Source organism: Epinephelus fuscoguttatus, linkage group LG5 (assembly GCF_011397635.1).
Source record: "Epinephelus fuscoguttatus linkage group LG5, E.fuscoguttatus.final_Chr_v1".
NCBI lineage: Eukaryota > Metazoa > Chordata > Actinopteri > Perciformes > Serranidae > Epinephelus > Epinephelus fuscoguttatus.
Window position 1 is genome coordinate 23132345 of NC_064756.1, and position 60948 is coordinate 23193292.

Below are 60948 nucleotides of genomic sequence, written 5' to 3' on the forward strand. Positions count from 1 at the left end.
CACACACCTGATGTTTTTCTGTGTGTGTGTGTGTGTGTGTGTGTGTGTGTGTGTGTGTGTGTAACAGTGATACACTCTGACATCAGCAGTGTTGGTGTCAGAGTCCAAAAAGTCAGCCAATGCCAAGAATGCCATCCCCACAATTAGCCAATCATTCCCGCAATCCCCAGGAGAGGGTTACTATGGAGACACAATGAACAGGCAGGACTTCCGGGGGAGGGGGTCTATCTTTGTCTGCCTGCTCTCGGAGGTCCAGAGCGAAATCTGAGATTTTCCTTATTTAAAGTATCGACTCAGGAGCTGAGGGAGAGGATCTCGCTCATCATCAAGACAGAGACAGAGAGGTGGGAGGGAGGGAGGGAGGGAGGAAGGACAGACACAGATGTGAATCTTGTACCTGCTATGTGAGTGCATACTGTCGTGTCCTCTGATAGGTTAAGTGCTGAAAACCAGTGATCGCTGACCAGCTGTTCCTGAGAGTTTTGACCAATAGCAGCTGGCGACGAGGACGCCGGGCCTCTGGGTCGCACAGATGTGAGGAGCTTGACTGAAATGCTCTCCCTGGTGACGGGAGACTCTGGCTCGGGGGTCGGTGAGGCTGCTGCTGCCAGGAAACAAAAGATGATGTCACTATCATGATGACATCATTGCACATGCTCAGCTTGAGCTAAAACTACCTGACAAAACTCCATTTTTAAAACCACAGTGTGCCACAGTATTTGGACTGAAACATTTGTGCTGTGGTTACAGATTTAGCTCAAGACTTTTTCCATATTTACAACTTTTACACAAACTTTTCAGGAAATAGCAATCTGGGAAATAAAATCAAACTTATTACTGGCAATCTATCATGTCTGTAGCAGGTGTCTGACAGTTTCTGGCTGATTTGATATTGTAAATCTTTTGTTTTGTTTTAAATTTTCACCATTTTAAAGAACTACATATTGCTGTGGAGCAATTTAGACATGAAACTGTCCATAAAATGTCCAGAGTCTGGTGATACTTCGGTCAGCATTTCTGGCAACACATTAAAAGTGCCTTTTAGGAGTGAAATAATTTGTCTAAATAAATTCTGTCACTCTAAAAAGGCTGGTGATAAATACATTGGGCTTGTTTTATTCTCATTATACAGCTAAAATACCCTAAAATGAAAGCTGTCTGCACCTAATATTGATCAGCGAATCATTTAATGTCAAAATGAATGAAGAAAAACTGGACTGAAAAAAATGTGGCCTTCTTATAAATGTAAACCTTTCCAAAAATCACACGTCATATGTCTGGTGTGACACAGGCTGGTACAGAAAGTGGAAAATATAACCACTCTGATGTGACCTGAATATCTATCACATTCTCAAAAAACCATTATAAAATGCCACCTGATCCTCTTCCTAACAGAGGTCACAGAAGTACCTGTCAAAGCAACAGATGAGCTGTTGGGTATGTGATGTGGATTGGAGACAGAGAGAGGGGGGTCTCTCTCAATCTGGCTCTGTAACTTTGATTTGAGCTGGGAGATGATGCTGGGCCATCACAAGCATTCAAAGACACTGCATCTTTCAGTCTTCCATTACACAAAATTAAGCAACCTCTTCACACATTCCTACTGTTTCTCACCCTGATGTATCGGTGAGGGGCTTTGATGCTGGGAAGACTGGGAGGGATGCTGGGCAATCTGGGTCAGACTGCTCGGAGACTGCTCTCTTTGGATTCCTGCATCTCTCTCCTGAGTTTCTGGGTCCAGATTTTGGGGAGAGGGCTGAATTGTAATAGTCTCAGTTTGTCTGTGCTGCTCCCTCCTCTCTGCTGCCTCAGCCCTCTCTTGCTCTCTCCTTTCTTCCTCTTCTTCCTCTTGATTGACAAAGGCCTGAGGGTCCCAGTCTACATCGGGGGAGTCCAGCAGCGTTTCCAGGGTGTCCGTGCGGATCAAAGGGGTGCGACTTCCCCGAGATCCGCCCCTGCGTCTGTCACGGATGTGTCTCGAGGCTCCCACCGCTTCGGCCTCGGCAATGGCGATGTAAGAGAAAGTCAGCTCGTAGGAGTGCTGGCGCGGCGTGCCCCAAATGGACGGGGATGAAGCCAGTCCCTCGTCATCATCTGGATCTCCATCTCCCCCCACGTCGTCGTCAGACCACTCCCTGGCTGTCTGCAGCTCGCACATCTCGGACTCCTCGTTTCCGCCTGAATGGAGACAAAAATAAAAAAATGTGGTCACTGTAACACACAGAGAGACTAAATATAGACAAACAATACACACTCTGAGCAGAGCAATTTATAACACTTAGCCGTTTATTAAATTATAGAGACTGCTGCTAAGAGTGTGTATATTAGTGTCAATCACAGAGAGTGATTTTCCCTTTAATAAATAGCTCTGCCAGATGAAAGCAGCCAGGTGTGTCATTTGATGCCTGGGAGAAAAAGGTGTGACATCTAAAGTGAATGAAACCCTCTTTGATAAGTGCATAAAAATCACTCCTTTCTAAAATGTGGCTGTGATCAAACTCTGTGTCTACCCCTGCTGGTGTTTTAGAGGTGAGAGAGATATTCAGATGTTTTCCTCTAATGTTAAGTTCAAAAGAAAAGGATTCAGGAAGGAGGAATCTCTCATTCTTATAAATATTGTGAGACAGAATGTGTGTCAGACGTCTGCTTCATACCATCGGTGCATGGAGGAGTTGAGTCCGGAGTGGATGCCACAGAGCCATATTCCTCTGGAAGAGAACAGACACAATTTTACATAAATCTAAACATGTCGTAGCAAAAGACTGTCAGAAATATAAATGTGTTGTTGCTGTTTTTACATGCTGTTAACCAGAGGTGGGACCATGTCATTGTTTTGCAAGTCTTCGCACTCAAGTCCTAAGCTAAGACAGGTGAGTTCTGAAACAAGTCCCAGGTCCTAAACTTTGAGTTTTGGGTACTAAACAAGTCATAATGTGCTCCTCACCAAATGTAATGCTCTTTTAACAACAGAATAACAGTATACTGAATATACAAAAGCTAAGTTGTTTGAAGTTTGTTGGAAGTTGTTGTGTCTGTAATTTCCAACCGGATATTTTGCATACTCTAATTTGTGTTTTTGTTGACCACTGTAGTTTTTGCATGTGAACAAAGTTATCTTTGGTATATTTTTTTGCTCCAAATGGTGTTCAGTTATGCAAGAGTTCAAACGAAATGGATGTGGCAAATAAAGTATCAACTCACTGGGAATGAATGGTCGTAGTTGATTCAAGAAATTAAAGGAAACCAATTAATTTGTGTCACACTATTTAAATAACATACTCAAGGCTCGAGTCCTGGGAAGTCACGAGTCATTGGTGTTTACGTCCAAGTCAAATTGCAACTCGAGTCCATACCTCTGCTTAAACCACCTCACATTCATCTTACCAGTTTACCTCTCCAAACATTCAACACAGGTGTGCATGAACATGAAATGACTAATGCCACAGAAGCCCCAGACAAACACTGCAGTGCTTTGTTATGAGTCATATTTTAAAGTTTGCACAGTGAACTTTGCTTTATGTGATTCAAAAACACAGACACTCGGCATACTGTAGGTCAGTGAATACAGACTTATGTCCTCACAGAGCTAAACTGGCAGCAGTAAAGGCCTTCACTACACTAGTCAGCCAGCATGACATTAGCTAATAAATCAGTCCAGACAGAGGAGCGAATGCACCACGCTCTCTTCTACGCATGTACGAACATGTGCAAATACTCATACACTACTTTAATTCTATTGTAAGAATATCAGGTGTGACAGAAAGATAAAATAAAACACAGATATGATAGCTTAGCAGAAGCTAAGAAGAAGAAATAACTTAGATTCTTGGCATGCCTGCCTGCAAAGCCTCCTCGTACATAACCACACAAACATCTGTAAATCAACTGGAGGCAGCGACAACAGAATAGGTCTCCCTCTGCACCGCATCCATCCATTCAGCCATGTGTTTATTGAAGGTAGGAGAGAGGAATGGAGAGCAGGCAGGGAGGGGAGAGGGGCTGAGCTAACACATACGATGCTCATAGCAGTTAGCAAAAAAAAAAAAGATGCTGAGCTGGAACACAACGATGGCACAGTGAGATAAACATATGAAGACCTCCTGCGAGGAAAACACAGATGGAAACAGCAGAACAAAAGCAGACTCACGGCAGTGGGAGAATCCTAAAACCTGGCCCATACTCCATCAAGGCATCGCTGGGCCCATCCAGTCTGGAAGCCCCCCCCCCCTCCTCTGCTGCCGGCACTCACGTCCTGTGGATATACTCTCTCTCCTCCTCCTCCTCCTCCTCCTCCTCTCTCTGGTTCTTGGTCGTCTGCTGAGCAGCTTCCTCACTCTCCTGCCTCTCGCTGCTGTCACTCAGCAGCCCCGCCCTGCCTGCCTCCCTCCACCATGCTCTCTCCTCTCGTCATCTCCTCTTGCATCGCTTTGACTGCAGCTGTAGTGAGGTACGCTAGAGAAGCAGGAGTGTGTCCCTGAGTCAGTCTGAGCCGGCTGTCATCCCCCATTCATAGCTTATCGGTGTGTCTCTCCCTCATCATGTGATTTCATCTCAGGATCTCATAGGGGCAGGCTGCAAGAGAAGGAGTAATAAGTCATTAATAATGTATAACATGAGCATATACATAACCTACACAGAGAAGGATGCATGTGAAACCGGCAGGAGAGGCTGAAGCCACAGTCAGGTTCAAAGCTTACCAGCATGTAAGGTTTATCAGCTTTACTGTGTTTAATTAAGCATCACATTCCAGTTTCACACAGGCTGTAAGAAATTAGTATTTAACTATAAAAACAAACCACAGCTAAATTAATCATAAAAGCTGCAGTATAAATAATGTACACACTAAAAGCTTCTTTTTTTCTACAATGGGAAGTGAGGCCTGTGCAGCAGTGAAAAGCAGGGGGCAGCAGTGTGTAGCTGTGACAGATGCTGTTTCAAACTGTTTGCATCATGATTAATGGAGAAGGGTTAGAGGAGCAAATGAAGGAACATGTGGCCTTTTCACTTTGACTTATATATAAAAAAACAACAGTTTTTTAAAGAGAGAGAATGTAACTTTTGGAGAAAGAAATAAAAGATATAAAGAAATAAAAAGTGAGTTAAAGCTGTAGTTGACTTTTATAAGAAATAACTTTTTTCATATTTTCTGAAAGTGCCACTTAATTCATCCATCCACCCATTTTCATCCACTTATCTAAGGCCGGGTTGTGGGGGCATCAGGCCAAGCAAAGCACCCCAGACGTCCCTCTCCCCAGCAACACTTTCCAGCTCCTCCTGGGGGACCCTGGGGCGTTCCCAGGCCAGATGAGATATGTAATCCCTTCAGCCTCCTACCAGTAAAACATGCCTAAAACACCTCTAACAGGAGGCACCCAGGATGCATCTTGATCAGATGCCTGAACCACCTCAACTGACCCCTTTCGACGCAAAGGAGCAGCGGCTCTACTCCGAGCTCCCTCCAGATGTCTGAGTTCCTTCCCCTATCTCTGAGGCTGAGCCCAGCCACCCTACGCAGGAAACTCATTTCGACCGCTTATATCTGCGACCTCATTCTTTCGGTCGCTACCCAAACCTCATGACCATAAGTGAGGGTTAGGATGGAGCAGTAAATCGAAAGCTCGCCTTCTGGCTCAGCTCCCTTTTCACCATGACGCTCAGCCGCAGCACCCGCATCACTGCAGAAGCCGTACCAAACTGCCGATCCATCTCACGCTCCATTCTACTCTTACTCATGAACAAGACCCCGAGATACTTGAACTCCTTCACTTGAGGCAGTAACTCATTCAAACAACACTAAATGAGACAGATCATCAGTGAAAAAAAAAAAATCATATTTCTCTGCCTGGTCTATTCATGGATGTATAAAGAGAACTGGCTACAACATTAGAGGCGGGGCCACGCTCATTACTACAAAAGTTGCTCAGTAGTGCATGAAGTGCGTGGAATTACCCAGATCTTCCAAATCGTGGGGTCCACAGAGTGGGCACACTAGAAACTCACATCAGCCGAGCAGCTTATTTTCGATATAGCCCTACACTAACTTGAATGGGGACAAAAATGATTCAATCATGTGGGTCTTTGAGACCTATGAAATGTTATGGGACTGAATTAATCACATTCCAATTGGGAAACAAGTCATTCTGTGGGATTTTGACGCTCAAAAAAATTTATCCGCTGGTTTTCAGACGTCTCTTTTTCAATGTAAGTCTAAGGGAAAAAGTCTGTTGGACCCAATGGCCTCACAGACCTGGGCGTTGTAATTACACATTTGGACACTAAGTAAAACTGGCTTCAAAGCCTGGTGCTGCTCCGGGGGGCTTGACTCTAGTGCTTTGTAGTGCCACTTACCTCAGGTTAACGAGAACAACCAATCAGAGCAAAAGAGTTTAATGAAGCTGTCAATCATGTCAATCATCCTCATGTGTTTTCAGAAACATATTTTAGTGTACTGTTTAGCTGTAAAATGAAAGTTGGTCTGGTTGGTAGGTGGTCCTTGGTACCTCAGTTGACTATTATCCAACATGCAATATCCAAACTTAATTATTTTACAGCTACACAAACAGTACACTAAAATATGTTTCTGAAAACACATGAGGAGAGAAACAGGCAATGCAGCAACAGAATCTTGATTCCTATTTGATCAGCGCTGCCTAGTTTGACAGTTTGACCACAGTTCAGGAGCAGTGACTGACATGATTGACAGCTGTGTTAGAGACTCCTCAGCTCTGATTGGTTGTTTTCTGTGAGACGCAGTGGAAGAGGAGGGGGGGGCAGGGATATGATTTTTTTTTAATTTTATTTTTTTTACAGTCTATCTGTCTCATTTACTTCTTTCAGAATACGGTTTCAGCCGAAGCAAATATGTTATTTTCATAAAAGTTACCAACTGTACCTTTAACCAAGTGGGCTTTGCTACCCACACGAGTGATGTGATATAGACAGACACTTAATTTAACAATTCCATATTCGTATTCAAAAGTGGTGTGCGAATCATATTGAGTAAAGACAGTCACAGGGTAATTACATCCTGTGACGTCTAATTTGCTGTGTGTGTGCTCGGTCTTAATAAAGGTAAATAGACACACTGAAACACTGCCAGCAGAGGCCCTGATAAAAGGTTTAGTCCTACTTAAAGCTGGACAAGAACAAACTATCACACATATAGTCCTTAACACTGTTAAACCTCAGGGGTTCCTACATGTAAACCAGGCCAGGAGCTCCAAATACACAGCAGCTAATAAGATTAGGACGCGTGGCTGGGATGCAGGAAGTCACATACAGGGCAGGGTAGTATGTATGTAAACATATTACACAAATTTAGAAAGATTGACATTTAACCTGGGCAACTTTTTCTTCTTTCTTTCTTTCTTCTTTTTTATTCAATTTTAGGATGTATTTATCTTTTATTTTATCTGAATCACATTTAGATGTTTATTTTTAATATTGCTTTCTTAACTTTAGATAAAAGTTTTATGATACTGGATAACCTGAGTTAAGCCCAAAAGAGGTATCATAGTTGGTTAACCCATTGGAAATTTGAACATGTAACTTCCCAAGACCATTGGGGCCTGCATCACAAAGCAAGATTAATAAAGTAAAGCTTCTTCCTTCTGAATCTCGCTTTATGAAACAGGCTTCAGTTGTCATGTAAAGTTATGCATTCATATTTTCATTTCTTTTTAAATGTAATGACTTCCTGCCCATATTGGTTTAGCAGTTGTCTTTCAAAGTTTATATATTGATTATTTTACCTCAGAAACCCCAGTCTGGGTAAAACTGTTCAAACTCTCTTGGCTCATGATGACCATGTGACACGATCAAAAGCTCCAGAGCAGCTAGTAAACACACCTTGACACAAATTTGTTTTGTAAACTGCTGTTTCCAAGCTGAATAATTTACCCTGAAACTCTATTCTTCATGCATATTTCAATTCAATATACCCTGAGCTCCCCACAGTAAGTCCCATACCTCCTGTATGCAACAGAAGCAGTGCGCAGTGTTGTTCACTCAGCCTATTGTTTGCAATATTGTTTGTCTCAGCCATTAATCCCATGCAGACAGGTGTGACTGACTGGGATCCCTCTGTGTTGTTGCAAAATGTCATGCTCATAATCCATGCTTGTGAGGAGACACGGGTCACCTGGGCTTCCTTGAAGGCCAGGTGATTATCCCGCAGCGTTACACAGACAGAGGGAGGGAGGGAGGCAGTAGGTGGAGCAAAGGGATCAATCAACAGAAATAGATAGGCCAATAGAAGCACAGGGTGGATACAGGACAGGTAAAGAATAGACAGAGGGAAGACAGGAACAGCGAGAGGAAGACACCTGATGGTCTAATTGTCAAATTCAAAGGACATAAGAAGGATTCTCAGACTGTACCCACAGGGATGCAAAAATGGGCCTGATAATTTTAAACAGAAAACCAACTCAGTTTTTCATTTAACAGGATTCTTCTTATTTGAGGTTACTGTTTGTTTACCTGCTTGGGGTGGCACAGCTTAACTGCTGCGCTGGACCTGCTGCGGAAAACACAGGGCCGGAGGAGGGTCACCAGGAGGAGACGGGCTGCTGCCAGGTCGAGCAAGAAGCTTGAAAACAGGCTTCGCGGAGTGATGAAGACGGCCAGGCGTGCCAGCAATGTGGAGGTACCCTCCTTCCTCCGCCAGCTAGTCAAAGAGACGGAGAAGATGGTCACCTTCTTTTTCAAAGGGGGGCCCAGGGAAACTGGATCTGAGGAGGAAGACAGTTTTGATGACGACGACTCGATGCCGAGCCCATATCTGGATCGTCCCATCTTGGAGAAACATGTGTCAGAGGGGGAATCTCAGTCAGGGATGAGCTACGCTGTGGCGAGCATGCAGGGCTGGAGGGCTCAGATGGAGGACGCCCACACCTGCATGCCCCAGCTGACAGGAGACCTGAAGGATTGGGGGTACTTTGCTGTTTTTGATGGACATGCAGGCACCACTGTGGCACAGTACTGCTCCAGAAACCTGCTGGAGCACATCCTGGCAACAGGTACAGAACCATGAGGGGCAGAAAGGATGAATCTAATTATTCAAAGTGGTAAAAAATACATATATAACTCCTAGCACTTATACTGCAGCACTGAACTGAGCACTGAGTTTAAATGCACTTACTGTATGTTGCTTTTGCTGAATCTGCAAAATAAATAACGTGATATAATCAGGGAGAATCAGTTACGTGTAATGTTAACAAAATCATCATTTAAACTGAAAACATACAGCACTGACATTGCAAATATTTTGCAAAGAAAACACTCAAATTAAGTACTACTGGTATACTGAGAAACTAACACATTTGCACATTTGATGTCACTGTTTTTAAGCATAGAAATAAACTTGATTTAGGAACATAAAGTCAGTGAGAGTAGCTGATTATGAGCAGATTAATAAAAAGCTAGGTTTGAGGGTGAGATTATCTTGGAAATCGGACGTGCCATGTATGTGTATACAGTAATGAAAGCTGATAAACAATTAAACAACATAATGTGTTGCATATTTTTACATTAGAATGCTGGATATTACTGTTATTGCTGTTACTGTTCATTGGATCATGCAAAGTAGTGCCGAACATTCAGGGATGGAGCCAAACAAAACACAGGTGCTGATATATCACGTGTCAGGTTACCTATTTTTAGAGCTGTAAACTCATTGGTTGGCCATATGAAAAAAGATTAAAATCACAGTTACATGAAAGGCTGTAATCTTTAGTCTGAAACTCTTCTTACTGCTACCTATCACTCCCTGGAAAAAGCCATTTTTATGCTTTCTTGGATAAATGAAGATTTTGGTTCAAACTGTATTTGATAATTAAGAGTAAGAATCTTGTCGGCCATGTTATTGCACAATAACACAGGTGATGTCCTCTCTATGGTGGGTGTGTCAGTACCCTGACGTCCAAGGGTTTTGTTTCAACATTAGGGGGTAAACATGAAATTCTCGGTTTCTCCCTGGAAATTTGAAGCATTAAACACTTAATTTCCTGCATTCTGATGACTTCCCATGCACCAATTTGTGCCTTTTCTGCATCAATTTAAGGTGGAAATGTCTCCAAAATCATCTAAACAAAAGTCCTGTGCAGGGGTGGGCAAAAGCACATGTTCTAAATATTGAGGGAGCTGTGTCCCCTGTGTCCCCCCCAACCCCAACATCCAGAAAATCTACACCTATGCTGACTTGACTAAATGTTGGAGACAGGAATTTCACAACTCAAACACAAGATGAACCCCCAGTGTACATGGTACCTTGGTCCATGTGTGTTGGCCTCTAAACAAACAACATCTCAGTCTTCAAACCAAATGTTTGCCCCTCATTTCCCACAGGTGGAGTCACAGCAAACGAGGACCCCGAGCAGGTGAAGGAGGGGATCCGTGAAGGCTTCCTGGACATTGACACCCACATGCACAAACTGGCTCGCCAGGACAACTGGGACCGCAGTGGCTCCACTGCAGCGGCCGTTATGATTTCACCACGCTACATTTACTTTGTCAACTGCGGGGACTCCCGCACCCTACTCTGCCATAACGGCCAGGTGGTCTTCTACACAGAGGACCACAAGCCATTCAACCCCAGAGAAAAGGAGCGCATCCAGAACGCTGGGGGCTCGGTGACCCTGCAGAGAGTCAACGGCTCACTGGCAGTTTCCAGAGCACTGGGGGACTTTGACTTCAAGGAGGTGGACTGGAGGCCGCAGACTGAGCAGCTAGTGTCGCCGGAGCCAGAAGTGTACGAGATGGAGAGGACCCCCGAAGACGAGTTCCTAATTCTAGCATGTGACGGTGTGTGGGACGCCATTGGTAATGAGGAACTGTGCGCCTTTGTGCGAAGTCGTCTGCAGGTGTGCGATGACCTGAGGGAGATTTGCACGCAAGTCATTGACCTGTGTCTTTATAAGGTGAGAAGTCAACATCACAACAGGACACAGACAAGGTGCATTAAACTGTAAGAAAAGAAAAGAAAACGAAAGGGTTTGACAAAAGATTCTGATACCAACACATACACTTTAACCTTTGTGTGGTTAATCACTGAATGAGAAATAACTTTCAGATTCAAACACTGCACCAGGAAGGAAGAATCACTGGAACGGCAAACAGATCGGAATATTTTGCAAAAAGTTACATGAAAAAATGTGAGGAAGATTTGCCACAGGTACCTCAGCATAAAGGCCCGTGAAACAGCTTTGGCATGACCATGACCAGGTATAGGTATTTTTCAGCACAGAATCAAAGAATAAATAAGTAATGGTCAGTATCAAGAAGCAGTAAGGTTCAATAACCATGACAAAGATGGCGGCTGGATGAATGAAGCCATTCTATAATTTATGTCTCAAACTTCCATGTGAGTTAAATGATCCAAGTCAATCTGTTTTAGGAAACCATATATATTGAATCGATCATTTTGCAGACATACTGAAACCTTTTGATGCAAAGTTATGTTCCCACAAATGGCCTTATTTAGAGTTTATCAGAGCTGACGTTCCAGATTCTCTTTTAAGTCTTTGCCTCATACATGTTTCCTTAAAGGACAGATTAGACAGCACAGAAATATAATTGAACATTCTTAATTAATCTACTTAAATACATGCGCAGTAGTTGTATTCCTGTACTCTTATCTCGGCAGAACACCAATTCCTCCAAACTCAGCTCATTGGATTTTTCTGTGACGCACAGTGTTACAGCAGGTGGATTTATGAATGGGAAGCCTGAGGGCAAGTGTACATTGAGGCCAGGGTCTGAGGTGATGTTGTTATGTAAGCAGACTTCTCCTGCAGGTCTCGTTAATGCTTGTTAGTAACTGCACGTCTGAACACTGACGAGCCCTTAGCCTGGCCTATAAATAGCCGTATTACAGCATCATGGGACATGGGATAGGAGGGAAGAAATGCTACACATGGCTCGGATTAGAACTGAATGTGAGTCTCAATGTTACAGCTCAATGCATAAGGGCTCAGAGGCTTTATCCAGGCCGGATGGGCTGCTATTTATTTCACCTAAAAAGGCTTACTATACTGCTGAAAGACTACATGTTCTAGTACACCCTCGCCATGTCATAATCAACAGGCTGATATTTCTTAAACTGCAATGTGTGTTTGTAGTAGTTTGGCATTTCTGTACTGACATTGTTTGTAACTTATTGGCTAACATATACACCAATTGGATTGATCTACAATAAGCTAATATCTAGCTGATTTATCCTTCCAGAGCTACTTCACAGATGCATTTTTCATTAGCTAAAGTAATGTATTTGCGGATCAGCATTATCATCATCCAGTATAAGTACTCGACTGTGACATCATGAGAGACTGATAGCTTGTCAAAACAAAAACAGACGTCAGTCGCCTGCTATCAACAGGTCTATTTCAACAGACTTCAACTGATGGAAGACCGTGCTGCATTCAAACTTGTGCAGAAGCATTATCAGTAAAATTGACTCGAAGCATCAAAAGTAAAAGTGCTCATTATGTAGGCAGACAACCCTCTGCTAGATTATCCAGGGTTCCAAAACATGTTAATGGACAAAACTTAACTTTTCAAGGACCCATACTAAAATTTAATGAACAGATTTATATAGTTTACTTTCCTAAAATGTTAATTATTGTGTGAAAATCAACAGCAACCTTTTCTAGTCTAGTTGGTTATGTTTGCGTCATTATATGTTAAGTTATCCACAGAAAATTACAGTCACAATTTCATTACACACAACAAAATCCCATGACTTTTCCAAAACTTTCAAATTACCATGACTATTCAAAGTCTGGAAAATTAAATTATTAGATTCCATGACTTTTCCAGGTTTTCCATGACTGAACCTTGATTATCTTACTATTTCATGTTAGTGGGTTGGAAACACTGACTTAACCAGGGTGGCCACAAGACTCTTAAATTTAATGCTTTTAAAGACCCACTCAAGACAATTTTTTTTTTTTTAACAAATCATGTTTTACTTATTTAAACATCACAGTTAAGTAGTATATATGTGATCTTGTGCAAAGGTAAGTGTGAAATTAAACAACATGTTTGTAGTAAACACCTCACCAATTAAAATGTAAGACTATTTAATGACTTTTAAGGCCTTTAAGACTTTTTAAGGATCTGTAACAACCTGGTTAACACACAAGAAGCACTCTAATTTAACACCCTGTTGAGGTGGTGCTAATCTAAACTGTGTATTTTTTGCACAGTTAAACATACTGAATAACAAAGCCACGTGTAATTCATGTGCTCATTATGGGTTTTTCAAATCTTAATATACAGATTAACTGGTGTTAATAGTAACAATAAGTAACAAAACAAAAAATAACAAAAGTAACACAAGCTGTTGAATACCTCAAAAAATATAAAGGAATCAGTTACCTGCCACCACTGTCTACCTGTGCAGTGGCAGTGCTTCCTCTCTAACATGTCTGTCTCCCTCTGCAGGGCAGCTTGGACAACATGAGCATCATCATCGTCTGCTTCCCCGGCGCCCCCCAGGTGTCACAGGAGGCACTGCAGCAGGAGGCAGAGCTGGAGCAACAGATTGACATCAAAGTGGAAGGTGATTATGTGCTCGAGAGTCACTCTGAGCCCCAACAACAAAATAAACTACTGTCAGCACCCTGATTTATAATGGCATTGTTTTGCTTTGGCTATCACCTGTCACAGAAATAATCCAGATGATGAGGTCCAGAGATGAAGACCCTGACCTTTTGTACGTGATCAAATTCCTGGCTGCAGAGGAGATGCCTGGGCTCCCACCAGGAGGAGGCATCACCAGCAAGTAAGACTGATGAATTAAAAAAAAAATAATAATAAAATTTGAGGAATCAAAAAGAAATCCTTCAGACATTATACCACTGTTTCTCTCTTTGCATTGCAGGAGAGACTGTATCATCTCTGCATATCAGAAACACATCATGACTATCAGATCTCAGGAGCCAATGGTGAGACATATGAGTCACGGGACACAATTATGTGCCTAATTCTTACACAGTTTTCTAAGGCTGCACCCTTAGAAATATATTGAGGGTAGAGTAGACATTGAACTATTTGCTGCTGTCATGTGACTAGTTAAAAAGAAAAATGGCAATTATTTTTAGCTGTTACAGTGACAACACAGGTCAGTGGGGCCACAAAGTGTGTCACACAATAGTTTGAGAACGTCGTTTTGGCTTATTCTTACACTTGTGTTGTTTTATCTAACAGTCCAAAACCCAGATAAATAATATGCTGTACTTAATGAGTCAATTTACTGCAAACAAATAATTTACCAATTAATCAATCATGAAAATAACTATTAGGACTAATGAAAATAATGGTAAAAACTAAAGTAAATATCAGGGAATTTCTCTTTAAATGAACACAACCAATAAGTCATGACCTTTGATTTTTATAATGTCAGAAAGTACGTTCTGCTGTTTTTTAAGTAGCTCAGAAAAAAGGTTACGTCTACAGTGTCAGTGGTCGGTGTTGGTGACATATTTGTGTTATGATGTTTCAGGACATTGAAGGATCGGAGGAGGACTCAAACTAAAGCCGTTACCATGGAAACACAATCTTCACCAGCTGCACCATCTTCATGGAGACTAGCTGAAACAGACACTTTACAATTTAGATGAGAACTAAATTAACTATTTGTCATGTAATACCTTCTCTTTGACAGTTTGCTTTCCGGTCAATTTTAATGAAGTTTGAATCAAGTCCCCACTGTGTTGTTTTTTTTTGTAATATTGGCACTATATTTTTTGTTGTCATATAATAGATACATTATCTGCACATGCCAGAGGCTTAAGGCAGCTCATTTTACATGACTATGTGGCTGATATTGTATACAAAATGTGTGTGTGGAAAACAAATGATCTGACACTCTTTATTCTGCAGCAACAAATCACACAACAATAAACTAAATAGCATTTCACTCTTCAACGTGTGCTCCGCACGTGGGCTACAAAGTGTGTGAGAGAGTTTCATGATGGAACGCAGTATCTCTCAGTAAATAATTAGTTTGCACAATGCTGTCAGGGAGCAAGGGTGTCATGGATCGCAATGACTTGTTATAGCAAGAACATAAACGTATGCCATAAGAGAAGAAAGCCAGAGGGAGAGACACAAAAGGAGAAAGAAAGCAGGAGAGAGAGATGGAGGAGGGGGACAGAGAGCATGAGATGTTCCCAGGAATTAGCACACATACCTCATTAAATGTGGACCCCTGTGTCTCTTTAGAGAGGACGTGTGATGTGTGATGTCACCGTGTGATTTAGAAGTTGTTCTCGTGCAGGAAATAGATTTGTACAGAACACACTGGAAATATAGTGCAGGGTACTCAACTCTCTTTGCCTGGGGGACACTACAAGAGAACAAGGGCAAATAAACAAACATTATTCATATTTATCAATAAATAATTTGCTTGTTCTCAATATTCTATGTTTGCTTCACTCCAGTACACCAAGAGGTAAATCCAGATGCAGCATCTGGGGCCAGTTGCACAAAGCATCTTAAGTTAAGATGTCCCTTTAAATTAAAAAGTTTACTTAAGTTTTTCTCCTTATCTTGGTCTTACACTGAAGGAATTGCTTAAAGTTCATTAAACCATTGCACAGAGGACCTCAGGAACTAAAGCGCGGAAAAAAACACAAGTGACCTCTGACTGCATCTTGACAGCAACATGGCTGAGTTTATGGTGATCAATGAGAAAAATCAAGGCATCCTAAGGAGAACCCGATGAACACCCTTAATGATGAGCAATTGATTTTGCCCGAGTTGGACCACTCAACTTTCTGAAGCTCTTCCAGCCTCATTACAAACAATGATTGTGCTACGGTTTTATACAACGGGATGTTTCCAATCAGTTATTGGCGAGTTATTTCATGTAAACAAGTCAACAGTGTGCTGCATAATTCACCGGGTTCCAAACGCCCTCACCCAATTTGGTTTTCATGTCTTCTTATCTTCTGCCACTTTTTTTATTTTCAGGTCAAGTGAACATTCTAGCAAACGTGGAAACAGCAGAATTTAACTGCTGTAAAATCTCCTTCAGTACAGTAAATGCTTAACATCTTTCACTGATTAAACCTTTTAAGAGATTTTGTGCAATAACCTTAGGTAATTTCGTCAGCTAAAGAAAAACTAAACCTTAAGTGTCATACTTAGGGAGCAAACTTAAGGTTCTTTGTGCAACAGGCCCCTGGGGCTCAGCCCAGACCTCTGTAGGGTGGTCTGCGGGATCCTCAGCTTGCACTTTTTTTTTAATTATCAAAAATTTCATTTCTGATTTTTCAATGTCTCCTGGCACCATATTTACATTGAAAAGTACAAAAAACAACTTCCTGTGTGGATCAGTTCATACTTATTGTGAACTAAAAAATGTTTTTTGGACCACACAGCACCCTTACACGAGGCCATAAACTGAGTATCACTGGTACAGTGAGTTCAATTATTCTGAATTTAAATGTATAGATAAATACTATAAATGATAGACGAGGTAAACAGTTTATGTGTTTATGCTGCGAACTGTGTTTTTGACACATTTTTCATTTTACAGTATTACATTTGTGACAGCTACACCCACTTATTTAAAACATACCATTAGTTAAGTTTTATAGTAGTTTGGGATGCAAAATATTATCTAATAATCTGTTGATTAATTTATCAATTAATTTTTTTGTCTATACAATGTCACAAAACAGTGAAAAATGCCCCAAAGCACAATATGACATCATCAGATAGTTTGTTTTGTCCAATTAACAGTCAAATCTACAACCATGTTAAGTAATTGAACCACATAAAAGAATAAAACTGCAAATTCTCAAATTTTAGGAAGCTGGAACCAGCAAATATTTGGCATTTTTTGCTTTAAAAATCACTCACATGATTAACCAGGTGTAAAAAAAAAAAAAAGGGTTATCCATTAATTGCCTATCACACACAAGCACACAAAAAAGTACAATACTAGAAGATTAGATCCCACATTTTATGGCAATGTCTTAAAATTCAGGGGCTGGCTTTGAATTTACAACACTGCATTTCATTCAAACACTCAAACCCAAATAAAAGTTTGTGGGACATTCTTAACACAGACGGAAAACTATATAGCAAATATATAAATCACATCACTATCTACAATCTATCTACAATGTTATACTATCAATAATAAATGCACCATAGCTTAAGTCAAAGTGAAAACTACCTCTTGAGGGACTTTAGGGAGCTCTCTATGGCAGTCATGGGTTCTTCAGAATGTGTTGCGAGGGTGTGGCAAGGCTCAGCACCTCTGTATGAAGTGACTGAGCAGGGCATTTATTAGACACTGTGTGCTTCTCACCTCCTCACTCCTGACCAGTCAGATCACTCAATATTTAACTCAAGACGGCACAGCTCAGCTGGGAACACTGGTGGACAAAGATAAAGAAGAGTAAGAGGTGATAAAGAAGAAAGGACCTGAAACCTCAGACAGACAATGTGAGTAATGACTGTGACTGTATTTGGGTGATATTTAGATAAGTAACATGGAGACAAAGTGGTCCTGGGTTTGAGCCTGACGTGCTCAACTAGAGCCTCTCTATGGTCCCAAGACATACTGGGGAGCTAAGCAGCTGTTTACAGTATGATGGCCACCAGAGGGCCCCTTAACCAATAACTGCTTTCAGCTAAAGCTTCTATCTATAGACATTTTATAGGAACTGACAGAAATGTCAATGAATTTTTTGAGTTTTCAGAGGGTTTTATGAGCCAAATGGATTTTAAATGGTCTCAGTCCAAACTTTAAGACCACATCGCTAACATTAAAGGTCCAGTGTGTAGGATTTAGAGGTATATATTGGCAGAAATGGTATATTACATTCATAACTATGTTTTCGTTAGTCAGTCATGTTAGTCTACAGTGGCCCAGAACGGACAAATAAACACTGGCGATAGATAGTGCCATTCATGTTTTCGCATCAGCCCCCACTAAATCCAACACACTGGACCTTTAAAATAAAAGAGTAAATATGCAATAAATAGACTAACATCCATAAATTACCCATCGTAAATTATTCCAGAACGAAAAAGGGCAGCACCACAAAGAGGGAACCACAAAAAGTGTCCACAAACAAGGACAAGAGGCAGCATACCCAGAATGTGATGCCCTCATATGAGTACGCAGGGTCTCAGGAGTCTCAGGGTCTCTTTTGTTTAATGTTTTGTTTTGTGCAGTGTCATGATAGTTAAGTAGTGAGGTAATTTATTGTCTTTAAATATTGTCCTTAAGTTATTTATGTGTGCATTTGCTTAGGTGTATTTCGAATTGCCCATGTGTGTGAAAGAGTTTTTGTGACCCGTCATAGACTTGCAATGCAGGTGAATGGAGGACTAATTTAACAGTACATGTTCTGTGTAAAATACATTTTACAATACATTTTTAGTTTGGTTTAAGATATTAGGCTATAAGATTATAGTAAATGAAGACAGTCTTACTTAGATTTAGTGGGCATCTTTCAAAGTTACAGTCTTTTTACTGGCCAATCAGATGCCTGTGTGTCACCTGACCTGTGGCATGTCAAAGCAGTTAATTCAGTTAATTAAAACACCTGTGTAAAACAGGTAGCAGGAGAGAGGTGGGTGCAGGTCGGGGCAGAGCTGCATGCTGAGTGTGTCGTTGACTCCTGCAGCTCCTGTGTTGTTTCCATCTGTAGTCCCCCTGGGGTTAACATGGAGCCAGCTGAGAAAGAGGCCGCTGATGAGGTATGGATAGACCAAACTGACAGGGCCAAACAAAACAAAACAGTTGGATAACTCCTGTTTGCTGCTGCTTGAGTGTCTGCATGCTTCTCCTAAATGGAATTAAACCCCCTTAATCTAAGTGTATGTCACCCACCTGCAGCCGGGCAGGATGCCTCTGAACGCAGGAGCAGACACCGGCTACGGCAGCGTGGCAGGCTCCGGGCTGTCGGGTAGTGTGGCCGGCCTGGAGTCGGCCCCTCTTCTCGTCCCGGAGCCTGAACCGGAGAGATTCAAGCAGTGGCAGCCGCTGACTAAGCAGGAGCTGGAGGCCGCGGCGGGGGGTCCGGGGTGGAGGAAGGTGCGGTGTTACCTGGTGCTCATGTTCTGGCTGGCCTGGGTGGCAATGCTCGCCATCTCCATCGCCATCATAGTTATGAGCCCCAGGCCGGTTGTGACGCCGCTCAAGTGGTGGCAGAAGGCTGTGTTCTACCAGCTGCAGCCCGCCGAGAGGTCAGGGGGCATCAATGGTGAGGAAATACACACATCCAGGGGCGGAACAGCGGGGTGGAGTCTTTTGTCTTTTGGGTCCTGCACTAATGTGTTCTCAAGAGCCCCAAATCTTTCAGTTTTTCTATGAATACATCCAAATTTGTGACATTGTGTTCTGGTTTTAGAATGATGAAGATGCCTGAAAAATGATAAAACAGGATGTAGGCTCTACAGGATTTTTTTCCATTGTGCAACTCATTTTTTTCCCAAATGGGGCACAGACTTGTAGGCATTCTGTCATCTCAAATGGCATGAAAGAATGATACATATAGCTGCTGTATAGCTGGGAAAAAATCTCCCTGGAGGAACATGCCCCGTACCCAGGAGAGGTCATGAAGCCACAGACTTAATCAGCGGAAATCCCCTTAACGTTAAGAGAAAAACAAACAGTAACATGCTACAGATATATTGTGAACGCTATCACAAAGTTTTCATGGTAACATTTAGTCTTGATGTCTTGTCAGGGGCCAGATTAATCTGCTTGGGCGTCCAGGGGGCAAAAATATGAGCTGCTGGTCCCCTTTTAATCTCCACTTCTTCCCACTCTCTGTGCAATACATACAGTTTATCTATGCTAGAATACTAACTTGTACCAGATTTGCTGTGTGGTTATTTGATTAAATGCCATAATTCAAGAATGTGCAAGATACAAAACTGAAATAATGGTTTTGAAAATTGATTTTGACACAGTGGCCTTTAGAGCCATTAACATGTTAGATGAATTATGGTTTTAATTGTGCATATTCCCAAACAAATTTCCAGTTTAATCAGCACAAACCAGTTGACATGGCGTGAGCTTGGAGCTGTCCAGTCTTCAGAGAAGTTTTCAGGTTTTTTGCAAGGTAGTCTTGCTCAGCCATTGCTTATTGGTGGAGTTTCCAGTTTCTTCAGTGAGGTCCAGCTGGCTGATATTAATCTGTTATGTTCACTCTGCATGAGGATCAAGAAAGAGATTTTATCAACCTTTAACAATCCCAAAGAGGCTCCCTGATTACTGAGAACAGTTGTGTAATGCACATTAATAAAAAAAAAACCAGACTACTACATATATTATGAGCATCTGCCACAGACAACATGAAGCATGAAAAACAACAAAAAAGCATACGTAATAAAAGTATAAATGAAATAAATAGTATCTACAAAATGTTTGGAGACAAAAATAGAGTCACGAGATGAGGAAGTTGAACAGAATGACTTTCCTTTGAAATCCTAACTGTAATGTTGATTCTCTCTCAAGCGCTGTGTGAGCAGCTTCCCTACCTCAGGTCCCTGGGCATAGGAGCTCTAATCCTCCAGGGTCTGTTTGACAAGAAGGCGTCTCCTTTAAAACACAATGCGACTGGTGAAAGGGTTGGGACTTTGCCTCAGATCCAGCATCTGCTCGCTGAAAGCAACAAAGCAGGTGAGTGAAGCACCTCTTTTTGTCGAACAGCCTGCACAGGTAGATCTTAATGACCTCTTCATTGGTCCTGCAGATCTCAAAGTGGTGTTAGACGTCTGTGAACTGGATCTGTCGGGACCTCGGGAGGTAGCAGGAAACGCAAATGAGACAGCAAACCTCTCAGCCACAGTACTTATAAAACCTACTCTCTGGTCATGCTATTTAATCCTGTTAAATTCTCAGAGATGCTGGATTTTCTAAAACACGGCGTTACTTTTTCCACAGCATGCACTCCGGTTCTGGCTGGAGCAGGGTGCGGCAGGCTTTGTGATCTGTGACACTGATGCAGCATATTCAGAAAAGGTAAAATGATGCTCATGCACGTGTTTTGTATTCTGACAGGCAGAGTTTCCACAAACTCGCATCCAATAAAATATTTACATTTCAGACTCTGCTGGAGTGGAAAGATGTCTTCAAAGAATTCAGTGGTGAAGAGGAGGAAAGGTATTGTTATACATGCAGTGGAAAGATTTTCATTTCAGCAGTTAATTCTGAATAAAGCTTGAAAAGAATGCCCATCTGTGTGTATCTTCAGGATCGTGGTGGTAAGACAGACAACAGATGTCTTGCAGCCTCTGAAAAACAGCCAGAAAAACGTTACACTGGTGGATGTGGTCATGAAGTCAATTCTGCCACCTTCACAACACCCTCAGTCTGCTGCAGATGTCGCTGAAGCCATAGAGACACACCTGCAAAGACAAGACGAAGACATATGGACCGGCTGGACAGTAAGACATATGCATGTCAGCTGACGATTAATCTGATTGATAATGCACTAACTGAATAATATACTATTTACTGCAGGTTGGAGGTAATCCATCCCATGACCTGAAGAACTTACTCCTGGTGTTGACGATGACTCTGCCAGGATCACCTGCAGTGCAGTATGATGAAGACATCGACCAAACACAGGTGGAGTCCCGCTCGAGACTTTGAGTCCATAAATGATCGGTTTTGCAAGTTCACATTACCAAATAAAACTTTTCTCTCTCACAGAATGCATCTCTGAAAATCAGCTCTCCACAAGAAAACAAGGACAAAACACCAGACAACCATAAAGTGAGTAACAGAGCCAGATGTCCCTCTGGAAATACCTGAATGAGACTATTTAAAGGAACAGTGTGCAAGATTTAGGGGGATTTAGTGGCATCTAGTGGTGAGATTGCAGATTGCAACCAACTGAAACTTTCCCGGTTAGAATTCCTTCAGTGTTTTATTGTTCAGGAGGTGTTTACTGGGAGCTGAATCATCCACAGAGGTCTTTTCCTCTCCACAACAAAGAGACCTGGTGATTGAAAGCATTAAAAACACTGAATAGAGCAGTTTGTTAAAAAACAACAACAAAAAAAACCCCTGTCATTCAGCAGCTTCTAACTACGGTGGCTGATGGAAAAAAGCAACCAGCCCTGTCTAGAGCCAGTGTTCGAACTGTCAGTTTTTGGCTACTGTATAAATATGGTTGGTGCAACATGGCGGACTCTATGGATGAGGACTTGCTCCCTATGTAGATATAAACAGCTCATTCTAAGGTAACAAAAACCATATTCTCATTTCCACACTAAATAAAATGCTTATTTTTCATATGTGTCCCCTTAAATTAGACACACTGAACCTTTTTAATTCATGTAAAGCTGCAGATAAAGACACAGACCATCAGTTGGGTAGGTTTTATTTACAGTAACTGTCTCTGCATCCCTCCCTCAGGACAAGGAGAAGAAGAAGCGTTCAGCTGTCACTCTCTTCACCTCCCTCAGTCACTGCAGAGCCAAAGAAGAAGCTCTCCTGTTCGGCAGCTCCACTTTCCTCCCCTTCAATTCTTCCACCAACTCCTCCTCCTCCTCCAACTCCACTCTCCCCTCTCCACCGATCCTCGCCTTCTTGCGCTCATGGGGTTGTGTCCACTTCCTCATTCTGCTCAACGTCGGGCCTGAGCCTCATGTCCTGGATCCCGCCTGGGCCCCGAGCCTGCCCAAAGCTGGAGTGTTCGTGAGCAGCACAGGAATGGACCGTTTGGGGTCGACGGATCTGGACACGCTGGAGCTGCGGCCCCATGAAGCCATCCTCATCAAACTGTTTGAAGCAGGAAGCTACTCATAGAGCTTCTCTGGAGTCAGTTGTGAGGACATGGAGTTATTTCAGTCTTCCTCTCAAAGAATGACAGGTGTCTTGACACGAATGTTTTTAATGTTGTGATGGTATGTGCTCACAGGTCACTGAAAATAAAATAATGGTTCTGTGTTCTTTGGGGCATCTTTTGTTGTCAGGATTGGAGGCTGTCTATTGATCAATGAATAGTTTCGTTATTGTAACAAAGTTTGCTGAGAAAACCAGTTGAAACTGCTGATGAGGGGGTTTTAAAAATATTTTTAGTGACTTTACAAGCATACGTAAACCTACCTTGCATGTAAAGGGCACAAAAGCAAGTTGGGATCTATTCATCCATCCATTTTTTATCTGCTTATCCGGGGCTGGGTCGTAGGGGGAACAGGCTGACGTCCCTTCATGCAACACTTCCCAGCTCCTGGGGGATCCTGGGGCACCCCCAAACCAGATGAGATATATAATCCCTCCTGCATGTTCTGGGTCTGCCCCAAGCCTCCCGCAAGTTGGACGTAGCCGAAACAATGGGAAGTGTCTGGGAGGTATTCCGGTCACATGCCCAAACAACCTCAACACCTTTCGGCACAAAGGAGCAGCGGCTCTACTCCGAGCTCCCTCCAGAACTCCTCATCCTATCTCTAAGGTTGAGTCCAGCCACCCTACGGAGCAAACACCCCAAAGCTCATGACCATAATAAACGCTCAAACAATATTTTCTACAGTCTTAAAGTGCTCAATAATACTTGAGGCATTATCAAGATTTGTACATTTTGACGGCTATCTGCACCATTTTTCGTGTGTTTTGGATTCCTAGCAGCTTTGAAATAGCAAAATGGTGACTCATACCTGCATTTGGACTGAACAAAAGGATGCTGCATGTGAGTTAAGGACGGTTTGAAAGGTGCTAAACAAAGATCAAATGCCTGTGCAGACTGTCTGGTCTCCTGAGGTTAAAGGAAAGCTTCACCCCAACTGATCAGTGGTATCAATTACTCACCCTGTGTTAATGTTGAGTTCGGTAAGAAAACGTTTTCTCACATGCCTCTGGTAAACGAAGAATCCAAAAACATTTTTGATCAGTCAAAGTCAAAGGGGACCACTTTTAACAACAGCACAACTATACCAAATCATCCTTTTAATAATTCTCACACAGCTCATGCTGTATAATCCAAGACTCATTTATCCAGTTGTATGCTCAGCGCTTACCAAACACATGTATTTTAGATAAAACCATTAGATTAAAACACTTGGGCATAAATAACACAGGTGCACTTTTAGTCTCTGCATGACGCTGTTTAGGTGGAAGTGTTTTATATGTGACAGTTTTAGTGTAACGGCACATTTAGGAAGTACATGCGGTCACCTTTACATCAGTTCATCATAATGTTAGCCTTTGTTCACCAGAGGCATTTCTTTTTTTCTCACTTTCATCATGGGATGAGTAATACATGCACAGATGTTCATGTGGGGGGCGAAGTATTCCTAGAAGTATTCTCCTTGATTTCGAAACAGACATAGAAAACATAATCAAAGATGAAAACACATCAAAGATACAATTCAAAATGTTTGATTTATGTCTAAGGAGTAATTTGCTTAACATGTGGCTGGTGGTTTGAACAAGTCCCTGCTGCACTGGTGTTGCAATAAATCAACCACATCCTAATTACTGTAGTATGTGAATTCTTAATATCTCAAACTCTGTGGGCGTTTTTTGTTTTTTTGTTGTTGAGTAGCTCAAGTCCGGGAAGCAAATGACATTTTGCAACTGCTTTGATTTACATTACATTAAGTTTATCCTTTTTGCCACCATGCTCTCACTGACATGTATTTGCCTGAGGAAAACTATGACTTAGAAATACACTTCCAGTTGTAGGAGTGTGCTTTAACCACAGAGTGGTGCTACAGTACCAGCCACTGCTCTGCTGCTCTTCCAACTCCAACTTTTACATGAGACTTTGAGGTCAATGTGTCCCTACATCAGGAGATTCTAAAGACTGCAAACCAATATTAATACATAAAATGAGACAGTTTACATAATAAGCTGTCATCATTCAGCTCTCACAGTATTGTTAATGTTCCCTGTCATTTTAATGTGAACTAGCCCACCTCATTTCTGCAGCTCCAAATGTAAATATTTATCTGTTGGTATTAACACTTTGTGTTCTCTGAATTACACATCTGTGAGGATCTGTAAACACATCACATTTCAGAAACGTATCACCCCTTTCACTTCCAAAGAACCTCAAAGAAATGATGTGTCATTTCACAGTTTCCAGCAATGCAAACGACCAGTGTGCTTTGCTCTGGTTGCGTCATGACTTCAGTTAATTTATTCGTGACACAAATATAGAGGGGTGGGGTACACCCTGGACAGATTGCCAGACTATGTCAGGGCTGATACATAGAGACAGACAACCATTCACTACGGACAATTTAGAGGTATCAATTAACCTAATCCCCAATCTGCATGTCTTTGGACTGTGGGAGGAAGCCGGAGTACCCGGAGAGAACCCACGCTGACACAAGGAGAACATACAAACTCCGCACAGAAGCGCTCCCACACCCAGGATTGAACCGGGAACCCTCTTGCTGTGAGGCGACAGTACTAACCACCACACCACTGTGCCACCCAATGTCACAACCACATTTATCGATTTCCAAAGTCAACAATCAATCACAAGAACCACTGACTTACATTCTGACAACTTCTACTTCCATCTAAATCTTGATATACTGGAACATATTTTGGTAGTCTTATAACTTAATGCTTCATTTTTAATTGTTTTACACAGTAAAAGATGCTTTGGACATCTCCAGATGGTTACAGTCTTACAAACGGAGCACTGCATGTCAAATAAATGTTTTTACTGTAGTCATGGTTGATGTTAGGGGTTGTAACCAGACAAAGACAAATGACTGCCTACACTTAAACACAACCGTCTTCTGTTTATCTCGTCACTGCTTACATTTCATATACACAGCAAACATGCTCAGGTCTCATGACAGCTAAGAACTATACATGAACTGAGTTGGAGAGCAGTGTGTGCGTTTCTTTAAACATGTAGGGCTGTTAAACATCACGAAATCAGCATAAACATTTCTCCTTGGGAACATACACGGACAACTTGTTTTTTTCTTACGTCAATATTTTATTTCACATGAACAAAATGTGTACCATATCATGTATACAATTTTCTGTTTCTAAAATTGTATTATTTCATTCATTTTAATAGACTTAAATACCCTCAAAGACCACATGTGCAAGTGGTTATGTGTCTGACTAATCTCGGGTCATGCATGACTGAGCACTGAAGCAAAAAAAGTGAATGTGCATCACAGCCAAAAAAACTCATCACCCTATCTGTCATCCCTATACTGCTGCATGCCAAACCAGCACAAGGATACACAACATTATAGCACAGTTAAAAGGCATAAATACACATTTAAATGCAATTTACTGTAAGTCACAACAACAACAAAAATTCTCACAGTGCATTTTGCAGCAGCAGACTTCAACATTCACAAGCAATCATCATAGGTAGCTTAGAAAACAGTGAGATTGAGAAGAAGGGGTAGAGCTAAACGTTTATGCAATACGAAGACAATATCGGCAGGACAGGAACAGGAATTAACCCTCTCAACCCGCTCTCAAGTGTTTTCCCTTATTCGAGAAATTAGTAAGTTTAAATGGGTTTTTATTCTTTTTGTAATCATTAAATTATAGTGTTGCCTTTTCTAATGTATATTTCTTTGTTGTTTTGTTTTGGTTATTGACTCAACTTCACTGCCAATGAGGGCTGCCCCTCAAGTATCTCTGGAGAATAAATAAAGGTTGAATGAATGCATGAATGAATTGTTCAGTCTAGAAGATTAGAGTCAAACATCCAGAGAAGTGGGTTAACTTCAGATCAACTTCAGCTTCAGTTGAAACTGACTATTTTTGCTTTTAATTTCTTGCATTTTAAGACTACTAGAGTGCTTCTATAATTTTTACAGCAGGTTATTTCTTTTTGGACAGATCACAACAACTGAAAAGAGGAGATTTCAGTCTATTAATGCTAATACATCACATGCAGTCTGTGCAGGTGGAACAGTGCTGCACTGTGGGAAAGATAAGTACTCTCTGAAAGGAGCAAAACCCATTTTTCAAGACCATTTTCACAGGTACAGTGTAAATGTAACTACTTGACAGACAGCCATCAAATCTTCTCAAAGCAGACGATCATGTTCCTGAGAAGATGAAGCTCGGTGACTGTTGGTAGTCCCCTGATTTTTTTTTACCTGAATGCCACCCTGACACTGAGATGCTTGCCATATTTGGCACAGTTAACTATGGTGCTAAGATTATGAGATTACTTCTTAACTTTTCATTTAGCATCATCATCAGGTCAAAGTCTTAATCTGTTCAGTACTCTGGTTCATGACAAAATACCTGCTAAACTGATGACATTCCTATCAGTCAAATGTTAGTGAAGAAAAAGGCCTTTCAGACCAAATGCAGTTTAAGCTGCTCACATCATGCTGTAAATGTTTTGCTCAACGTTGCGAAACGACGTCTAGGCAGGTCACAAGCCACTGGAAAGGGGTTTAAGAGTGCAGTGGTGCCGTTGTCGTATTTAGTTTAAAAAGGCCCAAAATGTGTTACACTGAGATGGTGAACACTATAACTGCTAAAAATTAGCATGCTAGCATGCTGAAATTAGTGCTCAGCTCAAAGCACTTCAATGGGCCGCTAGCATGGCTGTTAACTTTTAGTTTTATGACAAAATTAACTATGCTTAATTACAGCCTGCTAATGGTTTATGTTTGGTGAAAACTTTTGATGATGGATACATTATAATTGTGATCACAGAAAATTAATTTAACATCAACCCCAGGGATGACCAAAAAATAATGTCACTGAGTGTGACCTGCATCTCATGTCATACTGTAGATGAGAATAATCCATTAGTAGAGTTACCTGGCTGTGTCTTAAAAAAAAAAGGCGGAGAGAAAAGAAGACAGAATACATTCATGCATTTTGTACCCATATAGTTTTTACCCGAGTGCATATACTCTGATTTTACAGTATAATGTTTATAGGCATGATATGGTTTGATGTGTTCCTTAGTGCTAAGTTACAGTGCTGTTAGTTTTATGGCACAACCCTCTTTGCAACTTTGAAACAGCCTCCATCAGTCAATGAAAATTCAAGACCTAGTGCAATCGTTTTTTCCAAAGTTCATGAAGATCTCCACCGTGGCATCTACTTCTTTGTCAAAGTCTGTGTGCCTTAAAATGGTGAGCGCAGGAATCCTGTTTGCAAATGTTCAGGTTTCATGTCATAGATTTGCTCCAATGTTTTATCAGACATGATAGCCTCCCAGCCTCCAGTCCCCCCCACGCAGCTGAGGGCTCCTATTGGGTCACAGAGGTAAACTGGAGTACGCGTTCGTCTGTGGAACTGTCACATCTGGGGGGTTGCGCTGTATGTGATTGTCAAGGGGTAAAGACAAAGCGCACTGTGCTGTCGTCTTCACAGCTCTCCTGCTGAAGCGGCAGCTCAACAGAGAGCAAAGGTGGTGAAACACAGACTTGCGGCAGATGATGAAGACCCAAGGGTCCACGATGGGGTTGAGGGCGTAGAAGCGGAAGGCTGTCAGGTTCTCCGAGTCGCCACAGAACGGATGAATGGCGTTGATAAAGCCTGCAATCTGTAAACAGAGAGAGTCGAGGTTAGGCACAGTCTTTACTTTTTGTAGGTTACAAATGTAAAGCCTAGAATATACAAGAGAGTTGTGTCTTCTGTAAGACCTCAGTCGCAGAGTCCTGCTGGTTTTCTGTCCCTGATTAGATAACCAGAATGAGAACCAGCAGGACTGTCTGTCAGTCATGTTGCAGCGACATTCTGGCGCTGCAGAGCTTTAACCTTTGCTTATCCAGAGCAGGTCTTTTTCCACAATCACCCCATGGAGGCTTCTGAGTATGCAGTTTTATCTTTAGCCTTGTCCCAACATTCTTGCTTTCTTCTCACTATCTGTCCTCAGCCCTTACACCCCATCGAGAATGGTGCCACCATGTCTTCAACTCCGCTACTCACAGCCACCTGCTTTCTTTAAAAAAAAAACTTCTCACCTTTCTGCATTGCTCTCAAAAATCCCTTTTGTGTTCTCTCCTTTGCTTAGATTTTGCCGGTGTTCACAGAATACCATCTGGACACTAGCTCTGACACTTTTGCTTTTTGATACTGGTCATTTTGGTGATGTACTGTATTACTAGGAATAGGAAGCTGTGTAAAGCACTCAGTATAATGGTATATAAAAGGGTCTTTGGGCAAGATTTAGGGGACATATTGGCAGAAATGGAATCTAATACGTATGTTTTCTTTAGTGTATAACCATCTGAAAATAAGAATTAATTGTGTTTTCATTACCTTACAATAAGCCGTTTATATCTACATAGGAAGTGGGTCCATGTCAGCACGCACAAACCAAACACTGGCTCTAGATAGGGCCATTCACGTTCTTGGTTTTCCCATCAACCACCATAGTTAGCAGCTCCAGTGCAACTAGAGCATTACAAAACTCATATTTTCTAAAGTAAAACTGCTTAATTTACTGGTTTTACACTGGGTCTGTTTGTTTTGGAGAGGAAGAGACCTCTGCCAAAGTTATAAGAAAAAAAAAAGGTCAGCACAGATTAGTTGGAGATAGGCTGGCGGCCCAACCCTGACATGCTGAACGGCATCAGAGAAACTGATTTGAAATGCGAAACTGCTGTAAGCACACATTAAGTTATAAGAGACAAAAGGTGAGCAGGCATTTGCAGGCACTGGACAAGCAGGCCAGCTATGACATGTCAAAAAGCTTTGGAAAAACACTGGTTTTAATCACCTGGTCCGTTTAGTTTAGAGAGGAAGAGACCTCTGCGGGCAGTTCAGCTCCCGGTGAAAACCTCCTGGACAGTTAACACTGAAGAAATTCTTACCAGGAAAAGTTGAAGTTGGTTGCAATTTGCAATCCTCACACTAGATGCAAATAAATCCCCCTTAATCTTACACACTGGACCTTTAAATATTACAGGACAAGATGGGCATTATAGCTCGGTGTCGTCACACACAGAGCTCATTTTCCTTGGTGTTTTGTTAGTGTTTTTTTTATGCCGCCCAATTATGAGCAAACCAGGATGATATACACGTGAAATTACAAGAAATGCTCTGTCAATTAATCTACTGAATGACAATTGATCATCATATATCTACCAAAGTTATCTAACATGCTGGTTACAGCTTCATAGACATGACACTATGCTGCTTTTCTGATTACATTTGACTTTTTGGACGACTGACTATAAACAGAATGAGAAAACTAAAGCTTTGTATTTGGCTCTGGTTAATGCTGACAGACATTTGACATTAGTTTTGTCATTTCAGTGACCAAACGATTAACTGTTCAATCAATGAATTGATGGATTAATCAAGAATATTCAATGTCTAACTTGTTCACTCAACAGTTTTGGTAACCTATCATACCACAAGTGTAAACATTTTGTCTGCAGGATGGAGCCAAATCGAATCTAATTCAAGCCTCTGTAACAGCGGAACATGATGGAGCTTTGGTGTTGAAACCAGATGGGAGCACATGACTGTGTGTTTAGTGTCAGTGTCAGTTGAGACTGTGGCTCATCTTGTCATGCGAGGCTGTAACAAACCTCAACAACAGATGAACAAAGTATCTTAAATACAGTTGCAGACAATGCTACGACAAAACCACAACTTTTTCCTTGTATTGACCTTTAAGGTATGACTGCTGAGAGGCATCCCAGACAGCAGCAGCTGGCTGCTTATTCATCCTGAGCAGAGCGAGAGGCAGCAGCTGGTCCAGGAAGCATCTTTGTCACCTCGCTTGTCTTCTCTATCAACAATTCTCCATTTCCTCCATGAAATTTCCAACAAACAGTGGCCTAATTAATGGCTTGTGCTGATTGAGTGCTTTTATGTATTGGTGTAAATGTTTCCCTGTTGCTAGGGCCTGGACTGAACACTAATAAGCTTACAGACAGAGCGAGTGGGGCCAGAGGGAGCAAGTCCGGAGCCAGGCCAAACCAGACTACCACAGGGACCAGACACAGGGCTGACAATGTCCTCTCCACGCTCATTAACTGCCTAAACTCACGCGGATGTGGTCGCTCACATATTGATCAACAGATACACCCACGAGAAAGACAGAGAGGGAAAGAGGAAGAGGCCGACTGTGTGTGAGAAGCCAACAAAGACAGCAATTATTTTGGGACATTTCTAAAAAAAACATGTTGAGCTCAATGGCATAAAAACTTCACACCAACACCCTGGAACAGTGTCGTCATCTGAGATCTGTCAGAAATGGTAACACTCTGAAGTGGAACAAAAACAATGGCCAGATGTTCTTGACTTTTTAGGAAGTATTTGAGGTTTGAGGTTGTTCAAGGCTCTGTGAAATTTCTTGAATTGCACAACCGATGTAGTCAGGGTTACTGATGGATTCTCAGCGATTGCACAGGCTTCAAACATGACGGACAAAGTTGAAGTATTTATGGATCATAATAATGCTCACATGGGCACACATACAGTCAGAATTGACATGTACCCATATCAAGATGGTGTGACCTCAGTTTCTTCTCAAAGGGAAACATGTTTCCTCATTAAACCTGCTGCTGTGGGAACATTCGCAAGAGACCGACAAAACATTTCACAATGTGACCTGATGCCACCTCTTTGTCAAACAATCAGTCTGTTTTTCTTCATCAATTGGGTGTTAAGTTCTAGGTAACTCTTTGCTATTTTAAGGCTAATGACGAGCACAACGCAGGAGGCAGTGGATACAAATATGTTTTAAAAACCTCAGAACCTAGAAGGTGCACTTAGTAGAGTGAAGATCTCCACCAGGCAGCCGTCCGGTCTGACCATGGCCACTTTGGATAATTGATTGTAGTTCCAGCAGATGTGCGCAGCATGTTTCAGAAGCTTCCCAGAAGCTAATAAAAATACTTTTTGACAGAGTCACAGCAAATTGCACAATGCAGAACAATTTCTCCTGCTACCAGTTACTGTAGTGAAATATAGATACAATATGAGGATGAATGTATTTCTAATGACTAAAACACAGGCAGTAATCTTTGATCCATGTCATTAATAACTGGACTTTTAACGGTATGAACTTTGTCTGCACAACATAGTAGGAAAAAACAACAATAAATGACTGAAATAGACAAATAAAAAAAGAAACAATTAGCCACACAGCCTGCTTAGTTACTTATAGTTGAAATACAAATATCGAGGAAAACAACAAAATCTGCTTCGCAAACGTTCCCAGTGTGCTATGATGCTGTACGGCAGACAGAGCAAAACCCTGTCGCAGCTGGGCCCCATAGAATTGTCCCTCCCGGCTCCCTTACAGTCAAGATGGCAGTGAAGATAACATAAACAGGGACTCATTCATCTCATACGGTGTTTTACTTAAGTAGATCATATCATATCAGGTGTGGAATTAATCTGCAGATGCTCCAGTGTCCAAAGTTTTCTGTGGCTTTCAGTTTTTGAGACAAGACAAAGGCCAAATTGTGGTCTGCAACCGACTACGTAAGGCTTGATGTGAGTGAGGAGTCAGCACTTCATGACAATATACAATGGTCAATAAAACAGGTTTATCAACATATGTGAATCACTGCAACCAAAAGAGATCCTTGAGCATACAGTCATACCTGTGCACACAAAATATAAGGCTGATTGGTCCAGTAGTTTGTGAGATTAGCTCAAACTGACTCACACTAACACACACACGACCAAACACATTTTGTAAAATATGTCCTTATTTGACCTTACTCTCTTTTACATCATCACACCGCCATTAACAGCCTTGTCTTGTGACCAAGAAATAGACATAATGCTGTCAACAATTTGTTGCTTGAATTAGTACTTTAAGTAAAAATGAATCTGAGGCCTACTGGCATAAAAGGCACTAACAAACACGAAGACGAATGTGTCTCACGCTCAACGTGCAGTTATCGTGCACTTCATTCATCATGCAGTGTTGCCAGAAACATTTCAAACAGACAAGCATCCTCATACAATCTGCCATCAACCTTGCCTTTGTTGTCTCGTTCCACATTACCACCCTCACCCTTTGCTTCTGTTGCTGCATGCCACCCTGCCTCTTATGGTGCTCTCGACAGACCTCAAGCCCCGCAGAGAGGGCCACAAATCATGCGCTGTCCTCTCCAAGCACTGCAGGCTGTGGGGCCAAAACCGATGAGATGTCATGCTCTCCTTAAACAGGAGCATATTAATGTATCAGTCTGTGGTTATGGAGGAGCACACAAGCAGTACACAGCAGCTGAAAATCAGGGTGATTATTTAGGGAGAACAGAGAGCTGTGCCGACACTGGAAGCTTTAAAGGATCATTCCTTGAGTGTGCTCATAGGCATAATAGATCCAGCAAAAGCAAATGTGTTCACACATGTCCTGTACGTGCAAACACATTAATATATCCCCATCCACTGACCTGCAACCTGTAACTTATATCCACTATGTCAAAGGGAACTGGAATCCTTTTTCAGTCATGAAGATATTGACTAAGTACTCGGATATCCTGATGCATGAAAATCTTCCAGTACCTGGACTCAGTTGGTGTAAATGGGTACATCCTGGCAGAAACAAAACAGATGCTGTTTGGGGCTGATGATTGCTGTGCCTTTCAGGAAACAGACCACGTAATGGATGTCTACACTCTACGAGCCATTATTTTCCATCTCGTGGTCCTGGAGGACTCTTCCCAGCTCCCTCTTCCTGATCCTGTTTCACTGCAGGATCATTATACAGGGATGAGAGGAGGCAGCGCAGAGATTACAGGCCTTTCAGAGACGACTGTTTACAGCGTCAAGCCAGCAGGGTGAGAGAGAGATGCTGCAGTGCTACACAAGTCTTTAAAGGAGTAGTTCAGCATTTTGGAAAATATGTATCATTGTTACGCTTCCGAGAGAAAGATAGATATAATGTAATATTTTTGTTAAACATGCATGAGTTTGAGTTTAGAGCTATAGTGCGTAACTTCTACATGTAAATGTCTGTTTCACCCAAGCCACTATTAGAGGAGATGATACAATGCTGATTAAGCCGATCGGCTTAATCAGGGAATCATATTGGGGAATCATATTGCCTTTTTTTTCCCTGGCTTCATTGTGTTCCCCCTTCCACTTCTGGAGTCAAAATCAACGCCCTTCAAAAACAAGACTGCAAAAGGCTGCATTCATTCACTGCAGCTGGCCGGGGGAAAGAGTCCTGTCCTAATACCAGAAAATGCCATTCTAACATTTCTGTTTTAAGTACACGTTGAACAAAACAAGGTGCAGCATGTTCATTACTAAGCTTGAAAATGTGTTGATAGGCTTGTTTTTCTGAGGCTCACATACCCTGACTACCTGTTCTCAAGGTAAAGGCCTGACGTTGATATCAATGTTGTCTCAGTCTTCAAAAAAAAAAAAAAAAAAAAAAAAAAAAAGCAAATAAGTATGACACAGCAGCACAGTTTACCAAAGGTGTGGAAATCTCACTCAACTCAGTAGCCTGACGAGTTACATGGGTGAGGTGACAGATGGAGTTCTCACTTCTCATTTAAACTTTAACCGTCAGTGAAGTTTACTCAGTAATTTCCACTTCATCTCTGCCTTATCTTTCACACCTAAGTCACTTTATGTCCTTCATGATGTGTAACGCCGCCTGAAGGTTCAGTCCAGACAAGTTCCAAAGAAACCCAAAAATCTTCATGTACACTGTGTGTGATGTCTGTCGGGCATGTTGTGTGGAAGCTGTCTAATAAAGTGCATTGATCCAGGACACACAAGAACACTGGAGTTCATTGGCTTTTCACCCAATGCTTTCAACCCTAACAGATGACTACAGTGTTCAATACCTGCTGTTTTCTACGTCAGACACCCCGAGGTCCTCCAGCCAGAGCAGCAAGAGGCTCCAAGTCAGTCAAAGAATCAAATATAGATGTTTGCCCCCAGGTTGTCTGACCATGCTGACCTCTAACCCTGATTTACTTCCTGATGATACACTAGTAGTGAGTCACACAGTGCAGACATGTCATGCAACACTTAGTGTTTCCACACTGAAGGGGGATTTCACAGCTCCACAATCTGCAGTTATGAAGTTAGTGAGGAGGAGTGAGGTTTGTATCATCTGAGATACAGAAAAAAAAAACAAAAAAGGGAAAGATATAAAGAGGAAAAAGGAGTGGGCGTGTGCTGCTGAGAACATTTACACTCATCTAGTGCATGTAATCAATTTGTGTGTTATGTCAATTTCTCTTCAGGCTTTGAATTTAACAACACAGACAACAAATCTCTGGCTTCCTGAACATAATACGTTTATCATTATTGAGCTGTTCACTTGGGAAGCATCACAGGAGTCATATAAATGTAAATGTGTTCTGCTTCAGGAGCAGGAAAACAAATGTTAATAATGAGCAGCAGCAACATGAGGCAGCAAAGTCAACCTGTGTTTGTCTTCAGACAAGTTTCATTAGGGGAATTATGCTGTCTGAACATCCATTAGTGACTTTCCTCTTTAAGAGCTGCCCGAGGCTGCAGTGAGGTACATGGAGCCATTGCACCATTTACCAGCTTTGTGAAAATTGGACAGAGAACAGGAGTGACTTTGACACTCAGTCCAGTCAACTATCGGGGAGATAAGTGAGCACAGTGCAAGATAACAAAACCTTTTACACGCACACATACAACTGTCCTCTGCTAACAAATCATGCATGTTTTTATGTATCGTTATCATCCTTAGTGAAAAAACAAGATGCAGCCTTTACATCTCCACAATCTATAATAATCATCTTTTTTTCTCCTGAGTAATACAAGGTGAAAAGGAAACTGCCATACATGTGTGGGGTGAGGAGCTGTAGAAGTTGCTGTGTCGCCTGACAACTGAAAAAACAGAAACTGCTGACAAAACAACAAGCACAGTGGCAACACCAAAGAGGAAGTGGCAGCAATTGTGAAAGGGTAAAAACCCAACTTGAAAATAGAGTGAAATATGGAAAAAAAAAAAAAAAGGGCTGATGATATCTGTCAATCTGCGATAATAGCTTGACGTGAATCATGATGCAAAACTTTGTCACTGTTGAAACAGATGAGACTCGACAGATCTCCACAATTCTTTCTAAACAGAGATAAAACTGCTTTTCATTAAATCAACTCCCTTTGCCTGTGTTTGTGTGCAGCAAGCAGGAGAGCAAACTGCTTTCTGGCCAAAGTAAAATGTTTGAAGCAAAATATTTCAGTAGATAAAACATGTAACATTTTGTCATTGATTAAATCTTTTTTGTAATACATTTTGACTTCTGGACAACTCTCTGGAGTTATTAGAAATATTAGGATCCCACTGGCTAGAAAAAATCCCACGAAGCTTCCACTGGAATCTAATTCTTCAAATAGAATATAAATAATATTAGTGTCGCCTTATCTGCAACTGTGCTTAAACCGAATAACTAAATATGCAACGCAAATGCTCGGCAGTATTACAATGTTGATTCTGAATTTCAAATGTCAACATTATGAATGATGCTTCAAAGCTTTCAACCATTCAGTGCAGCCCTAGTATAATTTCATGATTAGATCATGCACACCATTCATCACTTTATTTGCCAACTAAGCCTTATAAATCGTGTCTTATATTTTCATTGGCAATGAACAACATTCACTTGAAATGCTTTTGCTTTTAAGCCTAGGTTCCATTTTTGTAGCTGTATCTATCATTTAGATTGGCTCTGACAGCAACGTCCTTACTAAGTTCTGGGGATGTGATAACATCTGTGATAACATTATTAGTTAGCCAAGTGGATGAAGGGGTCAGACGACCAGGCGGGCTGTAAATTCCTGCTTTAACTATTTATTCCTTTAAACCCCATTGAAAGTGGAAACTTTGGAGACTGAACTTAATGTGTAGTTTTATAAATCTGGGTTCAGGAACAAAGACCATGCCTCAAACACATCCCATTTCTCACATCCCACCCTCCCAATCCCTTTTTTGCCTCTTACATCTTTTTCTGTGCTCCTCTCTGCGTACAGCCACTGAGGGCTTTATCTGAAGCCAAGTTTAAGAAGAGACAACTCCCCCCTCAGTCTCAACTCCCTGGATCCCTCCAGAGTTCCTGCCTTTGAGCAACACATCCGTATTCACACTCGCCCACGACCCAGACACTCAGCCTTCATTCCCTCATCCCTCGACCCTCTATCTTTCATCCCCTCATCCCTTCATTCCTCACTTTTCATCCCTTGACCCTCATTCTTTCATCTCTAACCCTTCAACCCACATCTCTTCATCCCCCAACCCTTCGACCCTCATCCCTTAACCCTTTGAGCCTAAACCCTTCATCCCTCAACCCTTTGAACCACATCCCTTCATCCCTCATCCCTTCAATCCCCATCCCTTCATCCCTCAACCCTTAGACCTTCATCCCTTTACCCCTCAACACTTTGACCCAGATCCCTGCATCCCTCAACCGTTGGACCCTCAACCCTTCAACCCTCATCCTCTCAACCCTTCATCCCTCAACCCTTCGATCCTCATCCCTTTATCCCTCATCCCTTTGCCCATCATCCCTTCATCCCTCATTCCTTCATCCCCCATCCCTTAACCCTTCATCCCTCTACTCTTTGACCCTTAACCCTTCATCCCTCAACCCTTCAACCCTCATCCCTCAACCCTCATTCCTTCTACCCAAATCCTGTCATTCTCTAATCCCCTGATCTTCATCCCTTCATGCTTTCCTCCAAACCCTTAATCCATTATATTTAATAAACCAGTCTAAATCTTTCTCTTCTCGGTGTGGTCTTTGTTAGTGAAATGTCCAGTACATTTGTCCACTGCTAAGAAAAACTGTGTTCAAGTATTTTGTTGGTCAAGAGTTATTTTATCATAACATAGTAATGATGGCCATAATCTTTATTACCGGGTGATCTCATGTGATTTAGAAATGACCCTCCCTCCCATGTCCGTGTTTCATGCGGCACATTTGCATGGAATAAACAAAGTATGCAATTTACTCACATTTAGTGACATAATATTCTGGATATGATGCGCACAGTCATTTCTAACTCCACTTTGTACAACACAAAAAACTCCACACTGCACCACTTACGGTGATGCACACCTCTTTTCTTGGACGTGGGTTAAACAACTACAACTCATTCTGCCACACGTTGTCACATCATCCATCTCATGTTTTTCAGGATTTCCCTCTTCTGATTGATTTGAGCTGAGGGTCTCTCTGACATGAGCCTGCTGCACCCAAAACCCAGTCCAAACATTCATTTTTAAAAGCCAACACAGCCTCCGTACTCCTCGCCAGGGAAAGAGGCAGAAAAAAGGCATGGAGAAAAAATAACTCCTAAATACGACTTCAAATCACTAAGATGTCGATTCGCATGAATGTTATTATATGACTTTTGTGCTTGTCGAAATATGGTAGGTACTTTGCTGTGGAATTTCTACTAATAAATTACAGACATGGCAGATTTGAATGAGATTAAGATCACAAACAACCTCCGCTATTATTAGAAATTACCAGATGTCCCTACGTAACATTAGTCCTGTGTGAATAGGGTTTTTTCCCCCTGTAATTGCCTTCCAGTCAGTATTCAGGGTATAACAATCCAAGATGTTAGATGTGCGCTTTGAGCACTTAAAGCCAAAGCATGTAGCTTTTGGGGTTTAAATACGGCAACTTCACATCATCTCAGTGGTGGATTATTGTTAGAAGTTAAGGTTCTTTTATTGTTGCTCTGCTTGGCATTTATGTGCTGCTATTCAGTGTTGCTGCTCTCGTAAGCAGCTCGTTACCTTTACAACAATGTCTGTTCAAATTACCCCTGCAGCTTTTAAATTGCAAGGTGTGCGTCACTCTGAGGTGCTTCAGTGTGTAATTTCACCTCTTAAGCAAATGATAAATGAGACATTATTTATAGACATTATGTGGTTAGTTAAGAATGTTTTGATTTATCTAGTGAACTAGTGCACACAAGAATGATGTGGGAAAGTAACACAATGGATACATGATGTTTATTGTAGTAAAACATTATTTAACTACTTTCACTGCCATGTGGGGAGTTAATGTGCAGAAGGTTACAGATTTCAGCTTTTACCTAATAATCACAGCATTCAGATTTGTGGCATGCCAGTTAATTTTATTTGGCATTTAAGCAAAGTTAACTGGTTGCAGACTGAAACAGGACAAACAAACTTTACACTCTGAAAAGAATCTCAAGTCCTGACACGCACTGCCAGCCTGCAGTTTTACGACTTTCCCAAGACTGACTCTGACATCAAACCAGAGCCAGCTCAATCTGTCATGTGTCACACACAATGTGTAGGTGTTGTTTTGTTTTGGGACTTTAAAAAACAAACATGACACAGTAAGCTTCATTAAACTAATATGACATGACATGAAGGCAACATTACACCATTGTTTTTGGTTAAACACAGGACGATTGCATCCTAGACCACATGCTGACTTACATGTGTGCTGCAGTAATAAGCCAACGCTTTGGTAACACCACCCGCCACATACGGTGACTATGTACAACTAACAAAAATTGTTTGTTCTGCAGTTTCCTCTTTATGCTGATATGAATTAATGACGACCTCAGAGCTTCAGTTATGACAAATGTGTGTCAATGAACGCTGATAAGTGAGCGCACATGCGGACGTGCATGTATTATCCTGGGAAAGTTTGCAAGTTCGTTTTATTTGTTTTCTTTGGTTTGTTTTTTTGTCCTAAATAAGTTCTCTGTCAGTAGAGTCGGTATCCGGCATTCTTCCCCGTCAACATCCAACTGTGAGTTTTTCCCCTGTGGACTGCTGGGACCATAAATCTGTATGCTGGGTGGGTGGGTGTCAGCAGCAGAGGGCTAACACACAGTACATAGAAACAGAGATGGACACTTATTATGGTAATCATCAGTGGACATCAGACTCCCTATACAGACAGGTTGACACCTCAAATAGATTGTAAAGCCATCTGAAGAGAATTGGACTTTATAAATTAAGGACGAATTCATACTGGCGCTATTTGGTCTGCTTTAAACGAACCCTGGTCCGCTTCTAGTGATTGTTCAGTTCATTTGGAGTGGTGTGAACGCTCGTTCAAACTCTGGTGCAGACTAAACAAGTGAACCCTGGTCCGCTTGAAAACTGGAGGTCTCGGTTCACTTGCAAGTGAACCCTGGTGTGGTTCGCTTACAGTGGGAAATGCAAATGGTCTATCCAGCAGACCAAAGAGAAGAAGTGTTGTAGAGCGCAGTGCATTTTGGGTAGAAAAAAACACAAAGCCAACAGCACAAACCAGGAGAAGCAGAGGTAAAAAAAGAAAAAGTTGGAAAATGCCTCATGGGCAGACGTGGAGTAGTGAGGAGGTGCAGGTGCTTATTGATATATGGTCAGAGGACTATGTATCGCAGTTGCTTGTGGCTACCCACAATGGATTTCCATTTTCGGTCCTGGCCAATCGATGAGCCAGGTTTTCTTCTTCCTCATGCTTTATTCTTCCTGGTCAGTGGTCGTTTCGGGCAGTACCACCCCCAAACCAGCAGCTGTTGTAACTGCGTGACGTTGTCCAGGCAGTTCATCCCTCAACCCTTCGAATCACATCCCTTCATCCTTCAACCCTTAAAAAGTGCAGTGTGAAAGTAAATCAAACCAAATGAAGGTGTGAAATTTTTCGGCATTCTCAGCCCAATCGAACCGAGTCCCCCGGAATATCTTGGTGTGAATGCACCCTAAAAGTAGTTTATCTTATTTCCCTGCAGCTCCAAATATTTAACCCTTCCCACATCAGATTACCAAAATGCTGACCAATCATATGTAAACTGCGGAACGCATTGGCCATAATGCATCCTTGGACCCCATTGGCTATCGTCTCACGACAAAATAGCTTTCTATTAGCTTTTTTTAAAATGTATGCATTCATATGCAGATATCTATAGACGAGGAAGTCTCGGCGTGGATATCCGCTAGCTACACCATATTTGCCCAAAATATTGGCCCTCACCTTCAAGGCTTTATCATCATCAGATGACAGCAGATGGGTTCAGAGATTGTTATATTACTATACAAAAACTAGGCCTGCTGCCAGTAAAAATGACAATAGAAAACAAATGTATCCACTGATTCGGTCCAGTTTAACATTAAGTCCTTCAAATTACACAGTAAACAAGTGTTCTTTACATTCAGCAAACATTGTTTGTCTTTCTGAATACTGACCATTATTGACTATCAAAAACATACCTTACCAAGCCCTAAGTGGACACTTGTCTTCAAAACCAATTAGTTTGTTCATTCCAAACATACAATGCCAGTCATCAAGACTCTGAAGGTACTTTTGGACAGTGAAGGATTCTCTGGGAGCAGACATGAGGAGGGCTCACTTACTCCTACTTATCCCTTACTTGTAAACAACAGCTAGAGTTCAATCTTCACTTGGCCCTAAAATCCCAAACCACACAATTCTACACTGGATGCCTGGCTGCAATTATCTTATTGAAGTTGTTTAGTCCCAGTTGTCAAAGAGCTACGATGCTCTTTGAAGGCAGAACTCATTTTATACACAACAGAAAAACATTTTTGGAAAGACTGCAATGAAGAGTTAATGTCGTTTGTTCCCAAACTTGAAAAAAAATTAAAAACAAATAAAATTGAAACAGATTGATTATTTACAGAAGAAGGGAACACCCACCAGCGGCCACAGAACAGCATGACTGCTCCTCTCACGATGTTTTTAAAGGCAAATGCCATGAATCACAACCTATCTGATGCAAGCTGCAGTCAACTTCATGGAACAGGAAACATTTACGAATATTTATGACAGCCTTACTTACTTTCCACAGTGATTCTGTTATGCTAAAATTTAAGTTGTATGCATGAAATCCCAGACTGAATTCTTATTTTACTACTTTTTTCTCCTCATGAAGAAAGATTTGTGATCAACTGACATGAGTCTAAACAACCCGTAAATGAGTTAACATCTTAGCACTTGGGTTTGTCTTTTAGTTAGTAAATGTCTGTGGTTAACACGAGCTTAAGAGATGTTCACGTTTTGTTCTACAACACAAAATACTTCAGTAAATACACCCGATCGTAAATTAGTCAGTGGCTTAAAGAGACTACAGAACAGCATTGCGCCAAACACAGCTTCACAGGCTCGTTGTGAGATGTTAGGTCATGCAATTGAGCCTATTGTTAGCTTTTTACTTCTGATGACTGCATTTACAATTTAACAACAACAACAAAGTGGCGATGCTGGTCTGGTCTCTGTGTATCATATGATACTAGTCATGTGTTTCAATGGCCAGCACAGCAAGCACTAGATTCTCAAGTAGTAATACTAGGAACATATTTTGTAAAATATTTTGGGATTTTAATGAGATCATCATATTCAGCTTCATTAAGTCTGTGTTCACACTGCAAGCTTTAGTGCTCAATTTGGATTTATTGCTCAGGTCTGATATTTTTTTGGCTGTTCACCTTAGTTTTTAAATGGCCCAAATATCAGAGACCCGTGTGATGTGGTCACAGTCCTGAACTGACACACTTGGGCAAATGAACAATAACAAAGACATGACACGCAGCACGCTTTCATACAGAGGTAAACACGAGGGTCACTTAAGTCAGCTGTTATGGTTTCATTTTACGTTCATGTGCAGTGGAAGCCAGTGAATTTGTGAGCTGATAATGACCTAGGAGGAGGATGAGCAGAGAGAGATCTTTTTGTGGAGCAATGGGTGCTACATCTGCACGGAGGTGTGTGTGGATGTGGAGTTGGAGCCAGGAGTAATGGGATGGCTTCCATGAAACAGATTTCATTCATACATTTCAGGATGCCAAAAGCTACTTTTAACTACATCTGTCAGCACCTCTCCACAACACTCTCACGGCAAGACACGTCAGGTTTCCTATCTCCCTAAGACAGTGTGTAGGTGTTGGGTTGTATCAGCTGGAGAGGGGCAGGTTACTGCAGGTTTTCTAGAGTGATGTTAAGTCAAATGAATTCCAATATGGCTGTTCAGACTAAGGTTGCATTGCAAAAACTCAGACCTGTACTGACTGTGACATCACCCAAGAGGCTTCTGTTTTTTTTGGTAACCATATTTGGATGAGAGGTGCTGTAAAGTCTTAACATGGGTGTCCATGGAGATTGACTTGCTTTTGAACTGAGCCTCAAGTGGCCATTAGAGGAACTGCACTTTTTGGCACTTCATCATTGGTTTTATTTTTCAGCCCTGCAGGTTGATTCTTGAATTCATACTGTTTACACTGTTATGAAAAACATTTGATATGGCCAACTCTTGCCTGCAGTGTGAACGTGACCTCGGGGTTTGTTTGATATGAGGGTGTATTTCACCGCAGCTCAACCTAATTTTATTAGGCAATACATCTCCTGGGACTGTTGACAAGGTGGAGTATGAAACAAGACTATTGTTCTCTCTGTACCAGCATTTCCCGGAAGATGTAATCATTAAGAAGATGTAATTCAACACCAGGGGTGGTTTGGATGGCCGTTTCCATTTTGTATCTGGTTACCGGTTGGCAATTGAAAAGATACTGCAGGCTGAGATTGTTTGTGAGTGAAAAGACACATCACTCTATAACACAACTGTACAACCACGAGTGGACTTTTCTTTTGGAGTTTAACAGGGACCAACAGAGCAGTGACTCTCCTAGAGAAATCATCTAGCTGACCATCTCACGTCAACCTCAACCTCCCCTATGAAGTTATGGTGTTAAATTTTAGTATAGAATTCCTTTGTATTTTGTTTTCAAAAGCATGAATGGAGCACAAAACAGATTTTAAATCACATCAAATGACCCCACAAGGGGCTCCAACTCTAAGGCTAAGAAACTTTACACTTGGGTGTGGTGCACATTGCTCGCAATGCCGTGTGAACAAAGAAGGTGCTGATGGATGGACAAATAACTGTGGACACACATGGCAAGAACCCAAAAAGGCAAATATGGACAGCACACTGAACAATGTATCTGTACATACAGTAAATGGCTGCTTGTGAAAGATTGTTTGAACTCATATTTCCAGTATGTCTCTGCAACAACAGCCTGCCTCTCTGATTAAACCTATTCAGACAAATGCACACAACCTACTGATAAGTTTGCATACCAGTGCATCAAAGGTAAATCATCATTCTTGAAGGTTCTCTTGCACACACATCGATACAAATACAGATCAGTGGGAAAAGATTTCAGCTCAGTGTTCTTTCTCAGCCAAGTGAAGGATCCATAATCACTGAAAATACAAGATGGAAGAAGAAGAGGAGCTGATCTGGGACACTAATGAAAGGATCCAAGCTGCTGGTTTTAATGGTACACACACCAATCAACCAAAACATTAAACCACTGTGGGTTGAGTGAATAACATTGCTCATCTTGTTACAATGCAATGTTCTGTTGGGAAACCTTGAGTCCTGGCATTCATGAGCACTCCACCCACCGAAACACAGCTGCAGACCAAGTACAACCCCTCATGGCAATGGTACCCCCTGATGGCAGTGACCCCCCCAGCAGGACAACAAGCCATGCCACACTGCAAAAACTGCCTCCAAATTCCCCACATCTCAATCTGATCAAGCATCCACAGGACGTGCCAATACCCCACCCCTACGGTACAACCAACAGGACTCAAAGGATCCTCTGCCAACACCCTGGTGCCATACATCACAGGACACCCCAAGAGGTCCTGTGCCCATGCCTTGACAGGTCAGAGCCAAGTCCAATCTAAGGAGGCCCCACCATGGATTCAGGGCACCTCTGGGGTACCTGCATGTCCCATGCACCCTCAAGCAGATTGGGATCTAGGGAATTTGGTGTCCAGGTCAATGTTTTGAGCTCTCTGTCACATTCCTGAACAGTTTTGTGGTGTGGCATGGTGCATTTTCCTGCTGGGGTGGCAACTGTCATTGGGGAGTGCTGTGGTCATGAGGGGTGTACTTGGTCTGAGTGGGTGGAGTGTGATAGATGGCATATACATGAATTTCAGGATAGTGACAAGATGATCAATGTTATTTACTTCACCTGTCAGCTGTTTTAATGTTTTGGCTGATCGATGTATATTGTATATAAATGTGCACTTAATGATAAAATGAATGATGATGATGATGATGGCGATGAAGAAAAAGAAGACTAACAGACCATAAGTAAAATGTAACTGCAGAAAAATGATCAAGTTCCTCCAAAAAAATAAAAATCCATTCAGCTTCTCTGTGTTTGTCATCTTGATCACGTGTATGGCCCAAACTGATTCCTGGACTGCAATTAATGATTTTATTTCTAATATACTAATCAGTTTATTGATTGGTCATTTCATCTATAAAATGTCAATGTAAGGTCCTCTTCAGATGGTTTGTACAACAAGCACCTTAATAGATAATCAATTTGAAATGACGTCAAAGCAAAAGACGAAAAGAAGCAGTAAATTTTAAGAAGCTGAAATCACTTGTTACATTACTTTAAACAGCTATTACATTTTTGTGTTGAATCTGACAGTCAAACAATTAATTGACTGATTGGATTGAATGTTTATGCCCCAGAAAACAGCTAGCAAGAGAAAAATAATCTCCCAGGTTGTTTTCACACAAGTAATGACGGATCCACAGTGCTCATGTGCACGTTGTCTACAGTGTACATTCTCACTTTCTGCAAACAAGGCCCTTTCATCCATCTTCATGTTGTTTGTCTCACTGTTTCCTCACCATTTTTACTCAGTGATACTGGCAGCAATCATCAACCACGTCGCCCTACTGTTACAATTTCAGAAAATCAGGTCATGACATTGAAAACCAGAGAAAACACTCAGAGTGATAGGCACGTGTCATATCAGAGTGAAAACAGGCTGTCCTGAACGCAGCTGAAGTCACTGTACTCAAGACAGTTTGTTTTTTCTCTCAAGCTTACACACTGAGACAAATAAATACCAGCCTGAAATGTGGAACAAAAATAATCTTAGGTGATAAAAGAAAAGCTGAGACTGGGTCAAGCAAATGTTTGAAACAGCAGCATATAAACAAGAGCTGCTGACTTGAGTAACATGAGTAACTAAACAAATGAGTCTGGAGGCAGCTATCGATTGCAGAGGACAGATTTATTCTGGGCTCTCCACTCTAAATCTCCTGCAGAAGCAAAATAAGCCCACAACTAATAACATTTCCCAAGATCAATAAGATTTTATTATTTGGTCAATGTAACTCCAATTAGATGTGGGCCTTAAAACTGCTGGAGGAGTATAATAATGTGTGCATGTGTGCGTCATGCTCCAACAACAACTTTGATTACCTATTGCTCCGACCTGACATACAGGAACAAAAAGCTTCGAAAAACACCTCATGAAATTTACAGTAAACAAGAAAAACAATCAATGACACATGCCCAACGTCATTGGCCAACAGTCAAACTATATTGCACTGATGCACACTACTCAGTAAAACTGTTTTGCACTGCTTTGACAGAACACCACATGATCTTTCAGTATTAATTAACTGTAACTGTGTCCATATTGACACTGTGTCAGTGAAGCATAGGAATTTAAATTACAAGCCAAGCCGCTGGCTCCTGTTAAAAAAATACAAACATCGTTTGAGTGAAAGCCCACTGTTACAAAGTCCATTAATGATGCAGACATGACTGGTGAAAATGTTTTTTTTTTACTGATATACACTCTTAACCAGGACTTAATGTGTGCAGGATGCTGCTGAAACAGATCTGGGACCTCTCGGTTTTTCACTGCTTGTGTTCTGGTACCAAGTTGTTCCAATCTGGTACCTCTTTCATCACTATAAAAATCTCTAAATAAATGTTTTCTGTTTCATCTGATTTAATTTTAAATCTGATTTTCAAAAAGACAGATGGTCTTGCAGTGAAGTGTGAATGCCTGAAGTGTGTGACTTTTGTGCACATGAACGTTACTGCGATTTCAATTAGGACACCCTTAACAACAAATAAAACGTCTGAAAGAAAATCAGCGGATCAACAGGGTGGCGATAATGGTAGCAGCATTGCTAGTGGCAGCAATGCTAGCACAGTGAGCTCTCTGGATGTGTTGAGGTTCTGGCCGGTGGGCGATGCTTGGTGCTTAACTTGACTGTCTCCAACACAGTGGATGGGTCACGAACTTTCTCAATTCACAGCTAAACTTTCACTAAAATATTTCTGAAAACATACGAGGTGAGATGCAGTAACAGAATCTTGACTCATATTTGATTAGTGCTGCCTACTTTGACCGCAGTACTCGAGCAGTAACTGACATGATTGACAGCTGCATTAGGGACTCCTTGGCTCTGACAGGTTGTCTTTTGTTGCAACAGTGGATTCTGGCAAATGACATTAGAGGCTGTAGGAGTAAGGATGTGACTTTTTTTCACAGACTACCCATCTCATATAATACTGTGTGTATATCGTGACAGTCTCAGTAAATATGACAAAAAGTAGCTTTAAGCCAAAGGTCTGAACACCAGCACAAATGAAAAAAATGTTTCCACATCTCATCCGGTGCAAACTGCACATCTGTCGCCAACACTGCTGGGCTTTTGTTCAAAGATGATTGTCAAAGTGTGAAAGCACATTCAACAAATATTTGGACAAACTATGTGGGGCGGGGGTGTTTTTGTTTTTTAATCTGTTATTCATGAATTGCTCAAAAAATCCACCCACATGCAATACGTCCAATAATGAAAATGTAAATTACTCCTAAAAAACACATGGATCAATCAATGACACCTTTTAAAAGAATGTTAATAACAGCGTCTATTTCACAATCAATTATTTTCAGCAATTGTGTGCCTGCAATTTAAAGGGCTACTGAGAGTTCAGCAGTTTTGGGGGAAGAAATGCATCTGATGGTATTTCTCGCTCTAGTACCACCAAAGTAATGTTTTCAAGATGTCGCTGCAGAGGAACTATGTTGCAAGCAGTCTGACTGGAAGAAGACAGAGATTATTCAAAGGACAGAGGCTAAGAATGAATTATACATGAACACATGAAAACCCAAACAGGATATTGTTCATTGTTACAGTGTCAGTGTTCATTTACCATCATATTGATTTAAAGTGAAGCTGTGACGCATTATGACTAATCCATGAAATACACTGATTCACTGGTTTTGACTTCAGAAAAATATGGCAACTCAAGTAATAACAAAATGTAAGATGACTGGAGGCAAGTATTGACACTTTAGAGTGCTTATAATCAGTATTTTAGTGTATCATAAATCAAATGGCCATTTGTATGTGAAAGAGGTTACTCGTAGTGACAAACCCACAGATAAAGCTCACCCGACTCAGCTCATGGGTTTGCTGTATTCTCTTGTTCATTTGTTTGTGGCGGCTCACCATGATTAAAACATCTGCCGCCACAAATAGGTTTTCTATTTTTGGAGCTGGACCATCCATTAGGAGCACTTTGGAATATATATACATTTGACAGAGACAGAGCAGCAGAATGTCAGGTGCATTAAAAGTGAAACATAACTATTTATTCTCCTGGGTCTAAAAGTTTGCATTCACTTGCAGCAGCTGCTCCTCTCTGATCTGATCAGCTTTGAATGGCTTGAGCCTGCTAAAGAAAAAAAGGACTCATGGTGAGCTTCACCTGCTCTGCCTTCACAAACCTCCCATTTTAAAGAGGGGACACAGAATGATACAAAGAGACACAAAGACATTTAAAAGAAAAGAAGGAACTTTTAGTTTTTTTCAGCCCGCAATGTTGTTGTCAGCATTGTTTCCAGCTGAAAGTCAAAGTTAGCAACTAGCTCCTGAAGTAGAGCATTTAACTGCTAAAGAGACAGATATTTCCTTCAAGAGTCGGTGGAGACCAAAAACAGAGCAAAAATAGAGTGAATATTGTACTTACACTCATCAGCTGGCCACAAACACAACTACTTCCGAATGGAAATATTGTTCCATAACTGCTGAAAGTGTAAATACGCAACTGTTGTCAAACGAGTTTGCTATATTAACTTAAAAGTGCAGTATATGTCAGTACATAGAGCTTTGTTTCACTGCCTGGAAAGTGGTGAAAAAAATCCCTTAATATAGGTTTAATTTAAAATCTTCATTAAAGATACCAAAGTTAACTTGTGATAAGACAGCACATACCTGGGCCAGTGAATATTTTTTCAGTGGCATAACCAAACCACATCACAGAACAATGAGCTCTGCTGCTCCGTCTTCTATCTCTGATCTCATTCTGTGCCTCGGCCATTACAAATCTCCTCAGCACCTGCTGCTCACCTCTTATTGTCTGACTAAAGCCTTAGACCATATTCTCCAGCGACCACACACTTCAACAAGACATATTAAGAGGTACGATATCTACACCTCATTACTTTCATTTGTTGTCCACTTTCTCCTGTGTGGCTCAATCCGAGGTAAACGTGACAACAAACCAGGATACAACTAGTAATGATGGGCAGGATTAGCAAGCCTACTGTAATAGGAGTAAATGTGTGCATATATGAAGTGTGTGTTTGCTGTGTACATGTTGAACATAGGATTAAGCGTCCATCCACGAACAAAGGGAATCCTCATTGTTCAGTCCACAAAAGCCAGCTGCTGACTGCAGAGCATCGTCTTTCCTTATAAATCCCTGGATAAAGCTCACAATGATATTTATCTCCCAGCAGCACGTGGAGCACCTCGACTGCTGTACCAGTTTGGAAAACAAAGTATGTGTGTGGCTGTACCACTCCCATGTCACCAACTCAAGCAAAGGTCATGGTCTTAATCCATCATTTCCACATTTTGTGTTGTTGCTCAAGCAGACTCATCTGATACCACCTCTGGAAGGCATTAGAGTGATTTCAGGTTTGAGTCATCTTGGATGTGGCTGTATTTCGGGACTTCCCCTCTTTGTCCATGCTGATTTACCAAATCTAGATCCAGCTGGATGTGAGGAGTCAATATGCATACTTTAAGTAACATTAGAGTCTGAGCGTTGACTGGGCCTGTCGAGGGACTTTAGCTGTATGCTTTAGGTTAAAGGCCTGAGGGGAAATAAACTGTTACATTCTAGTTAATGTTTTAGTGGTTTTAAAGCTCTTATCTATTAGTCTTCATGTGTCAACAGAATCTTTCACCTCATACTGTTTCTTTCTTCTTCTTCTTCTTTTTTTTTTTTTTTTACTTTTCCTTCTGCCTTGTCTATCAGACAGATTTATGGGGTGCTGCACTGACTCCTGGAGGCATGATGCACTATGACTGTAAATGTGTCAGAGCTGTTGTTTATAGCCTTCCTGACAATCATCCCTCCTGCCCAGTTTGCTCAGAGCTATTGGAAGTGCTTTGGTGTTCCCATTTTTTCATTTTCTGAATCACAGAACGCACTGTGCTCTCGTGAACCTTCAAGACTCTGTTTCTTTTGCATTTCAAAAAAGCACTGGGAGGGACGACATGTGATAAAATCATCAGACTTGATGTCAAAGTCATTCATGCACTTGAAGTATTCCACTGCTGGAAAGATGGTCTTTTCATAAAAGAAGACCATCTATGCAGAACAAAGGCACAAATAATTTTGAAATTGGTGCTAAAAAAAATGGCTGTGGCATTCGCTTTTGCTCAAAAGGTAGAATAAAATATGTTTCTGAAGACATTTTAGCCGAGAAATAGGTGACACAGTAACAGAATCTTGGTTTGTATTTGATCAGCGCTGCCTAGTTTTACTTTTGATCTGAGTTTGGTTTGAGTTTGAGAGAGGGGGACAGGTCTCTCTCTTATTCTGCTTCTATTTTCATATAAAAATGTGGAAGTTACAATCTGCAGTTCGAGCAACAGCCCTAGAGGGGGGGGGTTACATAGATGTAACCAATGTGGGTTTTAAATTATTCCAAAAATAGATTCCTTAAATGTTTAAAGAGGAAGCAGACCTCAGTGACACACACCACTTGTTTTAGAAACACTGAATGTAGACAAAAACAGGGTATCCCTGATTCTTAATTTCAGTTCCATCTTCCTGACCTCTAGTCGACCATTTTGCATTTTTACGTTAATGATCACAAGACACTCAGTGTAAATCAGCCCAGTATAATGGCTGTTTTGATAAAACTTTTAACAAAAGCAACGAGGTATAATTTAGTTCAGGGATAATGGTGCTTTTTTGGATTAAAGTTCCTACACAGAAACAAAACGAGCCCTGGGGCTATTTAAAAATATATATCAGCCTGAACTGTTGAATACGATGATTAAGGCTGAAACACTTACAGTGGTCTGAATAGCTTGTAATATGAGTGTAGCACTTTATTGATCCAAGTATTGACCAGCAACATATGGACCCCAGGCATGCTCTGTGGTTCCCATGGGAACAGCAGGGAGGGGTGGTATTGCTGATAATCAAGCAAGCTATCAGTCCGTACCTGTCCCCCGCAGGAGGCAGCTTTGATCATTTATAAACTTAGGATGGCAGGACAAAGAGAAGGGAAGAAAGGTCTAATGGAGGAGAGATGATTTCCCTTTCAGAGGAAAACCTTGTGTCAAGACATGTGAATTACTGACTCTAAATACTCAATGAATCACATATATCAACAAAAGGCCCTATCTAGAGCCAGTGTTTGGTTTGTTTGTTCTGGGCAACTGTAGAACAACATGGTGGACTCTGCTACCTATGTAGACATAACCGCTCATTCTAAGGGAATGAAAACACAACAATTCTTATTTTCAGGTGATTATTCACTGATGAAAACATAGTTATGAATACTTTTTCTGCCATTAGATGCCCCTAAATAAAACAGTAAAAATCTTACATTCATACTAATTCTTACTGTAAGAATTGGAGACGGCCATTAAAGGGATAGTGCACCCAAAAATGAAAATTCAGCCAATATCTACTCACCCACATGCCCAGGGAGGCTCAGGTGAAGTTTTAGAGTCCTCACATCCCTTGCGGAGATCCAAGGGGAGAGGGGTAGGAGCACAACTCCATCTAATGCAGGCTGATGGCGCCCAGATTAAAACGTCCAAAAAAACACATAATTGAAACCACAAAATATCTCCATACTGCTCGTCTGTAGTGATCCGAGTGTCCTGAAGCCCCGACATAAAAAGTTGGAAAAATGTCATTTGAACTCTGTTTTTAGCCTCATTGTAGCCCGTAGCTCTAACTGCCTGTCTGTGGACCGCGGTCACGTGAGACATGGGCAAAAATGTCATTTGAACTCTGTTTTTAGCCTCATTGTAGCCCGTAGCTCTAACTGCCTGTCTGTGGACCGCGGTCACGTATGTGCTCTTGCGCGAGACCGTGAGACATGGGCACCGCCTTCATGTGTGTTCACGTACTTTCGCTGGTCTTGCGACCAATGTGTGAGTTTGGTGTACACAGAAGCAGTTAGAGCTACAGGCTACAATGAGGCTAAAAACAGAGTTCAAATGACGTTTTTCCAAACAACTTTTTATGTCGGGGCTTCAGGACACTTGGATCACTACGGACGAGCAGTATGGAGATATTTTGTGGTTTCAATTCTGTGTTTTTTGGACGTTTGAATCTGGGGCGCCCAGCCTGCATAAGGTGGAGTTTTGCTGCTACCCACTCTCTCCTTGGATCTCCGCAAGGGATGTGAGGACTCTAAAACTTCACCAGAGCCTCCCTCGGCATATGGATGAGTAGATAATGGCTGAATTTTCATTTTTGGGTGCACTATCCTTTTAAAATCTGGAATTTTTTTTGGCATTCCACCAGCCTACCAAAGAGGCAGCCCACTGGGATTTTTTCCAGTATGCCTGACAACCAGTACACCACTGGTTTAAACACTTTTTCTGATTATGTGGCCATTGTTTAAGTCTATATAATGTATGAAAATGGAGAAAAACTCCATCACAACCTCTCAGAGCCAGATGTGCCATCTCCAAATTGCTTGTTTTGTCCAACCAACAGTCCAAAACCGAAAGATATCTAATGCACAATAATGAGCAGCAGATTCTCACATTCGAGAAGCTGAAATCAGCAAATGTTTGGCATTTGTGTTTCTGATTTTAATGATTTTACTGTCTTTGAATTGACTTTCTCTCTCTTTTTTTGCGGATCCGTGAACACAGAACTGTTCATGAGCCTTTTCTCCTCTGCAGCAGTTTGTTAAGTTAAAGTAACAAAGTGGAGACTGATGAGGTTGTGGTCAATTAGTCAGAGCTGATCAGATGAGATCGACAGTTTACAGTAAGTAGGCCGGGAAAAAACAATGGCCAAAACCTAAATGAAAGCTCTGTTCTTAGAAATAAAGCGCTATATTTCTATATGAATTAATGAACACCGAAGTTTCACTTTCACTGTGTCTGGCACTCTGCTTATCTGTCAGCTTACGCTCTGTGCTCCAAGAGATTCGTCCTCTGAATAACTGAACGGTATATACTAGCCTATATATATTCTAACAGCACTCCAAATAAACTCTAAAAATAGAAAATCAATATGTGGCGGCAAATGCTGATATCGTGTTGGGCCACCACAAATAAATGAATGTGTGTGAAACCCTGCAAACTGTGTCATATTGTTGCTTTAATGTATTTTTAATGCACTTGTGTTTGACTGCAATCCCATCCTACAGCTGGGGATAGATCTCTGTAACCGTATTTTGTGTTTAACAAGCAGTGGCCATATATTCCATATGGCTCAACATGACATTAACAATGTGTCACGTGTCAACAATGTGCCTCAGGTTTTACGCTACATCAAACAAATTAAACGTTCTTTCACAGACCATCTGCGGTGATAACATTCATCACATCAGGTTCTGTTGGTTAATGGCACCTTATCTTCCTCAGCTACTGTAATTGCACAGTGTGTACTGTAGGTTTAAGGTGATGTATAACATACAGCTAGGCCAGGTCTCTTAGTGACAGGCCTGGGAAGCTGGTGTGGTCCAGGGAACAGTGAACATACTCTTTAAAAACTTACGTCAGCCCACCACACACCCACACAGCAGCTCCCTAAAAACAAAGCTCGTTCTGAGGAATTCCCACACATCTGATCATCTTACCACTTCCGTGATCACAACCACAACATATGAGCTTTCAGCTTCTGAATAATGAACATCAAAGATGGGTCTGAAGAAACAGTCACCTCAGACAGATGTACAGATCAAACACTGCCTCATCTGTTTTTGTTCAAAGTACACTCAGCAAACACAAGATCTCCCGATTTGATCTGTAAGTACAGAGTCTGCAACATCATTCATACCCGTGAGGCAAAGAACACTGAAAATAATAAATATTTTCTGACATTAGTAAGAGCAAGCATTCATTTTCCAGCACCTGTTTTCTATCTCACCCACATGTACCAGCGTGCAGTCCCTGCTGATGAGGGCAAGCTGCAGACAGAGCCCGATCTTCAGAGCTTGAAAGCATCATTCTCTGAGGTATATTCAGTTACATGAAAGTGCTTTCAGTAAATTAAGACTAACCGGAAACATAAGAAACACATGCCAGAGAAATGACTGATTGCAGCTCGAACACTTAAGGGAACACACTTCTGAAGTGTGCCAGCACTGCGAGCAAAGTCAAATAAATATGCGCTTAATTTTCATTTCAATAACAATAAAAATTTTCACCAATATCTGTTGTGCTTCAGGAAAACTGGTATTAATCATGAAGTTTTATCTGTCTGGGAACATGTTAAGTCTGCAGAGATGCGCCCGCACACTCCATCACCAATGTCTCAGCTGTCTTGGCTTCAACCACAGGGATAAAAATGCATATGAGCAAACGAGCACCAATAAACACCCGTACACAGGCCTGCTGAGGTGACACATGACTCGCTAATTACTTAATAACAGGGTTTTCAACTATTCAGAATGACAAGCTACTGACCGGGCCTGTAAGTCTAGGATGTTTGGTAGAGATGATACACTTATGAATATTGATGGGTAAAAATAAAACAGGGTTATAAAGTGATCAAATCTAGAGGACAAAGACTTATTCTAGAGGACAAAAGTGGAAGTTCCAAAACTAAAAATGGCCACTGAGGTAACACTAGTCTTGGTGAACCTGCAAGTTTTCTAAATTTATTCTGAATGTGAAGCATAAATAACTTACAGTACTGTACCGCTAGAACACAGATATAGCGGTGCGGTTGGGGTTTCTGTTTCCTGAAGTCTGACTCAGGCAGTAAAATGTTGACAAGCACATACCGTCATCACTGTTCCTACCCCAGGGTCCTCTCTGCCACAGCTCTGGGCGATACTGCTGCATGCACCGAACATTAGTCAAACCTTTCAGGTTGAGGTTACCACAAAGCCTACAGATGCAGACGGTGAGTAGTTCGTGAAGTGTAAGAACATGAGCAGCACTTTTTACTGCTTCCTGTAAACTACCTGATCATCAGACCACCGCTGTTTACAGTGCCAACATAAATATATGAAAGCAGGGATGTCTTTATAAAGCAACTCACATTAATCATATCCTTCAGCTGGTTTTTATTTCCTGAACTTCACTTTCGTCAGAACCTCTGGCTAATGTTTATGGACACAGATGGGAGTCTGGGTAACCTCGGACTCCTCCCAGAGGAGCTTTGCCCTCTGGGAAAGGCAGGGCTGGACCAGTCCTCCAGGGTTGTCAGGTTTGGCACACTCCTCTTAAACAGGGACAGATATGGAGCTGAGCAGACTCGCACACACGCACAGTGAGAGCATGCCTTGTGTGGCAAAGGCTGCACTCTCTGGCACACCTTTTATTAGTGGAGCCAGCCAGCAGAGCAAAGCACAAACGTTAGGGAGACTCCAGCAGGGCACACAAACACATACCACAGCAACAAAAACATCAACAACGGTCGCCCTGCCAGCGGAGTTTAATAAGTATGTAATGATTACAGAATGATGGGAAGGAATTCATTTAAAGAGGAGAAATTCTTTAACACCAAAATGAACCTACCCCATGCTGGAAATTACCCTCTGCTGCCATTGTGCAGACATACAACCAAAACCACTTTAAAAATCAAATTTTCTGTCCCCCTTTCAGTTCAAACTTTCTCTGACTTCTACTGATTTTGCTGTAATGTTTGGTTCATGTTATGACATATGAATAAATGACACATCAGGGTGTCAGCTTTTTCTTCCTTTTCCACTGTAAAATGTAATATTTGCTCAACATGCTGACACATCGTGATTCAGAGGTCTAATCTGCCAAAAATGCTAAGGTTGAACCATAAATTAAAAGTTACAGAGAGAGTGAGAGGGAGTGTAAAAATGACAAAAATGGATATTAAAGGTCAAATGTGAACTCACAGTGAGTGGCAGGGAGCAGACCACAAAGATGACAGTGATGAGCGCCAGCAGCACCAAGTGGTCCACCTCTTCTTCCCCCTGTGCGAACCAGGCCAGGCTCAGCCTCTTCCTTCTCCCCGTTGACCCGACAGAGCCGCGCCGCATCATCTGGCTCCGGTGCATCTGGCACAGGCTGACAATCACTGAACCGTTGCATACAAACACTGCAAAGATCAGCAGTGCCATGAGGGACGAGTAGGACAGGGAGAAGGCCAGTACCAAGCTGGCCTTCTCATCCCCTGTCGCATCCATGTCGATGAAGCACCACGTCCCGGGACAATACTGTCTGAATTTGCCATAGCCGCTGTATGGCAGGAGGCAGAAGGCCAAAGAGAAGATGTAAATAAATAAAAGAGTGAATTTGGCAAAGCTTCTGCGGATGTGTACAGAGTAAAAGTAAGGATGGCTGATGGCCAGGCATCTCTCCACAGCCATGGCGCACAGGATGAGCGTGGGTGCCAGGCCGAAGAAACTCATGGCAAAGCCAAAGAGGTTGCACAGGCCTGCACCTCCCAGACTTATCAGGGACATGTTGCGGGCGTAGCAGATGAACACAGGAGGGCTGAGGAGGCAGGTGCCCAGCAGGTCGGTGAGGGCCAGGCCGGTCACCAGGATGCAGAAGACAGAAGACCTGGAGCGATGCTCCTTCTGGTGCACCCCGAGGATGAAGAGAGCCAGGAGGTTCCCCACCACAGCAGCCATGAACATGATGATGCTTGTTGCTGGCTTGCCAGTCCCATTAACGATGAGAGTTTCATTACAGGTGGTGTGATGGCATGATTCATTTGACACCATGCTTTTGTTCATGTTCAACATACTGTAAAGAAATGTGCCTGCTCAGTGTGAAACTAGTAAGGAAATCCCACTGAACAAAAGGAGAACCTGACTTCTTGATACCATCATTTGGCAACTCAGGAGGCAGGGCTGTATGGGCAGACCCATAATGCTGCGCTGACTCAACGTGGTTCTCTGTTTGCCTCTCTCATGCACAGTTTTGAAATCTTCCTATGAGACAAATAACACAAGAAAAAACACAAAATAAAACCTTTAATCCAGCAGTGTGGCATCATGTTAAAGTTTTCTCCTCAGTACATTAATGTATTTATTCTCCAGCTGAATCACACATTCTTCTTAAAGTGACTAACAATCACTCACCTTTCACTTCACTGGATCTGTCGGAGAAAAGCGACTGAAACTATTTAAAAGTAACTCCTTCTTCTTCTGCTCGTCTTTGTTTTCCCGCAGATTCAGGCTCCGAGGTCGTTAAATAATAGTTTGAAACCGGTGCTGCCGGTAAGGTGTCGGCAGATAGACAGTGAACTCACGGGACTCTGAGAAAGACTGAACACGCTCCACTTTGCTCCGCTTACTTTCTCCGCCTGTCTCTGTGCGCCTCCCAGTTTCGGATTGATGTGTAGTCCCACCCACTGTACCGCTGCTCTGACAGACGCTGACAGATAACTGACTATTGAAAGGGTCATTTAAGCCAAATAACACATTAAAGAGAATCTACTTGTCTCTGCTTGTATGTGTCCAGAAATAGAAGCACTATGAGACCTGGTTATAAATGCCTCACCCCTCAATCAGATTTGTTCTCAAGTTGAGGTAAAAGCTGTAACTTATGGTGTGATCCTTCTTGTGTTGTACTATAGACTGTCAGAAACAACAAAACAAAGACAACAGGGTGAAATGATTAAGTTTCAGGGGCCCCAGCTACACACACACACGCACACACACACTTAGTATTGGCTTGTTCCCTGTGTGAGCTCAGAAAAAAATGTAATCCAATTAGTCTTTTGTGTAAGTATTTGGTTTGGCAGTGTCTCCTCTTGGTTTTTAAAAAGGTGTTTTGAATAGCCTTAATCTCGGCTAGTTTACATTTCACGCAGCCTTTGCCGCAACTCGACTGTGAACCAGTGCTTTGGCTGAATTCAAATGCCATGAAAGCAAGTTTCCCCCGCTTGTTTTTGCTGGTGCATTTTTCATTTCTGGATGCTTTACTTTGTGTTGTTTTTCTGCAGTCTACAGTAAAATACCTGTGTAGGGAGAGAGGTAAATCCCCTAGGAGTGTGTGTGTGTGTGTGTGCTCTTGAAGAGAGTGCATGCTTTGATCTAGCCCTCAGGGTTAAGATGAATATGCTGACAAATATTTGACAACTTGAAGAGAATGTGACAAAACAGGAGGAAAAACAGAAAAAAAGCTGTTCAGAAAACACAGTTTATGGGGCCAGGGTGCGTTTGGGAAAGATGTGAGTTCATTTAGTGATTTGACAGTACTATACAATAATTTAAAATTACAGATAAACCTTTAGCATATAAAATTATCACCAACTAAATATGCAGCTTGGAAAATGGGTGGGCGGTGCTGAGTTTTCGGCTTGACTGTTTCCAACACAGAGGCTGGATCACAAACTCTCCCCGCGCTCCAAATCCAAATCATACTTTCTCTTTTTACTTTTAGTAGGCACTGCAGCTGCCCTACAGAGTATGTACTGTTGCATGCAGTATGTAATCAATCTGGACACACTACTTCATTACATTGAGCCCTGAACTTTGACTCTTTAGCTAATCTATCCATTACTTTGGAGACAAAACAAAATATCATTCACCGAGCTTGCCAGAGGTCAAGCTCTGCTGTTGTTTACTTTGCAATGTATATAGTTTTTACTATTAAAGGATTAACAGAGAGTTACTGCCTCTAGCAAAGGAGTTCAAGTATCTTGCGGATTTGTTAACAAGTTAGGGTAAAATTGAGTGTGAGATGCAGTGATGCGGGTGCTTTCGATTTACTGGTCCATCTTCGTCCCAACCCTCACCTATGGTCATGAGCTCTGGGTAGTGACCGAAAGAATGAGATCGTGGATACTAGCCACTGAAATGACTTTTCATCCGGAGGGAGTTCGGAGTAGAGCCGCTGCTCCTTCACATCGAAAAGGGGTCAGTTGAGGTGCATCTGATCAGGATGCATCCTAGCGCATCCAGCTGGAGATGTTCCGGGGACGTCCCACTGGTCGGAGGCCCCGGGGCAGATCCAGAACACACTGGAGGGATTACATATCTCATCTGGCCTGGGAACATCTCGAGGTCCCCCAGGAGGAGCTGAAAAGTGTTGCTGGGGAGAGGGACGTCTGGGGTGCTTTGCTCAGCCTACTGCCCCCATGACCCGGCCCCGGATAAGCAGATGAAAATGGATGGATGTATGGACCAAAGGTAGTGTTTATTGGTCCAGTGCAGCAGAGTGCATTCTGGTTTTCTACCTATAAAGCAAAGAGAAACGAAAATGGATGGATGGATGTAATAACTGCATACACTGTAGTTTCGAACATATTGTATTCAGTACAGTAAATTACATCTACATTTCTCTGTCACTGTTATTTTCATTTTTTATTGTTGATTATCTTTATGATTATTTTGTTAGTATTCCTATTAGAACTATTCAAGTGGTGATCAGTCGCTTGAATGTGCTGTCATCCATCATCGCGACTTGTTACAGCTGTCAACCTTGTCAACCTCAACAAGCTGTCAAGCTGTCTGTGGCTTAGTTGACAAATCGTCTGCTTCACAGAGAATTGTGGGTCAGAGTAGTTAGAAAACATGCTGGCTTACATTCTGCGCAATCCAACTAGAATATCCTGGTATTTTTGGCACACTACATTTGACATACTATGTACTGGGACATACCAAATCTTTTTTTTTCTGGCTTACTAAATAATATGCTAGTACAGGTATTTTTTTTTAGTACAGTTTTTCATTTTACAGCTAAACAGTAAATTATATTTCTGAAAACATCTGAGGTGAGGAAAGGGCAATGCAGTTACAGAGCCTTGATTTATATTTGAACAGCACTGCCTAGTTCACAAGCAGTAATTGACATGATTGACAGATGCCTTAGAGGCTCCTCGGCTCTGATTGGTTGTTTTCATTCATGTATGGTAATGCCCTTAGCGGCACATAATATCTGTGCCACGTAGATAGTGACAGTTTCAGCACTTATGGCAAAACCTTTTAATCAAAGTAACCAATGACGTTCAGATCTGCTGTGATCCGAATCGCACTCCTTTTCTTTTTACTTCAAATTTAATGCTACAGACTGCAACAGATATATAAGTAAGAGAGTAACTTGTTAATGATCTGGGTAAAATGCTTCAGCCTACAGTTGCTTTGCAGTTTGGTCTTGATGTTGACTGTATTTGTTTCACATCATGCTCATTGCAATAAATCCTACCTGGAGGCAGTGGTGCATTCCACAGCCATGGTACACCTACACAGGTGTTTTCACTTCATGCGCCTGATTAGAGCTCTTCTCTGGACTGTGTTGCTGTGAGCAGGCTGTGGAGGATTTCTCTCACACTCTGTTTTATTTTGCCAGTTACAACGTTTCCCTTTCTAATTATTGTCATCCTTTGTTCACACTTTGATTATTGGTACATGTAGTTTAATGTTACACATGATTTCCAGCATATATTTTTCTCAGTTTTAACCTGAGCAGAGGCCTAGTCAGACAGAGTGAAGGGAAACACCAGTGTGTGTGTGTGTGTGTGTGTGTGTGTGTGTGTGAGTGTGTGCGAGGCCTTTAAAGAAAGCAAACTGAATCATCTGTAGGTAGAACTGTTAGAAAATACAGGAACAAATCAACAGCCGGAGCCAGCTGCTGTGATGATGTGTTGGCTGATGGATGTAAAATGACACATAATGAACACATCACCATTTCCGCAGACACAGGATGTAATAATGAAAGGCCTGAGGAGCCATTGCTGTTCTCCTTAATGGTTCCTTTCCATGACACCTAAAATTAGATGTAGCACCAGTAAAATCACCACAGCCAAGAAAATGGGCGTGAAT

At 41.7% G+C, this 60948-nt stretch overlaps 4 protein-coding genes and 1 long non-coding RNA gene across 6 annotated transcripts in view; 2 read left to right on the top strand and 3 right to left on the bottom strand.

Annotated features, from left to right (window-relative positions):
- The window catches only part of rtn2a (reticulon 2a), a 15435-nt gene extending 11169 nt beyond the window's left edge, over positions 1-4266 (bottom strand). The window contains exons 1-4 of one of the 2 annotated variants that reach the window (XM_049577096.1): positions 4148-4266; positions 2655-2708; positions 1615-2178; positions 398-601 (exon numbers count right to left, since the gene is read on the bottom strand). In XM_049577096.1, coding sequence (XP_049433053.1) covers positions 398-601; positions 1615-2178; positions 2655-2708; positions 4148-4178 — 853 coding nt within the window. In that variant the 5' untranslated portion in view covers positions 4179-4266. Of the gene's footprint in view, positions 1-397; positions 605-1614; positions 2179-2654; positions 2709-4147 lie in introns of both variants that reach the window. The other variant, XM_049577095.1, reaches the window with a different exon arrangement.
- A 4136-nt stretch (positions 4267-8402) lies between these two features.
- On the top strand, positions 8403-14668 carry ppm1na (protein phosphatase, Mg2+/Mn2+ dependent, 1Na (putative)). Its single transcript, XM_049577099.1, has 6 exons — positions 8403-9017; positions 10345-10916; positions 13441-13558; positions 13666-13780; positions 13880-13943; positions 14501-14668. The coding sequence occupies exons 1-6, from the start codon at positions 8612-8614 to the stop codon at positions 14531-14533; spliced, it is 1308 nt and encodes a 435-aa protein (XP_049433056.1). The 5' UTR covers positions 8403-8611; the 3' UTR covers positions 14534-14668.
- Positions 8909-18992, bottom strand: LOC125889265 (uncharacterized). Its single transcript, XR_007449436.1, has 7 exons — positions 18854-18992; positions 17321-17387; positions 15191-15346; positions 13657-13786; positions 13375-13527; positions 9140-9160; positions 8909-9007 (listed from the first exon to the last, which is right to left on the bottom strand). It is a non-coding gene; the product is annotated as an uncharacterized LOC125889265 (long non-coding RNA).
- si:dkey-202g17.3 (4F2 cell-surface antigen heavy chain) lies at positions 18573-23029 on the top strand. The gene is made up of 10 exons (XM_049577094.1): positions 18573-18720; positions 18860-19226; positions 20486-20650; positions 20724-20818; positions 20915-20992; positions 21078-21133; positions 21225-21417; positions 21494-21601; positions 21686-21748; positions 22394-23029. Exons 1-10 carry the CDS (start codon positions 18688-18690, stop codon positions 22784-22786), a joined length of 1551 nt encoding a protein of 516 aa, XP_049433051.1. The 5' UTR covers positions 18573-18687; the 3' UTR covers positions 22787-23029.
- Positions 23030-25933: 2904 nt separating this feature from the next.
- Positions 25934-57451, bottom strand: ptgir (prostaglandin I2 receptor). The gene is made up of 3 exons (XM_049577444.1): positions 57262-57451; positions 56068-57111; positions 25934-28481 (listed from the first exon to the last, which is right to left on the bottom strand). Exons 2-3 carry the CDS (start codon positions 56920-56922, stop codon positions 28194-28196), a joined length of 1143 nt encoding a protein of 380 aa, XP_049433401.1. The 5' UTR covers positions 56923-57111; positions 57262-57451; the 3' UTR covers positions 25934-28193.
- Positions 57452-60948: the final 3497 nt, after the last annotated feature.

Bases quoted from the DNA above. Each gene is read 5' to 3' on its own strand.
- si:dkey-202g17.3 (XM_049577094.1), top strand. From the start codon at position 18,688: ATGGAGCCAGCTGAGAAAGAGGCCGCTGATGAG. The intron at 21,134-21,224 runs GTATTGTTATAC...GTGTATCTTCAG, and splicing joins AGTGGTGAAGAGGAGGAAAG to GATCGTGGTGGTAAGACAGA. The intron at 21,418-21,493 runs GTAAGACATATG...TATTTACTGCAG, and splicing joins ACATATGGACCGGCTGGACA to GTTGGAGGTAATCCATCCCA.
- ppm1na (XM_049577099.1), top strand. From the start codon at position 8,612: ATGAAGACGGCCAGGCGTGCCAGCAATGTGGAGGTACCCTCCTTCCTC. The intron at 9,018-10,344 runs GTACAGAACCAT...CATTTCCCACAG, and splicing joins GGAGCACATCCTGGCAACAG to GTGGAGTCACAGCAAACGAG. The intron at 10,917-13,440 runs GTGAGAAGTCAA...CTCCCTCTGCAG, and splicing joins TTGACCTGTGTCTTTATAAG to GGCAGCTTGGACAACATGAG.
- ptgir (XM_049577444.1), bottom strand. From the start codon at position 56,922: ATGTTGAACATGAACAAAAGCATGGTGTCAAATGAATCATGCCATCAC. The intron at 28,482-56,067 runs GTGAGTTCACAT...CTCTGTTTACAG, and splicing joins TCTGCTCCCTGCCACTCACT to ATTGCAGGCTTTATCAACGC.